The following is a 68,254-nucleotide window of genomic DNA, read 5'->3' on the forward strand; positions in this document are numbered from 1 at the left end:
CCAGAATCGACATGGAGTAATTAAAAGAAAACGTACTACATAGTTGAAATACCATTCTTTATAATTTATTTTTATACAAAGAGTATTAAGAGTTCTTCCCGTTCTGAGGAGTTTTGTTCATCGCTTTCCTAGTTGTTTTTCCCTTGGTTACTTTGTATGCAGCGCCTGCTGCTATCAGTTGTTGGATTTTCAATAGCCGAGTGCACTTTTGTGCCTCAACAAGCCCAAAAGCAGAACTCGGGCGCGGCCTACAGATATGCATGTACGAGGATGTATGTATGTGTTATCAACGCCAACAATAGCAGCCATATTCTGGGTTAAAAAGGTGGAAAATGCAAAATGAAGGCATATTCAAAATACCACCAACGCTTGGGGAATTGTACAAAAAATCTGTTGAGCTGACGACTTTAAAGTCAGATCGTCCTTTTTACATGCTGTATATTTTGAAGCAAGTTCCAAGGCTGCATGTAATTTGCTGTTTGAACAGCTTGTCGCTGGCGACATTTTGGCAGAGCCACAACTGGGAATGAGACTGGCACTTGGATGGGAGTCTGGGCCCGCCTAACTAACTTCCTGTACATGGCTGATGACTTGTTCGAGCACAATCCACCGGATTGCTATCCCTGGATCCCTGGATCCCAGTCGCTTGCCATCTTTTGTCCTGCCAAACTCGTGTGCAGGCCACGTTGTCGGTGACATACTCCGCCAAACGAGAGCAGATACAGCTCCATCTGAAGGAACCTGCAAGTAGCGGCGCAACTGTTGATGTTTGAGTTGCAGCCAGCATCTACACGCGGAGCAAGAATCACCCCGAAATACAGCAAATCACAATCATGCACTGGAAGAATCTTGAAATGGGTTAGAAAGTGTAAATCGCACCCTCATAGGATTGATTTAAGTCTAGCAAATTTCTTTACTCTTTACATTTTTCTTAAAAAGAATTATCAGAATTATTAGTTATATATCAGCATATAAACATCCGACTTTTTTCCAGGTGTACTAACAACTGTCGTTTGGATAGTGCACTGGTCCTTCGGCACAAAACTGAAGCTAGGAAAAGGTTGGGAAAAGCCAAGGCTCAGTTATAGATACATCATGGTTGGCTTGGTTTCGCTTTTTGGCTTGTCCCTGCCCTGCTTTTCTATTCCTCGCTTTTTTGAGCCTGTGTATCAATCCGACAACGTGCCACTTGTTAACGCACAATGGAGTCCCTTTCAAAACGTTGATTGATATGCCCTGCCTGCCAGCGGTGCGATTTTATCCCGCTGCGGGGTTGGCCATGTGTAGTCGCAATTTAGGCGTATTTGCTTGTACAGTTGCTTGTTGAGTTCCCTTCTGACTAGTGGTACATTTGAGATCGATTACATTTTGAAGTCAGTTTTTGCAAATAAAAAAATCAAGTAAACTGTTTATATCCATTGACTTGGGTGTGAACCATACCCCTTTGCCTTACTAATGAGTTTGATTATCTACGTCCTTTAAGCATGCGAGTATGTGCAAGTCCTATTCATAATATTTTCCTTTGCTCTGCCTGTGCCTATTTTCAAGGACTTGGAACGTTTTAGAAAATGTTTGAAAAATATTGACACAGCCATTATGTAGCGCGAACAAATTAATAGCAATGACAAGGTAAACACTTTAGCGCTGGGATGTCTTTCAGGTGCGAACTTTCTCTTTTGGCAAATCTCTTAAACGCTGTTTGCCTGTGTGTACGTGTCTTTGTTGGCAAATTAACACACACATTCAGGGGCATACGTGAGCCTACACAAACATATACACAGCGGGGCAAACAAAGCACCTCGCCCACCTTCTCTATGCGGGCGGTGTATTTATTTGCGCCTTTGAGTGGTTTACGCCCAACTGCCTGCCAGCTATCCTGCGCCACATCCACATCCACATCCTCGTCCTCGTCCATATCCACATGCACATCCTTCCACTTCTTTCACATGTCACTCGCCAGTTTTCATGGCTTTTTTATGCGCCTGCAAATATATTTGCTTTCACTTTACACTTTTGCAAACAGTTTTTAAAGAACTTTGGTGGTGAACGAAATACATGGAAAGGGGTTCATATTTATGAGTTTAATTGGAGAAGCACTATTCATCGCTTTTCCTTTCTGAAAAGCTTAAAAGGCTTTGAAACAAGTTCGGAAAATATTTGTAGGACTCACGATGCTCTTAATAACTACCTGACAAACTCGTCCTGACCTTGATATCTATGAATTACTTACATACATTGCTTTAAACTTTATAACTTATCACACCTATCACGGACTCACATATCCTTTCGCGCTTTTAATGTTTTAATTGGCTATTATGAGCGTTGTACTCTTTTCAGACTATACTTTAAATATTTCTTATTGTTCACCGTTTTTTGATCTCTTATGCAGACAGTTACAAGTTTGTTGTGAGCTAATTAATAAAGTTTCGAAATTGATTGACGCTGTCTGGCTTGGTAAAAATCTTTTTAAAGTACTCATATTTCCGGGTCCTTTGTTTGGTTATGTTAACTGGAAAATAGCTGAGGATTATTATTTATATTGGAAGTTTCACAAATGCTTGCGTTTAATTTGGTTATTGTTAGCCAGCTTGCCAGACAAATAAAACTTTTCAACCATCTAGTTTAAAATCTATAAACAAAGCGGGTGATTTACCATATTTTCGGAATATTATGCAATGTAAATAGGATTTTACAAATACAGGAATAATAATAGAGCAAATTTGTGGATAAAACTTCGAAATGAAAAAGAAAAGAATTAAAATTATTCTAAAATGAAACAAAGCCAGACAACAATCAACTTTTTCCACAGACTGTGCGCTCGGCGCGTTTCGCTTGTTTTTCAGCTTTTCCAACACACCTGTTACCACAACACCAACAATACAACACCTTGCCCCAAGTTTTTCGTTTTCACTGCAGTTTTTCCGAGTTTCGGGGTTTGTTTGCTTGTCAATGCAAAACGGCAGAAGGGAAAAACATGGAGTGGCTGTACTTGATAATACTCACTTGGATTGTACAACGAAATTAAATTTCAAAATAATTTGCATTTTATATAATAAAGCTGTTGTGTTATTCACAGCATCAGTTTCTATAGAAAGTTGGGGGCTGAATATGGTGATTTTAATTTTGATAACTTTGAATTAACAGTATAAATTATGAAATCAAAGCAGGAAATATAATTTTAAAATGTAAAGAAGCAGGAAGTCCTTCAAATGACTGACATTTCGCTTACCGTTTTTTCCTTTTACCGCTCATTACCGAATTAACTCCTTTTACTACTGGCACTTTGTAGACATTGTTCCGTTCCAAATTGCAATAAGCGAAACATGCCATTCGGCTGGGAGTCGTGCCACTTAAACTTGACATGAGCAAAACACTAACATAACAAGGAGATGGCTTGCATGTCCTTTCACATGAACAGCTCATAAAAATGCGATGCGAGCTGACAACACTTTTGTGCTTTATGTGTTAACCGAGAACCTCCTAAGCGAATCTACCCCACAACCCCCCAACTCCTAACCTTACCCCTTCTCCAGAAACCTGGTCTCAGGTTTCATGCCTGCAGCAGTACGAGAGTCCTTTTTGACCGCCCCCTCGACTTGCAGACAAGCGAGCGAGATACGTGTATGATATATGGCATGTGTGACTTTGAAGGTGTTCCCCCATTTTCTCGTTTGAATGGGGCATGTGTTAATTACAGAAAAATTGCGAGAATCTGTATTATTTACTTTGCTATCAGCACTGAAGCTGAGCTTCTATTTGCTCGGCTCTTGTTGCGTGTCTCGTGTGTAATTGCGGGTGTGTCTGTGAAGGACGATGTCAAGGAAATCTCAGACGCTCCCACAATTTGCCTTTTCTGTTAGCTGACGTATACCCCAAAATAATGGGGTATTATATGTATAATATAGTATTTAAGAAGGTGTAAGCATTCGCTGTTATAAAAGTATTAGTAAGTTTAGTTAGATGATAATATAAGTATGTTTAACCAGAAATTGTGTTGACATTATACCTGAAGTTTCCTAAGTCAAATCACTTAGAAAATAGGCATAGGTTATATTTCTTCATTTTCCTTGAATTTTAAATTTAGAGTACTTTATTGAGCTAATCATAATATTCTTGACATGACTTAATATTTGAAAAATATGAGATCCACTGCGCTTGGCAATTATTTCCCCTATCAATGGCCAAGTTTGAATCAAGGTTCTGTGTCATTCGTTTTGGCCCTTCGGCATTCTTCTTTGGCATTCCATTTTAATTGTCTTTTGCGATTTGGCCAAGGCGTACAGTAAGTGTGTGTGTGTGTGTGTGTGTTGGTGTATGAGTATTGTCCTTCCGATTCTTGTTCTTGGTACTTGGTCCTTGGCTCTGTTGTTATTGCATTCCTTTGCTTTGGTTTTTCGCAGCGCGTAAATAAATTTCATATCATGACATTTATTACTGGCCCTTAAGCCCCCACCGCCACCCAATCCGCAATCCAAAACCCACAAGCCCGATACATGTGGGCCTGGAGATTACCAACAGTTTTCCTCCCGCCGCAGTTCCCCACCGCTCCATTTTCCCGCCCCCCGCGCAGTTTTTCTCATTCCCAACGGTTTCCCAATGGCTTTTTGCACAGCCGCAGCGGTTACAATTTTCATTTAAGATTTGTTTTCGCTTTTTTAGTTGTTTTTCTGTTCTTTTTTTTTGTGTCAGTTCCTCTTTGGGCCCACACACACATTCGTACATTTGACTTATTTTAGCACTCAGGGGGCGGGGCAGTGGGCTACAGGCAGGTTAAAGGGCGAACAATGACGAGAAATGCAAAACAAATGCAGAGGAAATGAACGAGGCCTGAAATGAATGCGCAATGAATGACCCAAACGAATGAAAAGTGTGTGCAGATGAAGACAAAGATTAAATGTAAGTGGACGTCGCACAGAAACAATTGTAGTTAATTTACGCGTAGAGAGAAATGCATAACAAATTAATGAGAATTCCAGCGTAAATACAAGCACTGAAAGAAAATGATTAATTTGCTGTTACTGTTTTCTGGTACTACATTTATTAGTATCTTTTCACAAACTAAAATATGTAACAAAGTAACTTCTCAATTTTTATAATAATGATTTTATGAAATGTTTTTAAAGTTTGAATACTTGGGAAATATTCAATTGCCGTGCGGTTAAAATGCTCCACTGAGTTAACTATTGACTTTGGCCTTAATCCAGCATTCGAATGGCGATCGCCATTATTTGTTCAGTGCAGGGAAAGAACTCAAGACTCGGTCCTCGCCTCAGGACCTTGGACCTCCTTTGTCCTTTCGAGTATCCTCTCTTTCAAAGTTTACTTGACTGTGAAATAAGCGGACAACGAGAGATCTCCAGCCTGAATGAAAAGCAGTGAAAGGAATAAAAAAGGAGCGCATTGTCTTTGTCTTTTGCATAATTTATTTATATTTTCATTTTCATCGGGCGTAATTCGCGCTGTTAAAATGAAGCAGCGGCAGCAGGCAGCAGGCAGATGCCTACATTTCCGGCTCAGCAAATAATTACAAGCTTAATAACAAATTTAATATTGCTCGGTCTCGAAGGCCGGTCATTTTATTTATTGTTTACCCTTTGTGCCGCCTTTTATCTGGGACCGTGTACGTGTATGTGCGTCCACCTTTAACTGTTTACATTCGCACACGCTCCTTGCCTTTTAATGAGGCAACTACAAGGAGCGTGTCCTTCGTCCTGCGACCCTTTATGGTTGCCGGCCATTGAGGCTCCAACTTGCATTCGTCCTGTTGGCCTTTCTTACACTTGTCGCGTTCGTCGCTCTTTAAGTCGTCTGAAGAGCTGTTGGCCTTGCAATTAGTTGAGGACCATGTCAGGCTTTCTGCTCTTTGTTCCGCCGCTTGTTGCAGCGCCAATTTTGATGGCATCATTGCACTCCGGGGCCACTCCAAAGTTGCTCACTTCAAGAAGTTCCCGGAGAGCGTTACTTAGACGCTCCGACTAATTGCCAAGGCAAGTTCTTGGATGTCACACCAACAGGGGTAAGCGAAACAGTAACTACCGCAGTATTTTTCAAATGAAATACAAAATATATTAACAATAAATCGGCCAAGCTAGCTATGGCTTACAACTTTTACTGGAAACACTCAGATTAACTAGGAAACCTGAAATTTTGGGCAGCTTAACTTAGAACCACAAAAATTAGACTGTATAAACCAAAGAATGGGTAAGAATTGAAGTCTAATTAGGGTGGTAAATAATATACAACTCCCTGCAGATGCTCAAGGACAACAGGATATGCGGCTGGATCCGCCGCTCTTCGTGACCTGTGACATGGAACAGTTTCGCGATCCGAACAAGAAGCGTGCCGCACACGATGCCTGCGAGGAACTGGACCAGCTGGATGCCCAGGACGAGATCAGTGTGTCGAGTATCATCTCGGCCCTTTTGGGACCGATTGAGCCGTCGGATGATCAGTTCAAGGTGTGCGACTGGGGCATCAATCCCAAGCAGTTTATGCCCACCAAACAGGCGATCATTTTCAAGGAACAGTTGTTCATCTCGAAGCTGCGGAATACAAACTGCAAGTTGAATGAGAACCTAAAAATTTTCTTTGAGCGGGAACTGGAGCAAATTGGACGGTTCTGTTTGAATGTGGAGGAGTCCTACGATGGCTATGTGATCTTCAGCAGCAGCAAGATGAAGAAGGGCAAGGGTCTGACGGAGTGTGGCCACCAGTTAAAGGGGAAGTACGATGACAAGTTCCTCCTTATCTGCGAGAAGAGATCGGAGTTCGATCGAATCGATAATACTCGGGTGGAGAAGACGCTGGAGCTGCGAAACCATGCCGATTTGATGCTTACCGCCATTCGCGAAACGAAAATCAACGAGGAAGTGCAGCGCTTTAAGGCCCGCATCGATATCAAGGATCGCGATCACGTGTTCGTCCTGGATGGCGGGATCATGCTGCTGATGCGACACCTGGTGTGCAACAACTTTGTGGGCGACTTCGAGTACTACACAATGAACTTGTATGGCCGGGTCCTTCGCTGCAATCTGGTGGTTTCCAAGGAGCGCAAGGAGGTGCGCATCTTCTATCGCACATACAAGAACGTCGTGCACATCTTCACCCAGCAGTGCTTCAACGACGAACTGCAGGATGTGGCCGAGACCTTCATGACTCCTGAGGGCCGCATTGTCCTGCACTATTGGCGCGGCTATAACTACCTTTTGCATGCCGCCTGCATGCCACCGAAGAGAAAGGAATCCATCCTGCCCAAATTGGAACTGATGTGGCGCCAGAACGAACAGCTGGCTCGCAAGTTCCGGGAACTCAAAGCCCTCAACTACGAGAATGCCACCAGCTATCTGAGCAGCAATTCACAGCTGGCCGATTTTATGCAGGATTATGTGCTCAATCTGCTGCGGTACAAGCCCAGCAATGTCCTCGAGTTCTCCATCATGTTTTTCCAGAATATGGCGAAGGGATAGGTTTATCCTGAATCAGGTATCTGGAGTGTTTTCCAAATTCAAAGTGCTCATTGGGAAATTGATCCTATAAATAGATTCGGAAAGGTCCTATTTAATATCTCGTGTATTGTATTTTGTTATTAGAGTGTTAAAATAAAAATAATGTACGGAAAAATGAAATGGCATGATATTTTTCATTCGGGTAAAAATAGGATATAGTAACCGTTGCCAATGGTCGAACTCAACAATGAGGCACCCCAGCAACCCATTTCTTTGTTTGCACCCTTCAAACAATCGTCAAAAATTTTCAATATTAGTCTTTGCCCAACACCAAACGCAAGACAGTGGTACACTTTACAATCCTCGTGATATTTTCGTATTTTCACAAGTTAGTTATAAGTTGAGCAACAATGAATTGCTTGGAAAAGAAATCGCCGGAGGCAAATCCCGAGTGCAAGGGCAGAACCATTGAATTAAACCCGGGGTCCGCTTGCCCGGCTCCGCTAATCTGTCCCCTGCCGACGGAACCCCCGTCCCACCGACTGAAGAAGCCACCGCAGCCCGCCCTAGTGGCCTTGACGCCCCACCCCGATGAGGCTGCCCAACAGCACCTGGTCCAAAATATCATGGGTTCTGCCCAGGAGCATCAGAAGTTACAGATGGATCTCCAAGCAGGAGTTGACCAACAACAGATGCAGTTGGCCGACATGCGAGCCGAGCAGTATATGCAATCGCACAAACCACTCAGAATGGAGGAAGTGCAGTTTGCGGTGAGCTGAGTTAAAGGATATAATGATTAAATGATATGGTCAAAGAAAATATGGCAAACATATTCATAATTTACAAAATGTTGCTATCTTTCTGCACAGCGTTCCATGGACCCCGAAGCGGATGATTTGCGCAATCCACCGTGCTACTTGCCCCAGCAGGGTGATGAGTTGCCTCACAAGGACCAGCTGATGCCCATGGGTCCAATTGGTCCTTGGGCGTCGGGAAAGGTGGATTGGAGCCCCATGGCCGGGATAACGGGGACGAGACCCGTTGTGGACCGCTACTCGATCACCCGATACAGTCCCAATGAATGGCGGACCAGGAACCACGAGACTGTGCAGGTCGTCAACGGAAGCTTGGGCAGGGCGGATAAGTACGGATACAGAATAGCAGGACCTAGAGTTATAAACCGCAAAACTCTGAAATGTAATCCACAGAAACCGGTTCAGTTCGACTACCGAATTCCTGAGGCTCTCTGCCCTGGTGGCCAAGTCGCAAAAGGAAACCACCGACAAGCTTAGGATCCGGTCGCAGTTGATTGGTAAATGGAAGAATACCTTGGAGAACGCCATCAAGGCGATGGCCGACGAGATATCCACCATGGAAGTGGAGCGGATTAAGCTGCGGAAGTCCATGGTGGTTTTGGGCGTACCGGAATCCATAGCCAAGGAGTGCATTGAGAAGAGGGCCACACGACCAGATACCGAGTTGGTTCGCGACCAGGTGGAAGAGGAGCTGGTCAACGAGCTGGCCCTTATCGCTGAAATCCGAAGGCTATTGATGAAAACACTGGACGACTTCAACACGCAGCAGGTTGAGAATCGCACGGCTAGGCAGCGCCTGGAATACGACTGGAGTGACAAGAAGGAGGCCTACGAGATCGATACCGTAAATACCGGGTTGAACAACTGCTCCAGGACGATCATGTTCCGACCGGGAGCCGTGCGTCAGCCACCGGAACAAGCATCCGAAAAGTACTGGGAGCATTTCAGCATGGAGACCCTGGACGAGTGCGAAAAGTGCCGCCTCAAGTCGGTGACTCTGCGAAACACTTTGAACTCGACACTAATGAACGCGGCCAGAGATATTCGCACACAGGCCGATGTCGTCGAAAAGGCCCTGACCTCCAGGATCAACTGCACCCAAGAGGCAGTGCAACGGTTCGAGAATGATCTCAAGAACATCCTGCAGGGCCTGGCCGATGTGGAGAACCGCATTGAGCAGATGAAGCGACGCATTAGCTCCTTCGATGCCTCCATGAAGGTGGCCCAAACGCGCATGGACAACCGCAGCTATCGGCCAAATGTGGAGAACTGCCGGGACTTGGCCCAGCAGGAGCTCATAGATGGGGTGCACACCATCCAGAGCAGCGTTTCAGCCCTTCTTCATGAACTAGAGGAAGCGGAGCGGGTCAAGACGGACCTGGTCAGTTCCCGTGCCCGCCTCGAACGAGAGATTATGCTGAAGAGGCGTAGTCTTTTCATCGATCGGGATCGTTGTATGCTCATGCGCTCCTATTATCCTTCGGCTAACACACTGAGTGGTGCTGCCACATCTTAGATGGACTTACCACAGTTGATTATGTCTAAATTTATGAGTTTAAACAGATAATTTGCGAAGAAATCTAAATTATCCAGTGCTGATTTAAGCGGGAATGTTTTTACTGTCGGACTCACATTCAAAATTTACAAGTGTATAAATATTTGAATAAATGAATGTTGACTTCAAAAACATTGTCTTTTTTTATTTTTATTTGCTCAAAAGAAGTTATAATAACAAGATAATTAAAATTCCAAAAAGTTATTTAATTTAAAAACAAATGTAAAAGTAAACATAACCTAATTTGCATTATTTATTACAGCCGTTAATGTATTTGGATTTCCTCAGGTGTTCAAGGCTTTTCAAGGCATAGCACTTAAGCTTCTAATTGCCTGATTTTGGTATTAGCCTTAAGTTCTTTTTAATAAATGCAATAAAATGCCATTAGAGGGCAATCAGACACGTTTGGAAAACCATATAACTGAAAGAAATATGTTGCCAACTTCCCGACGCCCTACACACACACACGTCCAACCAAACACACACACACGCACACACACACACACGTGTTGGCCCAAGTACTTACCGAAACACGTTCAACAGCTAGAACAACACGTACTCAATTTAGAGATACACGAACGGGATGGAAAAGGGGGCGTGGCAGCGGACTGATATTGATACGGAGGTGCTTGAACATTCGTTAATGTTTGCCCTCCTTGGAGCGGCAAATATAGGGACAGTTTGGCCAAATACCCTCGCTCGAGGTGCCCGGAAACAATTTTGCAGGGAAGCCAATAAATTACGGAGCAAACGGAGAGCGGCATGCAGGAATTTCCAATTGAAAATGGAAAACGTTTTGGCCCATTCAGGTTATTTTCCCTTTTGCAAATTTAGTTGCCATAATTGTGTACTATTTCCAAGGGTCACAGCGATGCTATTCTCTTAAATGCACATGAAAAATAGATACCCAGAATGCGACGCGTCTCCTGTCTGTCTTAAGTTGCATGTGTTTCTGGTCTAGTCTCTGTAGTTTTTCTTCCTTCCGCATACGTGCAAAACATTCGCCGTCCAAGATTTATTGCCTGGAAACGTGTTGTTTTTTATATGGGCCAATGCTGCCATGGGTTGGTGCTAAAGCTTGCCAAAAGGGTTGATGCTTCGGGGAAAAACATTTCCTGATGGATTCATGAGAGCGATTGTATCGCTTTGCTAATGTCAAGGTCAAGGACAATAGATGATTGATCTGAAGGTGGGTTTACATACATAAGGCTATATTTTAATTGATAGGCAAACATGTTGGTATAGTAGGCGAGAACCAGAGAAATGTGTCTCTCTTTTACTAAGCTTTGTTTGTTTATAGAATATCACAGAATATAGTTTAATTGCTTAAAACCGACATGTGATGCTACTGAATTTACATTTAATAAATTTATTTATCAAAATAGTTTTCCAAAATGACCTATGAATGACAAATATAGTTCATTTCATTTATTTTTGCACATGTGTGTATTTATTTCCAAGACAAGTCCATTACCACATAGCAAGTCTCAGGGCCATCAAACACCCATTACTCAAATTATTCTTTCTCCTTCAGTAGCTGGTTGTCTTAAAAAGCAAAAATCGTATTTCCTATGTTGGCCGTATGCTGTTAATATTTCGTAATGCCGGTAAAAATCACAGCGTGTGGTTATCGCAGTCAACTAAAAAATAAGAGGAAAGTGGAAGTAAAAGGAAACATTGCATACATTTTGGCGCTGGAGCGCGCTCGCAAAAATGGTCGACTGTTTTTGTCCTGGCACCATGTGGCTAAGAAAAAATCTGTTGCATACTGTTTGCGGTGAAACGCAAAAAATGTTATATTTCTGCTACCCCGCTGGGAAACTGCGAGAAAGAAATCCGAAAACGTCAAAAAAATACAAAAAAAGTACAAAAAAAAATAGTCAACATGAGTCTTTAAAAAATTGTTTGATGTCCCGACGGATTTTTCTGTGCGTTTGTGTCTGAGTTTCTATTATTTTTTGTGCCCCACAGCTGTATTCTACGGGTATTTTAAAGCTGAATGCCAGATACTCCAGGTGAAAACTTTTTCCTGAAACTATTCCCAGTTGGAGATGTAAAGTTGAATGCCACACCTTCGACCCTGGGAGGCCATAATTTAACTTCAACGCAGCAAGACATGCAATTTAATTTTAACAAAACCTGACATTATCACACCAGCCAACAACGAGCCCCGTCTACATAGCTCCACAAACACGCACGCAGACATACACAAGGAGTTGGGACAGAAGGAGTCGAGCGGTGTTGGCAACACAAAGTTAGTAACATAATAAGTAGCAATTTTCGGTTTCCGCTTTCCGGGCCAAGCGGCAGCAGCGTCAGTGGCTGCAACCTACCATAAAAATACATAAAATGGCTCTGGCTAAAAGAAAGCCCAGAGAGCAGAGCGAGGAATACCCATCCGCACACACTCGGCGTACCGCCAGCATCCTTTCCAGATTCAGGGCAAGGAATGCCAGCGAATGCCAGCCGAAATCGGAATCGGAGTAGGGATTGTGCGGCAGGATGGCCGGATGGCAGGATGAACGGAGGGCAGGCGAGTCCCGTTGCCAAGAAAGTATACTAACGGCTTGCGGAGTAAATTGGTATTTTATAGTTGCAGCCTGCAACTGCTGCCCGAGATGCCGAGATGCCGAGCTGCTCGCAGGTGCCAGCAGCTGCTCCTCGCCGAAACTGAGACGTAGACGGTAACTTTGGCAAGGAGTTCCGGGATTCCTTTTCGGCAGTTAGGAAGTTAGGGTTGGTCCTTAATATAGGAACAAAGCTTTGCATAATAACCCATTTTATAGTGGGACTTTCTAAGTAATTATAAAAGTACAGTCTTATTGTTTTTCAAAGTTTTCTAAAAAGCGCTTAAAGTATTGCCTTTCCAAAAAGGTTTAACTCCTTCAAGGACGAAAGGTTCGAAAACCCAATTCCCAGAACACCGCGGATAATCCCACGAAATGAAATGCCGCTGACTTCGCAAAGGCAGCTAAATTAGTTGCCGGCCACCTTCCGCATTCATGCCGAAGTCACTCAAAGCGACGACATCGGCGACAACGACAAGGACGACCATGATGATGGTATGAAGGACGAAAGGGCGGCCCACCAGGAGAGGCGCCAGTGGGCGTGCCAGGACAACAAAGGTTGCCGGGGCTCGTTAGCATTTTACAACACTGGCATCGGCTGCAGCACGTAGCTCCTAAGGTGATTTGTGACCAGCTGCAACTTTTTGTTGCCGCCTCCGGCAGCCATTTTTGATATTATTTCAGAGCTGCCTCGGCACTTCCGTTTCCGCCCTGCCTGCGTTGCATGTAAATGGGTTGAATGAGGTTCCCTTTTTGCGATCGCTTATCGGGGCTAAAGGGAGTGCAGAGTGCACAGTGCAAGAGCTTCAGAATGCAATGGTGCGTGTGCGAGGGAGCGAATTGAAGTTAATGTGGGCGACTGATGATTTTATCTGCTGCTGTTGACTTGTTGACTTTGCGGGTTAACTACTGCACTGTTTATGACTTCATTATGCTAATAAAAGATATTATTTTTACCGCTTGTCAGGTTGTGAGCGGAGGTTCAACTTTCGTTTCATATCCACACGACTTACGACTCACGACGCGGTGGAAAGTTTGCACTAAAGTGTTGGCATGCTTTTTAATTACTGTTAAAACACAATTATATAGAATTGCAAATTCAACTGTTTATTAGTTTTAAGTGCAGTCTTAAAAGAAAATTAAATATATTTAACGATTATTAACTCCGATTAAACTAATATTGTTTGAGTATTCGAAAACGAATTCAAAAGCAAGTGGAAAAATAACAACATACTCCAGTTGCTTGCTGCAAGTTAGACAGCGATTCGCTGGCTCCGAGCCGCAGACATTTGATGCATTTCACAGCACTTCACCTGCATCTGCCCCACCTGAGGCAAACAAGCCGATTAGCATATGTTTAGCTAGCAAGTTGGCCGATTCGAGGTGGCCAGACCGAGTGCCACCCACGCCGACGTCATTCCCCAAATGCAGTTGGGTGGGTCAGCGGGCCGGAAATCAGTGGATCGTGTCAAAAGCATCAACCGAGGTAGAGCGGCGGGAGCCACAAGCTTCAGACCCGCCCCAAAAACACGAAACCCGAAATGCCGAAACCAAACCCAAATGCGCTCCTCTGTGTCCGGTTTGCAGGCCCGGAACGCTGGTCACCGAGCGCTAATGCGGCGTGAATATGCAGGGACCGATGGTCGATGGACGTGGCGATGTCAGCTGGGGCCAGCACGTTATCATCGTCAATGCACGATTTTTTGTTCGCTGTCAAGCCCAAATGTTTGCAGAGCATTTCCCAGCACATCCCCAGCTAATGTGCGGTTTGGCGGTCGCCAGGAGATTAGCCCCAGTCCACCAAGTTACCCAACCACCCGACCCACCCCATTCGCTTCTCCATTTCCCAGCACTCACCTTTTCTCCGTGTTGACGTTGCCTGAAAAATCAAAATTCCAAATTCCAGCACGAGCCAGATTGTCGGGCATTTTATTACGAGGAATGTGTTGACGCTCCACCTTTAGAAATGATTGAATGACATGCCTGAGAAGAAAAGTACCAAGTGAAAAAGTGTAAGACACTCCCAGATTCTGACACGTTCTACGCACTTAATATATGCAATGAAATAAGGTGGTTTTTTAACAGTATCTTAACACAATGCTGAAATTCTCCGAAACGAATGACAAAAGGGGAATGCCATGAAAGTACATCTTCAATAATTGTTTTTTGAGCAAATCTTCTTTTTCAACTCCGTCTTTGTAACGGAATATGCTTTAATTACAATCTATGAACAATGCAAGCTTGCAATAACTTCTAACTTCTGTTAAGAAACAATAAAGCTTGCCTTAATTTTATATTTATTTACAATCCTTCTCTATTTTTTTTTTAAATTTAAAATCTTTAGTTTACATTTCTTATTTAATACGTGGGAAATCATTAATAATTAACATTTAATAAATTTCTTGAAATCCGCAAAATGATCATGGGTCACAGTACCACTTGCCTTCAAACGTAGCCATCTTGAGTCCCCACACCGTTTCCGCTAAACTTCTCATTTACAATCTCTGCTGTCAAAGTGTGTAAAACTCAAACTCAGATGTCATAGCCCGACTTTTGAGCCAGCAGAAAAAACTTGTTCTTCAGTCGCACCCCAAAACCATCCACATCCTGCGAAGTCCTTGTTTGCGAATCCGTATGTGTGGGTGTTCGCTCGCCGGCATTTTTGGGTGTGAGCCAGCATTGAGCTGTTTGTCTTTTAATTGTTTGCACTTAAGTCGTTGGTTTGTTTGTTCGTCTGCGTTTGTCTGCCTGGCAGGTTATGACTTTTGTGAGAAAAGTCGTTAGGAGAGCGCTCAAGCAAATTACGGCCACAAAGTATGGCACGTTTTTTCGGCGAAATTAATGCGCGTTTAAGGTGGGGCTTCCACGAGAATATGCATTTAAATGTCGGGGGCAACTGTAATTGCATGCGAGGGGCAGTAGTAACAGACTGCGACGAAACCAAAGAAAATGTTATTATAGTAAAGCATTTCATATAAAAAATTCATATAATCTTCTTATTAAAGAGTGGCCATCTTGCTTAAATCAACTTAAAGTTTGACTTAAACAATCAATTATTCCTTGAAATATATCTGCTTTAACTTTTATCTTATAATTGGGAAAGCTTGGTAAGCGTGTTATGGACACTAAGAAAGCATCTTTGATCAACTAAATGCAGTGCCAATTGACTTATCTGTGCGGTCGCTCTATCAGCGTTTGGTTTCCCCGTTTTCCAGTATTCGTTTTCCAGCTAAAGCAATAACTACATGTTTGCCAGGACTAACAACATGGAGAGCCAGGACGAATGCAATCCGAATCCTTAACCCTAACACTTGGCTAAATTGATACACACATCAAAGTTGCGTTGCAATAGCCTCAAATCTTTCCGTAAATCAAGCAAAATGCAAATTTCACTAAAAACTGAGGACGAATCCGAACCGAAGGAAAGCGGAGACCACAAAACCAGCACACAAAAAATGCAAAAGCGAATGGCGAAAGGAAAATTGTTGTCCAACTGAAGTTTGGTAGCTGAAACTTTTGTGGGGGAAATAGCCGAAAATGGCTGCCAGGTAAACGGAAAACGTTGAGGTAGGAAGGAGCTGACCCCCGAAAGCCTTATTTATCACACGTATAGTCCCGGTCTCGATTCTCACCCTTCCATTACCAGATTTGGTTTCTGAAATCGCAAACGAATGTTGGCCAATTGGATTTGGTTACCCCAAGAGTTGGCCAAAGCCGGTGTGTGTGTTTGAATGGACCTTGTCCAGGTTTGTGCTCGCTTGATATACATCTCCCTTCTAGTGCACTGTAAATATTTGACAGCAGGGAAAATAACTGAAATTGTTAATAATCAAAACTTTCGTAATACCTAGTTAAAATGAATATGTTTAGGAATTTAAAACCCCACTTTGAATTTATTACAGAATGAAACTGGTAACAGTTGTCAAAATATTTAGTTTTCCATGCTGGAATTTCATTTACTTTATTTATTTTTATTTACATTTACACCGGCACAGAACGCTGAAAGCTAGTTCAAAGAAATCTGAAAAATTTATGGCTGGTCAGGCTGATAAAACTTATAAAATATGTACAAATGGGACAGTTTTGGCCACAATATGTTTTCTCAAAACACTCTCTTTCAGCTAAAGAGCTTCAGCTTGGACTTGTGGTTTTACTTTTGTGCCAAGTATTTCTAGGTATCGAAAGTGTATCTCCTAATAGATTTCCACAAAAGCAAGCTCAACAACAGAAAGTAAGCATAACTCTTAAAATATGTTGTTTTATTCAGCTTTATTATGTGCATCAGAAGTATGGAGTTCGAACTTTGGGTGACTCAGGGTATTTCCAGAGCTATTGGAAGTCTTCTGGTCCGAGATTTCCCCCGATGCCGAACCTCCTCTTGATGGCGGATATAGAATGGTGAATTCGGACCATCTTTTCCGTAAGGAACACCAACACCTCCAGGTGGCTGTTCATATGGCTGTCAAACGTATTATGTAGATCTATTATAGTAAACTTCATAAAAATATTTGAATAAAATGACTTCTGAAGCAAAAGATTTATTTTCTTCAGTGCTTGGTGGTTTCCCGTTGCTCGTGTTGCCGAAAAATGTCCACGCCTGCCGCAAAATGGTATCGAAGAATTTTCTCCTCGACTTCCGATCAAGTTTCCCTTTCATGATGATTAAAACCCAGGGGCAATAGTCTTTCGCATAATGCACTTACCAGGGGAATTCAATACTAAGTGAAGTCAAAGAATTGGTGTCCAAGCTAAACAACAAAAAGGCGCCTGGTGAAGACGGGCTCGAAAACAGGACACTCAAGTTGCTGCCCACCAAGGCCCTCCTGTTTATCACACTGATCTTTAACTGCTGCCTAAGACTCAGCTATTTCCCAAAGGCCTGGAAAAATGCAGCAGTTACAATGATTCACAAGCCAGACAAGCCACCATCGGAAGTTGACTCGTATAGGCCCATTAGCCTATTACCAGCCCTTGCCAAAATGCTTGAACGAATTATTCTTACTCGCATTCTAAGCACCCCAGCAGTACAGGATGTTCTTCCCGATTACCAGTTTGGTTTTAGAAAACAGCACGGCACCCCGGAACAGCTCAACCGAGTTGTTAACTTCGTTTTGGAGGCAGTTGAGACCAGAGAATACGCGGCTGCTGTCTTTCTTGACATAAGACAAGCGTTCGATAGGGTTTGGCATGCGGGTTTGCTATATAAGCTAAAACAAATTATTTCTCCACAGCTTTACCTTCTTTCAAAAAGCTTTCTGATGGACCGCAGCTTTTCGGTACTAGTTGATGGGCATGCTTCCGATAGAAAACCTATTAAAGCCGGCGTTCCTCAGGGTAGCGTTTTAGGCCCAACGTTTTACTCGCTCTTCACCTCAGATATGCCTTCGATATCCTGCCTTGAACCCGAATTTCGAGATAATGCCCTCCTAGCCACTTTTGCAGACGATACGGCCATCATAACCAGGAGTCCTTCCGAAATTGAGGCCTCTGAAATTCTTCAGAGCTACCTGGACCAGTATTCCAACTGGGCTAATAATTGGAATATTGGCATTAACAGCTCCAAATGTGTTAATGTGACGTTTTCGAACAGGCGTAACAACTGTCCCGGAGTGACCTTGCAAAATGTCACCCTTGTGCACAAAGCATTCCACAAATACCTTGGTCTGGTTTTGGATCGACGCCTCACATTTAGCCGCCACACTACCATGGTCAAGCAGGCTTTGATCTCAAAAGCTAGAAGAATGGACTGGCTACTCAGACAGCGTAAACTCTCGCTACCCAATAAAGTGAGGATATACAAAAATATCCTTGCTCCAGTCTGGATGTATGGTATCCAAATCTATGGGATAGCTGCCAAGTCCCATTTGGCGAAAATTCGCGTAGCACAAGCAAAGATTTTGCGTAGGCTTTCAAATTCCCCGTGGTATCTGAGGACAAGGAACATTGAACGTGACCTGAAAGTTACTCCCATTGGCGACGCTATCAATAAAATATCTGAAAGATACGGAAATCGGCTCCGATGCCATCCTAACCAACTAGCCAGCTGTTTATCTACCCCACGTGTCCCTGTACATCGTCGCAGAAGAGGTCCACTGAGGAGATTCCCCATTGATCTCACATATCGAAAAATATCATAAAATAATTCTAAAGGAAATAAAAAATAAAATTAGTTCTAAGATATAATAAATGTTAGATTAAGCGCCCCATTTTGTTATCAATTTGATCAAGCTGTCTATAGTTATAACGGTAGCAATAAGCAAATTTAAATTCCAATTAATAAATAAATAAAAAAAAAGAAAAAGGGGAATTCAAATGAAGTTTATTTATGCCCAGCCAAAGTTAAAGTCGGATGGAACAACTTCGTGCCGCTTGGTCTTATATAATTAAGCCCGGTAGCGGGCATGTTTTATTTCAATCAGTAGCCGGGGCAAGTGGATGTTGCAATGCACAAAAACCCGTGCAAAATAATTAACTGCATGCAACAATTTCCCTGGCACTCCTAACTGCCGAGCTGTTGCTGGTTGCCACGATATTGAACCGAATTCGCTGGGCTGGCTTACTTGCATGTACGAAAATGGAAATCTGCATTTAATTTATTGATGCAACAGCCACGTCGAGTGAATGGGAACTCTGGCTGAGAATTTCGATGTACCCGCCATTCGCCTAAATGTATGCAGCGTAAACCTCCGATTGTTGCGGCTGTTTGCCACGTTAGCATATCTGTTTTTCATGTTCGCAGCACTAATCGGCCAACGTCCGTCTGCTCGAAGCCCGGGAATCCCCCGATCCTCCGATTTCTGTTCCTGGGCTGGCAATGGGTTCATTCCAGACAGTTGCCACCTAGTGCACTCATACGTTTGCCGGACAGAGCTTTACGACTAATCGAAGTCGGGGCACAGGGAGATCCTTAAGCCGTTGAATTCCGCTTTAAAAGTGGATATTGCGAAATAATTGGGCGTCAAACAAGAAACTTTACTGTTACAGGTGCAAGGCCAACTATAATTATGGTTTTTAAGAACGAAATCACTTCTTTAAAAACTAAATATCATTTTAGAATTATAAAGTCCGTTTGGGATTTTCGTTTATTTTCGAATGTTAATGCATTTCCTAAGATTCATCCAAAATGCAATTTATCATTTAAAATCCATTATTGTGGCCTCCATCAGCGATTTCTATCTATGGCTTGGGCCTAGGTTTCCTGGTATCACGGATGTTACCAGCCAGTAGATTGGGCACGCAATCCACGGTGGCAGAACCACCACTGGCTTCATCCTCAGCCGGAGGGGGGTAATTTGGCGGCAAAGGGCCATCCTGATTGAATCGAGGACCGATCTAATAATGATTATAAAATGTTGATTAAAATATTTTACAAATCAATAAGAATATTTAGTACTGACGTTTGTCGGAAGGTCTAGACTGCTGAGGCGCCTGTTTGCTGGCATTGCCATCCTAGGAGAACGCAGCTGAGCAGCAGAATTGCAAGAGCGAATTTAGGAGACATCTTTAGCTTGGCTTGAGAGGCTGGAAGACACTGTGACTTTGCCTGGGAATCGTTGCTATTTATACAGATTTGTCAAGGGAACCGCCAGCTTATCTGCATGCGTGGAAATCGGAGTTATGCATATTGCAATTCTTAATAAATGTGATAATACGTTTTAAGTGGAAGAAATGTTTCCATGAAAATGCCATTGAAAAGCTCAACATCAACGACAATAACATATAGTTCGAAGAATTCAGTAAAGTAGAAATTTGCATTTTCTTCGTAAGTCAGGCTGACTTAGCCCGGACACCGGCGTGCGGGGTCCGTGGTGCGTGGTCAGCGGTGCGGGGTTTCTGAAGTCTGCATGCTGAATCTCAAGCATTCTAGCTTTTATAGTTCTGGATTCGACGTTCATACGAAGACAGAGGAGACAATGACTCGCTATTAATCCTGATAAGAATAATATATTAATATGTCGAAACCTTCCTCTCTGTATATACTTTTCAACGAATCTAGTTTACCCTTTTACTCGACTAGTAACGGGTATAATAAGATATGACATCAACTTAATCTCAACTCCTATGACGCCGCACGATTTCTCTCGTCAGATATAAAAGCTTTCCCAGAGGAAAAGAGGGAGAGGGGACATCAAGCCTGGCTCTTTAGCAATAGTATTCGATGAAAAATCCTCTGAGGAGGACCATCGCTTCAGGCATCTTCGAGCTCTCTAAACGCGGAAATGTGCTTCAAAAACCGGAAAAGTGCTGCTACATAACCCTCTACGTGTGCCATTACATAACTTTATGTAAAGCCAATCAGCCCGGAAAACAGAATAAAGCAATATTTGTTCTTTTGTTCGGCAATGCCCAGATATAGACAATCTTACAGAGTACGAGATATCGTTATAGAAAAAAGTAAATATAAAAAAAAGACGAGCATAAGCAATAAAAACCTTTGGATTACTGAATAGTGGTAAGAAAATATATAAAGGCGATGTTGATTTAAATGTATTTTTGTCAGTGGAAAACCAATAAATATAATAAGGAAAATGAGGGGAAATATAAGCCATTGCCGTATAAAAATCGAAAGTGATCTATAGGCTTTGGAGACCACGGTTACGAACCTAATCTACGAAGTAATCTAAAACCCATAAACCCCCTTTTAAAAGATTCACCAAATGGAAAATGGAGCGGTAAGATTTTATAAAAACGATAATAAAACCGAAACAAAAAGAAACTTTATCCCAGAACAAAGGGAAGTAAATGTGAAAACCTTTTCTATGTTAAGTAAACTACATTTTTATGGATTTCCTAAAAGCCTTTTTACCACGCCCACAAACCGGCAAAACACCCACAGTTTTGAAAAAATTTTCAATTACGCTTTCATTTTATTATTTTTCTCACCTATTTCACCAATATTGCAGAAACCGTTAAAATTTCTCGTTCGCACTTCCACTAGCTGACGGGTATCTGATAGTCGAAGAACTCGACTATAGCAATTCCTCTTGTCTTTACGTAAGATGCATGCTTAAACCAACATCTGCCCTTGGCTACCCATTTTCAATGGGTAATCAGTTAATCTTGCCTATTTTTATTACTTTTCATATATCCGTTTAGCACTCCCAACAGCGGATATCGAAGAAATCTTTCTTTGTTTCTTATACCGTAAATTAAATGTATTGTTTTTTTTCGTATGTAAATGATTTTGATATTTCATTCATTTATTTAAAATCCATTTTTGTAGATCCTATCTGCGTAGTTTTCCTCTTCGATTCAAAATTAAAATTTTTCGGGTTTTCAACTATGGCTTGGGCCTAGGTTTCCTGGTATCACGGATGTTACCAGCCAGTAGATTGGGCACGCAATCCACGGTGGCAGAACCACCGCTGGCTTCAGCATCCTCAGCCGGAGGGGGGTAATTTGGCGGCAAAGGGCCATCCTGATTGAATCGAGGACCAAGCTAATAATGATTATAAAATGTTGATTAAAATATTTTACAAATCAATTATAATATTTAGTACTCACGTTTGGTCGGGAAGGTCTAGACTGCTGAGGGCGCCTGTTTTGCTGGGCATTCGCCATTCCTAGGAGAACGCAGCTGAGCAGCAGAATTGCAAGAGCGAATTTAGGAGACATCTTTAGCTAGGCTTGAGAGGCTGGAAGACACTGTGACTTTGGCTGGGAATCTTTGCTATTTATACAGATTTGTCAAGGGAACCGCAAGCTTATCTGCTTGCATGGAAATCGGAGTTCATGCATATTGCAATTCTTAATAAATGTGATAGTATGTTTTAAGTGGAAGAAATGTTTCCATGAAAATTCCATTGAATAGCTCAACATCAACGACAATAACGTTGAGTTCGAAGAATTCAGTAAAGTTCATGAAGTGCGGTGGAAATTTGCATGTTCTTCGTAAGTCAGGCCGATAAGATTTATGAAATGTGTATAAATGGGACAAAAGTTGTGGCAGCAACATCAGTTTTCTTAAAACACACTGTAAAGCTAAAGATGTCACCTAAGATTGGACTTGTGGTTTTACTTTTGTGCACCGTTCTCGTAGAAATCGAAAGTTTCACTCCCACTAGAGCTCCACCAAAGCGAGATCCACAACAGAAAGTAATCATAACTCTCAAAATTATTATTTTAATCTATCTTTATTATTTTACCAGAAGTATGGAGTCCGAACTTTTGGTGGGAGTTCTCAAAGTTTTGAGTCGTCTAGTGGTCCGAAATTTCCACCGATGACCGGATCTTCTTTTGATGGCGGATATGAACATGTTTTTGAACAGGGGTTTTCTTCAAGTTTTGATGGATCTTTTCCGTTAGGACCACCATCAGGGGGTTGTTCACATGGCTGTGGATCGTTTAATATGCTAGCAGGAAAAAGCAAGGACAGGTTTTCAAACAATTAATTTTTGTAAAGAGATATACTCAACTTCATAAAAATATTTAAATAAAATGAATTTTAAATATAAGATTTATTTTCTTCAGTGCTTGCGCGTTTCCTATTGCTCGGGTTGCCAAAACCTCTACACCTGCCGCAAATTGGTAATGAAGTATTTTCCCCGATTCACAGTTGCGACCTAATGCACTCATACGTTGTGCAGGACAGAGCTTTACGATTAATTGGAGTCAAACAGAGAAAATCAAATGTGGCCATTTACAATCACTTTGTATAGAACTAACTATACTTTTTGAAATTAAAGCTGATATTTTTTTTTTCAATCCTTATTTAAAAAGTCACTGTATAATGTATGCGGTTTTCATGTTAATTAACCTTTCTAAGGTTTTCGTTTTTCCTAAATTGTAGGTAGGAGACTTATTCAAAGTTTTACTGGGTAAGTGCTGCTATTTTATGGTGTATTATTAGTTTAAGTGATATTAAATATTTGTTCATGGTTTTCTCGTTATATGGGGCTTTAAATAAAATGTTCTCAAAATAATCAATTTATTATGGTATAGTGTTTTTAACCCAAGGTTTTTTACTAAAATCTAAAAACATTTACCTGTAACACACAAATAGAAAGCTAAAGCTATAAATCACCTTTTCATAGGAATTATATGAGAAAATCGTTTTTTCATTTCTGTGATTAGATAGACTTATGTATATAATGCAATCACTAAAATGTTTTCTTTCTAGTACAAACTGGCAAAGCCAGGAATTTTGAGCATATATGAATTTGGAAAAGTGACCCACAACATCGGACCAAATCGAATACGCTTAGTTCTTAATAGTTACAGATCTTATCAGTATTTAATCTGTAATTATTCCTATAGTCCGTCCTTAAGTTTTAAAGTTTTTAAACTTTTAGCTACAGTAAAATAAAAATTAAAATAATAAAAATGTTTTTTAATTCAATTTACGAGTGGGGATCTAAAACCTAATTACATGATGCTTTTATAGCACTTTTTTTGTTATATGGAATCTCCCAATGAAAATGTACGATACCTTAATGTATCCCGTGACGTCAGCCATTTGACAATTTTTAGTTTTAAGCATTTAAACTTTTTGGAAACTGTTTTTTTTGTGCATGTTCACTTCGGCCCATCGCTTTCATTTTGGCAGGCGGCCAAAGAACCTCCATATAGAGCCATATACATTTGTAGACCCAGTTCATCCCTGTAGTAAAGTGGAGTTGAGTCGCAACCTTTTTGATTAGATTACGCAACGTAAAACTGGTTTGCAAATTGAATAAATGACTTTTGCGTTGCCAATATAAAACGTGTTTGAAATTTTTGATTAGGCAAACACAAACACAGGGAACGCGATTTTCGACCTTTCAAACGTAGCAACGAAAAAAGTAAAATGAAATAGAATAGAATATAACAAACAACAGCGGCAGCGACAGCGACAGAATAAACTGAAAAGGCCCAGGACACGGAGGACGAAAATGTCCTGGGCCCTGGCCAAACTCCATTTTTCCCCGTCACTTTAGAGAAGGGACTCTGCGAACCGAACGTAATTTGTCAATTTTGTTGGGTGGCAGCGCGGGCACTTTGTGGTTTTGGGACTAGGAAGGGCCCAATTAAAATTCATTAAACGTAAATTAACATTGAAGTCGGGCATTATAAATTACCTAGAGGCCGCAATGAATGACCTCGGAAACCTGGCTGAAATAGAAAGCCAATTGAATAGGGATTTGAGTAGCTAGTACCTGGACCAGTATTTCTTTAGACCCAAGTATGTAGCTTAGAAGACATTTTCGAATTCAGTTCCTAAGCACAGTTTATAATTTAATTTACGAAAGCATTCCTTATCTGCCATATGCATCTCGCATTTGTCCAAAAATAAATAATTACCTGTATACCCATTAATTTATAAGATATATATCTAAGTAAACTTTCCTAGCATATCCGTACACAACAGAATAAAAAGATTGTTATATCAGTATTTAAAGTTCTAATATTAACGTAAGCATTTTTTCAATTACGCTAGAGTTTGCTCAAAAAATCGGCGATGCCAAGTTTTTTCAGGAGCAAAATTCGTGGATGCCTAAATCCAATTCAGGCTTAATGAGCTGTGTAATATTTGCATTTTGTTCACACCCAGAGAAGTTATTTCGGTGACTTCGCCAAGAACTGAGCGAAGTTTAGTTTTCTTGGCAAAGTGCCGTGCTGCAAATGTGCTGCAACTGCTTCAGCGTTTACGTTAACATCCTTTTTTTGGCCCTTTTTGGCAATCAGGGAAATAGAGACACGTAGAGAAGAAATAGGGCGACATAAATCCATTACAGATTGTGAATGGGAAATAAATCAAAAGCCATAATTCAATATTAAATCACTCAAACGCCCGGCTAAACCAATTGCAAATGGTGAATGCATCTCGGTGGCACAACAAGCAGGACAATTAGTGTGTCACTCACTGCGGCGAAGAACGAAGGGAAATGAGAAATGGGCTGTGTAGTCTCCGCTTTTAGCCAAATGAAAACCTCAAATGCGAGTCCTTGCTGCAAACTCTTCTCGGGCAAAATCAACAAAATATTTCAAAATAACAAATGTGTCCATTGGTGCCGGGTACTGTGCTACTGTGCTAGTGGGACAGCAGCAGCTCCAATGACAAAGTGCTTGCAAACGCACAATATTTGTCTAGGTCATGCATATCACAATCCGGATCCGGTCGGTCTTCCCGTAAGGTGAGCATCCCGGTGAGAAGTGGGCGGTGCACGGCCCTTCGAAGCGATTTCAATCCAGTTTGCCAGTTAAATGCAAACATAAACACAAGGGCAAATACACACAAAACACAAAACACAAGACATATTAATCAGTGCAGGACATGGAAGGCGTGCGATTCAGGGGGAGACGGCGGGATGTGGACAGATATATAAGCGATTCCCTGCATTGGCTTTGGTTGCCCAAACAAATAACTTGCAATTTGTGTAATCTTAGCACCTAGGGCCAAAATCAATGGAGAACGCAGTCCTCCAAGCAGCACACCACATCGTTTCATACAATCACTTTCGCATACATATCTTTCCATTGAGCAAAACTCGTGCAAGTTCAATACATTTATAAATAAATGAATATAAATGAAAAACTAGTGCGAATCATTCAAATTTTCCACGATAACATTATCTTTATGAGGTAATAATTACATAATTTACTTCGAGATTTATCAGTAAAAATACATTTTACACTCTCCTTTTTTGATAAGTTACGCATTTACAAACACCATCATCCAATACACAATATAGACCACAATTGGATATTCTTTTTTTCTTTAGTGTGGTCAAATATGTATGCAGGTATATTTGGACCAGGTGTGTGGCAAAATATTTACAATTAAGCACAAAGGCAGCAAATGCATTGAGACTTCTATTGTTCCTTGTGATGTGGAGAAATGTCACCTATCGGCGTTCAAGGATGTTGAAGTTTCATTATATTAGGCAGTCGTGTATGCGTGTGTTCGTGTTCGTATGTTGGGCCTCAAGTGAGAAGGGATTAAATAGGATTGTGGAGGATTTAACTGAAGTCAAAATCGATGTTTGATTTTAATTACAGCGTGCTTTCTGACTCTACGAATTCAGGGTTGACGAGAGGATAAAAAAGTATCTAGGTAACTTAACTAAGTACTCCTTTTGAACGAAAGCCTTTAATAAAATATGATTTTGTTTGCTTCAGAAGAAGGTCAGTTGAGGTGATATTAAAACACTAGTTTTATAAGAAACCTTACGGCTACTTTGTAATTCTTTCTAAAATTCCGATCAGCATCTTAAGTACCCTAATAGCCCGGTGTAAGAGTTAATGTTTGGCATTCATTGATTCAATTCAACGTAATCCGGATAAATCATCGTAAGCATATATGGAAAACATAAAATGATTAAATATATCTTTAATAGTTAGTACAGCTAAGCAATACGTTTCCCATAAAATATATTCCTTAAATTATACAAAGCCCATAAGTGATCTTAAGTCTTTGGCTTGTGTCCGTAAAAAAGGCAGCACTCCAAGATGGCCCTGAAACTCAAACCCCGAGGGTCTAACCGGAGTGCTTAAGTGCCTAAGCACTCCATGATGGATGCAGGCGAGGTGGTGCTGAAGCTTAACCCTAAAAGCGCATTTTAAGTAATTCCAGAGCCTTGCCTATGGTCTCTTAACCCACTGCTCACCCTTTCGCCAGCCATTTCTGCTGCGGCTTAAAAGCTTTAAAGGAATTTATTGCGAACACTTGAAGTATTTTTTGCTGCTCCAGCTCTATGTACATACATATATGCATAGGTACCCATGTATATATATAATGCGAATTATTCGCTTGGGTGTAAAGTGAAAGGAGCTAGAAAAACAACAGCATCTGCAAGGAGCAACAGTCGTCGCTGTACTCGGAATGGGGAAAGGAAGGTCCTTGGCGATGCGTAGGTTATTTACAATGGGTATTTTATGGTGGGAACCTAGGATGGCAATCCTGCTGCAGCCAAAGCTTTCAATATCTTCACACTTTGGTTTTTAGTTGTAATGTTTTCCTCTCAATATATATGTGCTGTTTCACAGGACAGAAGCGATGAGGGTTTGGTCTCGAAAAACGAAATACAATTGCATGTAATGGATGCAGTCTTGTGTCTCGAAAGTAAATAGTTTACAGCTGGCACATGAAAAATTATTAGTCCGCATCGCCTTTCTTGTGTCTAGAACAAAAATATATTTTCTTCCATCGGAATCGTTTTATAGAATCCGAAACGGTGAGTACGCACAATATTGTTTTTAAAGCAGTTGCGGAAATTTCACATTATATATTCAGCAATAGCAGAGCATCTGATAAATAAATGATTAGCTAGGTGACTTACTCTGCTGATATAATCATCTATAATTAACAGCAATTCAACATCAACATTTTCGCATGTATTCGATATTATAGGCGCCACAATATTTGTTTTGCTTTATTTTGCCACCCTTTTTTTCCACTCACTTTCATGTCGGTCTACAAATTAATTATTTACCTTTTTTCGCGAATTCAGTTTTTCAAAGTACTTGACACTTCATAGAGTGTCGAAGAAAAAAGAATTAAAATCAGAGCACAACTTTTTACGACCATAAATAAGTAATCAGAAATTCGCATTAAACGGGCAAATTTAATTTTTTAAAGTTTGTATAAGCTGTAATAGGTTAATTAATTTTAGTATTTTTAGACCGTTATTAATATGAATTAAAAATTAATTAGCTACATATGTTTTTATTCACCTTGACAACAAGAAAAACAAGGAATAGTAAAGGATACAAAAAGCAAAGTATTATTTCCCAGAATTCGCTTAATACATAATTTCTTACTTAAATACATCATTTGCGTTTTAAATTCGTCCCACGAAGATTTTTTCTCTCTTGTTTGGCCTAATTAATGTCGTCTGTGAGCTCATCAGGCCATTGGATAAACATTTTTACATAACCAAACTGCATTCAAATTGATTTATGTTAATTACTGTTTAACAGAACGCGGCTGACTGATTGCTAAATTGATTTTAAATGAAATGCAAATACGGAAAAAATCCACTTCCCGGCAAAAAAATGAGGGAAATCACCCAATAAGTCCCACTGATGATAATGACAATCTATTTTATCGCACTGATTGCTGTCAAACATCAATGATATGAAACAAGAGATTGGGTTGGTAAATCGATGGCAGAATGGATAAGCCGTAAAAAGTGAGAAAACTAACCACAGTTTTTGTTAAAATTTATTTTGTCCGTGCTTGCATCGCACAGAAGAGGTAAAAACTGCTGCTTGTATCACCAATGTTGTCGAAACTTTCTTATATATTATATGTATGTGAGTCTTATGTGCGGTGGTCTTAAGTTCAAAATATTATAAAAATGGAAACCCTCTTTAATTAGTTCTTAGGTAAAATGGGTATTTATAATAATAAAATGTGAGTTCTTTAAGGAGAAGTAAACTGAAGTTTTGGCAGTGGGAATAGAGGCCTCCCTATGAGGATATAATAAACGAAGGAGCTGATATGAAACAATCTGTGACTTTTATGGACTCAGTTAATGGCAGTCCCTGCGGCGACAAAAAGTTGCCAAAAGAAACATTCCGTAAGCTTATTTATGGAATTCTGCCGCCAAGGAATTGAGGATATGGGGCCCGTGACGGTGGAGTTGTGAAAAGTTTTCGCTGTTATATGCATATTTTTTAATGCTTGTATAGTGGCGAGTCGAAATAGGCAAACAAGTGAATCAGAAATCAAAAGTCTATAAGTGCATTAAGTGGAATGATTGGAAGAACATTCCGCCTCGAAACACATTTCCTTGGCAGAAACAACATTTGATTTATCACTCCTCCATTCATTTTGGCAAGTTATTAAAAACGTATTGATGTTTGCCATTGTGTTTTCGAGCATCGCCTTGCTTGTCGGCGCAATTTCGATTGGGGGACAGCAATTAAGGACTCCTTTGTCTGCGATTAGGTAATGACATGAGCTGGCCCCTGCCGCACAATCGGCTATCGCCTTGTTGTCGGGGTCTCAGCTGTCAAAAGCAGCAGGTGGGGAGATGGCAGGAGTGCGGGTGATAATGTCCTGCAGAACGGGCAGGGGGGAAGTGGAATGTCAAGGCACCCGGCATATCAATGGCGTGGGGGCTGGAAAACCAACTTGCAACCTACTTGGCTCAGAAACGCACTCGAGTGTGTGTGTGTGTCTTGGCCAAATGCCAACGCACAAAACTTGCCATAAATCTACAGGCAGCGTATAATTAATAAGGATTAATTGTACACCAGAACTTGTGCAGCGACAATGCCAGACAGAGCCAAGACAAAGGGAGCAATGGCTGTGGATTGGGCCAAGGAAATGGAGATTGCATGGCCGTAGTCAAAATTTAATTAATTAATAGCACAATTTTAGGTGGCCTGCCTACGTGTGTGTTTCTCAGAAAATGGGCAGCAAATCGATAAGCAAAGCTTGAATTCTCAAAATTACCTCCGTTAGGCGTTCGCCAGAAATATTCTCGTAAAATATTTGCCTTAATTAACAGATTCAGATCATGGGTCTTTATTAGAGAGCCAATTACCGAAACATTCACAATGCATCCAACCAAGCCTTATGAAATGTTTGTTCATTTATGTCATTTCTTTAGTCAAATTTGAATCGGCATTAACATTGCTTACATATGAGCCCATCCTAATTCAGCGTCTTATGTGTCTAAAATTTTGTAAAAATACCTATATTATTTTATATATTAAGCGTTCATTATATTTCAATTGCATTTAAAGCAATTTTATTTTCGCTACAGGCCCCTTGAATTAAGAACACAAATATTCATGCATTGTTGCCAAAAATAGTCCCATTTGCATTAAGCTATTTCATGAGGCCAAAACTAGTAATTAAGCCCGCATTTGGCAGCACAGAAGATTGTCCACTTAATACGAAAGGAAGCTACAACTTTTTTATTAGCTCTGTAATTCCTTCGTCTTTTCGCCTCGGCATTTCAATTCCCCGAACTTTTTATCAGACCTTTTACAGTTTTCCTACTTAACTTTACGTTCACTTGGCCCTCGTTTTTTCCATCGCTTGGCAGGTGAGTGCAAAAAAGGACGACGGAAGGGAAATGAAAGACGGCAATTAATGTTAAGCCCTTGGCACGGCCCAAAGGATAGTTGAGCATTTGGCGGGGCAAAAAAGGGGAAAAAAATCAAAAAATAAAATAAGAATACAAGTGCAGCGAGGGAGGGGGTTGGATTTAATTAGAAAAAGTGTTTTATACTCCAATAACATTATGGTAATCTTTACAGGATTGAACCTGGAAGGCTTGGCGTCATCGCAAAATGGAAAATGAAAGTTTACGTTCGGATTTGAGAGTGAAAATCAATATTTTGCTTTTAAAGTAATTTGTGGCACAATATAAGCTATACTCGTAGATGCAGACAAATCGGCACCTATTAATTCGATTCGAATTATGAATTTCCCACCACTGTGAACCACAAAAAATTAAAGTTCTGAGCAACAAAAACATTCAGCCAAATTGAATAATAATTATAACGCTTATTGCTGTTTAATAATACGTTGATTTATTTATATCTGTGTATGAATATTCGTCTCCATTTATAGCTGATTTATTTCTGAACATGTTTTTTATTCTTCCATGCATTTAGGTTTATCAATTTCTACCGTTGCATATTATTATACGTATGGAATTATTCTTTCAAGCATAGAGTTGGCCGACAATTTAAGAATATTTCAGCATTACTACTTTTTATGTTTTTTTGTTGTCGCTGGAAAGTTGGAGCCAATGGCCATTTGGTATTTATCTCTGTTTACCATACTTTATGCTTGACTGATTTCCACATTAAGTGAGAATATATTCTACGAAGAAATAAATTTAGTATAACAACAGACAAACACCAATAAAACTAGAGACACAAACGAAACTTGGGTGTTTTTATTTTTCACGCATTTTGCTATTGGATCCACAAAACTGTATTTGATGCTCCATTCTCTGCTGTTCGCGATACTTTTAGTGGGTAAACAAGATTTTTGATGCGGCAATATTTCGCCACCACCTTCTTCTCATGGCGCGGAAATTTGTTTTTGACGCATTGCTGATAACGATGACGATGATGATGTCATAATTTTATTCCGCTCGTTCACATCCCGGCCAAAAGTCAAAACAAAAAGCGTTTAAATTTCAACGCTCTATCCGCATTTGATGTAATTTGCATAATATTTTAATTTTGCATACTTATTGGCGCATAATTAGGTGGTTATGGCCGTGGGTAAAGGCCTTGTTGTTTGACTTTCAGCTCAATATTTATCAAAATAAGAGAATATTTTCCATTCAATGTTCATAGATGCGACGAGATGTCTAGTTAAGCTCTAATCACCACTATCCTATCCTATCCTCAAATTTCATATCAGTGGGCAAGACAGCAAATAATTTTTGTGTCGTTTAATTGTCAACAATTTATTTACGTAAAAACTACAACATTTTTGTTCACCAAATTCAAGGCACTGTCTGGATCACCCAATACTTGGGCCGAATTCCCCACCTGACCTTATTTATTTGCTCTTTATTTACCCCTTGACCACATCGGCAAAAAAATAACCACAAATGTACACTCGCGTATTTTAATGGACTTCGTGTAACACTCCACATGGCCCCACATCCTCTGGCAACTCGCAAATCGAACGAACCGTTTGGGTGCCACATGATGTTTGTCTAAGATCCACAGTGGTGTCCTTATCTTCAGGGGCGTAGTGACAAATATTTTCAGCAGGGCTAACAAATATTCAAATATTCCTGCTTGATTGAGATCTATTGATGGTCTGGGTAAAAACATGTTAAAGCTGCACAGTTTGTTTGTAATTTGTGTGGAATGGTGGGCTCCGCATTTTTTTGAGTACGCCCCTTTCTATATGTAGGGTTCTGGCTTGGTCACAACCAGGCATCGAATCGGGTACTTCTTCTTCGCAGTTCCGCCACCCGGCGCAGTTTTTTCCCCGCCCTTTCCAGGGCCCAACACAAACACTCGAGAGCTGCTGAGCGTTGCCGGATATTGGCATACACCGCCAGCCAATTTTAAATTGCCAATATTGATTTATACGCCGCATGCGTCGCTGCCACATGGGGTACGAAAGCCAAGTTAGTGGGAGTTCGAATCGCAGACCCTCTGAAGCATTGTTAAGTTGCAATTTTGCAGGTGGCGGTCGGGGATTCATTGCCAAAGATGGACGTGGGCCCCGAGTAAATGGGCATGGGATTTCACGTAGTTAACGCTGCCAGAATTTATTGGCTTGGCTTTAAAAGCTGCACTCACATGCAATGCAAATGTGCTTAAATATACACAGAGAACAGAACTTAATGCACCATCTGAGATATTTAGTTACATATTTACAATGTCTCTCATGGGTGAAAATCGAAATCGAACATTACAACTTAATTACAACAATTTTCATATTTGTTAGTACAACATTAAATTTGTTAATAGATCTACCACTTTCTTTCCTGTGCACAATCACATAAGCCGCATATACATATACGATCATCTACAAATTTATATATTACTTGGACTAAATGCAATTGGATATCCCATCAAAGCGAAAAAATGGTTCGCCCACCGTTTGAGCTCGCCATCCCCTTTTAATTTCACATCCCCATCTCCAGGCTCGGCTTGTGATTTCCCAAATCCCATTTAAGAATTCCCTTTGTGGGAGCCAGGGATACCCGGAACACAGGCTCGCCCACAACAGTCGAACACACTCCTTTGCATAATTCATGCAAAAAATTCAACACAACTCGGATTCCGACTCCCAGAATGTTGGTTGTTTATTTGCTGAGAGATGTTTTTGATTCTCCTGCCGTTGTCCCCTTTATAGGGGCAATCGACATATGCTTAAAGTGCTCCATGCTGTCAGAAAGATGAAGATGTGTCAACCGAATCCTGCCCGTTGGCGAACCAGCTGACATGCGGTTTGAAAAGGGCTTTCCCTATTCGTGTTTGTTAGCGAATTCATAAGGGGTGTTTTGATTCTAGCTACAAGCGGCAATAAATGATATCATGAATATTGTAAACTGGAAAACTGTCTGCTTGTATTTAGTTAATAAAACCCAAACCGAAATACTTTTAATATTGAAGTATATTATAGAAGTGAAAATATCTGTTTCTGAAAGTAGTAGTAGACGTTTACTTTAAATTTGCGAACAATATTTTCAGTTCTAAAAAGGCGTCGTTAAATGTGTGTTAATTTTTATGAATTCTGTGTTAAACTTTCTGCTATTTTATTTTGACGCACCTGGGCAATTAAGAGAAATTAATTGCCCGCTTCCATAATGAACGTCATTATAAAACTGTCAACTGCATTCAGCAACTGTATTGCGGCCATCTCTGATACATAATGACATTTTTTACTTGCTTTTACAATACCGACAATAATTGATTTTTTTAATGCAGCATAAGACTCTTTGTTTTTATTGCGTCCAAAGTGAATACTTTGGGGGTCCTTTTATTTACCAAGAATGAAAATAAATAGCAACCTTAATAAATTTTCGCATTTAAAAATGACCACTGACAAAGGGAAATAAACAACAAGAATAAACAAGAATCAAATGAAAAAAAGATATACGAATCATATACAATGAACGTCAAAAAGAATAATCAAAAAATAAACCTCAAATGAGAATAGTAAAAAGTTAATTGTTACACTTATTATAATATAAAATTTAAAATTTCCCCGTTATGCAAGTGATTGGTTGTTAATACTTCTTCTTTGGGAATAATAATAATAATATTCCCTGATAATGCTTAGCGGTAAATTTGATTTATAAATATTCTTATTGCCGACGACCATAAACCAGTCATAGAGCCGAAAAGGGGGGTCCGAAAAATAACAAAGCGGAAAATGGTAATATATTTTCCATTTAATTTGCATGGTTTTAGGCGGAATACGCTTCCGCGGTATTGCCAAAATTTCATTAGGGGCAAAACCTACTTCTTTTGTTCACACAATTTTCAGATTTTTAACCGACTAAAATACTATACTTATATATATTTCTTTCAACAAACTTCGTGCTAAAACTCTTTGCGTCGACCTTAAAGACTGGACTCGTTGAAGTGACTTGGTGAGTAGAAGGAGCCCATTGCATTGCCATGGAAATTGCTGCAAACTACGTGGTCTGCCATTGTCTTTACCGCTGCGGAAAGGAGCATCGATACTGTCCTTTATTCCTGCCCAGTCTTTTTCGCTGCCCGCCTTTATTGTTATTTCGCCTGCATCATTATTTCAGTTGGCGCCTTGGCTGTAAGTGGAGCCGCAGTTCCCAGTGGCTGCTGCTTCCTGGGTCCTTTGGCATTGTGCGAAGATGCCTTTGCTGTTGTTGCAGATAAAGATAAATAGTCTCAGATAACGCTCAGTTATTTGCAAACAAATACAATTGCGGTTCATTGATGGCGGTTTCATTTCGCCAGCTCCCAAAGAAGGAGACTTGCCACTGGGCAAGTGGGAGTGCATTTGGCCTGGCCCATTAGTTTGTGGTGCTCGAGTGAGGCCCCATTGTTTCCGGTTAGTCGGGGTAGACGAGACTATTCAGATTCTGGTTAGGATTTTGAACCACGAGCTTGTCGAACGTGTAACTGATGAACTCCGCATACCATTTTACAGCAATTCCAAGCCATTTCTGTGGAGAAATCGAATACATTAGAGCTAAGCCTAGGGAATTCTTAGAGCTTGTTTCGTTTAGTCCTTATTTTAAAGACTACTTTAGATATAACAAAAGAGGAAGATTAAGCATAACCTTTAAATACTAATCTTCTAGTATAACTTATTAAATATTCAATAAAACAAGGTGTGTCTTGTCTCACCGCAATGCTAAACGAACTCTCCGTCGAGATGCCCCAAAAACCATTGGTCAAGCCCACAACGAAAGCCATCAGAGGTTCGTACTCGTCCTCGTTGATGATGTACTTCAATACATTAAAGGCGGTGGACCAAGTAAGTAGCTCCTGATTCCATAGGAATAGAATATCGCTGACGATCTGGGCACGGTTTAGTACATTTATGCTGCGAAAGTCATTGAACAGCGTGGTGGCCAAAAGCTGCCAGGTGAGCTCGTCATAGTTGACTCGGTAGTAGCCAACGGCCCGCAGATTAAGAAGGATCCACTGGTTACGGGGAACGATTTCATTTAGTTTCAGGCTATGGTTGTTTGGACTAAGCCACGCCCTCGGCTCGAGGTTTTTGGAAAAAGATCCGCCTTCTATAAGATAGGTCAGAGGAATCCACCAGAGCTGGGAACTGCTGCGGTTGAGGGCATGTCTCTGCTCCACGAACACTTCACTCCCATTCCGGATTACCGTGACTAGCGGATAGCCGCCTTGCAGAATCCACGTGTCCATAATGCTTTTGACATACCAGCTTTTAACAAAAGAGCCCTCCCTTTCACTGGCCAGTTGTAGGGATCTCCAGAAGAGATCGGGAGTGCTGCTGCCAAAGGAGTTCTGCCACATGTGCCGCTGAAGTCCATCGTAAAAAGTCACATTGCCCAAAAAGCCAATGGCCATATAAATTAGAGAGGTGGCTTTCTGGTACAGTGGCTTCTCTTCTGTAGGGCTGGCGACCGATGAAAGAGGCACCAAGGATATGCCGCCCACCTGCGATTCGTACATGATGGATGATTCGCGATACTTGAGCAGTATCCGGCGACCCATTCCCGATTGAAAATGATCCATGGCGAGGCTTTTGAAGTACCCGGCCAGGCCCTCCGTTAACCAGATATCTGAATACAAGTCCATTCCCAGCAGATTGCCAAACCACATATGGGCCATTTCGTAAGCGATTAGCTGGAGTGCCTGCAGTTTTTCCTTGGTCATTGGCCCATCTTCACGCAGCAAAAGCTGTTTGCTACTGTAGACGACGAGCCCGAAATTCTCCACGGCTTCTGTGGGAAAATCATTCACCACCAATTGGTCGATCTTCTCCAGCGGTAGGGCCACCTGAAGCAACCCGTCCAGAAACTCAAGAATCTGAGGAGCCATTTGGGCGGCAAACGAGGTCTCACGCACATCAGCCGACTGGGCACAGGTGCGAAATCGAACAGGATTCGTACTGGCTGCTTGGCTATACCGGCAGGTGAAGTTGTTCACGGAAAAGGCCAGCAGGTGTATGGGAATCGAGGGCGTAACCTCATGCACGGACCACACATAGTCCTCTATTTCACGGCTACAAAAACAAAAGCGTAACAAAAACATTTATAAATTACTAACAAACCATATGGATCAAACTTACTTGGTCTGCACAGCTCGGATATTCATGTTGCTGTAGCTCTGAAAGCGCTTGTGATGACCCATGGTCACATTAAAAGTGGCCTTCAGGGAGGGCTCATCAAAACTAGGCATGGTGTTCCTTATCCAGTGTCGATTAAAATGGGATATGGAGTACCAGCTGAAAAACGTCAATATTACCATTTTTGAACGTAAGAGACAAAGGCAGCTTACATTTTCTCCGAGGTCTTCGAATTTGGATAGTGGCCTATAAAATAACCATCCCTCGCATCCATGGACATCGACCTACCGAATTCGATACTGAGGACATAGGATTTGCCCATCAGCAAGGACTGGTTGAAAGTAACAACCATATATTCCCGATCCTTAATGAACCTCACAGATATCAGACGATAGTTGAAGGTCTCACCAAATAGCGTGATTTTCCTTGCCTCGATGAAAACTCTGCCCACATGAAGCACCACTTGATTGGTGGTTTTTTGAGCATGCATGGAAATCTTAACGAAACCATTGTAGCTGTGATTAGCTGAGCTCTCGAGGTGAGTTAACAGTCTAATATCATAGTGGAATGGCTTAACATGCGCCGGTAATCGGGGCTCTTCGTATAGTTGAGTTTCAGCAGAGCACGCAACGTGACACAGACATAATAGGAGTATCAATCGGTACAGTGCAACATTTTTATAGCAGTTTTCACTTTCACTTAATAAGTATTTGAACATGCTGAAATAAAATTCTCGATAGTTGATCATCCGAAGTGTTCGCCAAATAGTTTTTTAAATTTTAAATTTCTTTTCAAGGAAAAAATTACGACTATCTGACAAACTGAGTCCAGTTTACTTACTGTTGGTATTATGTATGTTTGGAATTAGTGTTATAATTAATAAATAGAATAATATAATAGAATAAATAATAATATAATTATATTATTCAAAGTCACCTATGTAAAATCAACATTCATGTTATTACATTTACCTTTAAGACCTTTACATTTAGGGATATTTTATTTTTAGCTTGGGGGCTGGAACATAAGATCCTTCGGAGGGGCACGGGGTGTCCTGACTAAAAGTAACATTCCCAGATCGACTTAGCAGCGTCTTGACTTACTTTCCTCCAGCTTTCACTTGCGGGCTGGCAGAAGTTTCCAACTTTTTGCGCTACGTGCGTTCCTCGACTTGCACATGTATCTGTTTGCAAACGTGTGAGTGTTAGTGCCTGTGTGGGCCCAGCGCCAAAAAGGATGTTAAGCGCTTTGGTCCCAGTTTGCAGGCGCACTTTCGGGCCCAGCAGGACCAGAACCAGGACCCTTGAACGCATAGCGCATACGCATACATATTCGGATCTGGTTTGCGATTTATACGTGCATGTAATATGTGTAATTTATGACTGACGGGATGTGAGCGCTTAAATTATGTGCAAAATGCTCGCAAAAGCCTGGTGGCTTTTGGGGGCTAGCAAACTTTTGCTTAAAAGTTTTCCACCAGCCCCGCCTCGAATATCAAAATATTGGTAGTCACGTGTGGATTAGTTATTCGGATTGAGTTGAGTACGGGGGATTATTTTCCAAAAATTTGACGAATAGATTAGCCATGCAAAATTGAGCTAGCTATGAATATTACTTCAAATTCTCTCATTTTAAAATAATACATATTTTTATATCTAGCATGGGAACTAATTTATTATATTTAATTTGTGGCAAATCGAGGAAAGAATTAAACGAACATTTTACAATCAATCTGGAATCCTGCTTAGACTGACAAAATGGAACACTGCAGTAGTATTTTTTCAAAGTTCGTTACAAGTGATTGGTTGCCCTTAAGAAAATGGTTGTCATGAGAATGAGTTTCTTCTGTCGTAGAAAAGTGTCCATTTGAAGGGCTCGTTGAAATGACAAAGCTCAATCGGATTATGCTTTATGCCCCTTCAAAGACCCCCAGCCCCTGCCCAGCGTATTTGCTCATCCCGATGCGGATCCTAAATGAATTTTCATTTCCAATTACTTTACAATTTTGCTTTTGTGTGCCTGATAACCGGGATCCCTCTCCCACAAACTGCCTCCCCTTTGTTCTACGTCCTAACCCGGTTGGCATTACAATTCGATTTCCTAATTTTCAATTTTACACGTTTGGCAAACACTCGAGTCGAACAGCCCAGATCGAAAACAGGACAAGACCCGAGAGCCCATACCTAGCCCGGATCTGGATCCGGATCCGCATCCACATCCGCATCCCCATCCCATCCCCACCCAATCGCTGCGCCATCCGTATGCAATGCCAGCCCAGAGACTTTTGAGAAATTTTAATTAAAATTGAATTTTCTTGCATTTAATTAAAAGCTTAGCTGGCGCGCATGAAAAATGAGAGAAGCCAAAGAAAAACTATGCTTGATGTGGATGTGGCTGCGGGCGAGGGTGCGGATGCGGATGCGGATGAGTATGCGGATGTGGCAGGGCAGTCGAGCAGAAGTGCATGCACTGGCTGCACTAGAGATATGAGAATCATCATCGTCAGCTGGCTAAGGCGCATCCTTGAAATCCTCTATATCCTTTCATGGATTCTATCGTAAAAGGAAACGGAGCTGCATACGTCTGTTTACCCGGTCCAATACGGGATCCTGGCTTCCCGGATCCGGTGCTAAACGGAACACTGACAGCTCCTGTCAAAATAAGCAACTAATCTCCCTGCTGCAATATTGTTTGACAAGCGAGCACACAAACAATTGGGCCAGCTCCCATTAACCAAACTCCCTGTTGCTGTAAATGCATGTACCATTGATTTTGGACCAGAGACAATTGCAATGAAATTTTTGCCTCGGTTTCAGGCACAATCACCATCCCAATTCGATTTTGGACTGCGGCTGGCTAATTAAGTTTTCCAGCTCTTCGCCCCCAAAATCCATTGGAAATTGGCCCCTAAAATTTGCCTAGGCCGCAAAATTTTCCACCATTTCCGGCCACTAGAATGCATCACAGTTGCGGACCGGAAGTCGCAAAACAGTTATATCGCAGAAGGCGGCCATGCGGAATGATTCGTTCAGTGATTTTGGTTCGGCTTAGCGATCATTTTTAATTGACCGCAATGACCCAGTAGCAGTAGAAATTGTCTACTTTTAACCCTTGCAGATGATATTTCAATTTCACTCAGAAGTTTGCAACGCAGTACAAAAAACATTTGCTACTATATAAAGCATATATATGAGCCAATGTCAGTATGTCCGTTTGTCCGTTTGTCCATCTATCATATAGCTGTCATTGCAATAACTACTTTATGTATCTGTCATATGAACAGTAAACAAAATTGATTGAATATAATGGAAAATAAATCATAGTTTCGTTGCTTTTGATCACAAGGTAATTTTTTTTTACGTTTTACGGGTATCAGCCTTGGCTTGCCGAAGCTAAATTATGTTGTGAATAAATTTACAACATTGTTTAGAAATTTATTTTATTATTTTCGGAATCAATTAATTTAATTATATTTCGTACTTTTCAAATCGTTTTTATAGTGTAAATGCATTTTTTGAATATAATATAAAAATCAATTTCTTAATTCCTATCACTTATTGTGGACGTCACCTGCGTTTCTCCTTTCTCATTTCTCTTCGCTTCGGCAGTCAAATTTTTCATGCTTCCAACTATGGCTTGGGCCTAGGTTTCCTGGTATCACGGATGTTACCAGCCAGTAGATTGGGCACGCAATCCACGGGGGCAAAACCACCACTGGCTTCAGCATCCTCAGCCGGAGGGGCCTCCTGATGCAATCGGGGCACGATCTAATAATGATTATAAATATTGATTAAAATGTTTTACAAATCAGAGATAATATTTAGTACTCACGTTTGGTCGGGAAGGTCTAGACTGCTGAGGGCGCCTGTTTTGCTGGGCATTGGCCATTCCTAGGAGAACGCAGCTGAGCAGCAGAATTGCAAGAGCGAATTTAGGAGACATCTTTAGTTTGGCTTGAGCGACTGGAAGACACTGTGACTTTGGCTGGGAATCTTTGCTATTTATACAGATTTGTCAAGGGAACCGCAAGCTTATCTGCTTGCATGGAAATCGGAGTTCATGCATATTGCAATTCTTAATAAATGTGATAAGATACTTTAAGTTGAAGGAATGTTTCCATGAAAAAGTGTCATCTGATCATGTTTTCACTTACACTTGCAAAAGGTATAATGATTTCTACTTGATCAGCCAGTCGATATAGCCAGGATCGTCCGTCCGTTTCTACGGAAACTAATTCTCTCCTTTTTTTAAAGCTACTTAATCTTAGTATAATCGAAGAAAATAAAAAAATAATTTTTTCAGGGATTGTAATATCAAAATGTTCTATTATTAGAAAATGAAATTCCTGCAAGGCTTTATAAAATATATAATATTAATCGCCTTTGGAGGATAAATTCCTATTTAGGCGAACTTTTTTTGAATAAATGGACATACAAATATTAAAATGTTCAAAAAATATAGAACTATTTAAGCAATAAATATTTCTGTATTATGAAAATATTTGTTCAAAACTTTGTTAGTTTTATTTACGTTTAATGTTGTTTTGAATTGATTTTAAAACAGCTATGAACATTAACCAATCAAATATTTGGATACTAATATTGGAGGATAAAAATAGTATTAAATATTTTACGCACAAAGTTGGATTTTAATAAATTTTCGGTTAGTTGCCTTTCTGCATTCTTGTCATCAGCATCCAGCAGGACGCCCTGCCAACGCCCCATTTATAAGGAGGTAACCAATCAATGCATAGTTGGTATTCCTTGCTTTGGCATCGCAGAATGCCATGAACAATTTTTGGTGGCGCTGGCGCCCAACTGACCAACCAAGCGATCAATGGCCACCCATCCTGCAGCCGGAACGATGCGGCCAAAGCCACACAATTGTTTTAAATTTTTCATAAATTCCCCCGCAAAATGTTGCCCGATAAAAATGCGGCCCACCGCCCCCCACCAGCAGCTGTATGTAAGTAGTAGGTAAATTTTGCAAGTCTCGGCTTTCGAGCGCCATCCAGCCGAGACACCTCGAGATCCGGTGGCTAGGAGCCGAAAACCGAGTGCCTAGGACCAGGCATAAATAGTTTAATATAAAACCGTTGTCTGGGCCAAGGAAGGGAGCGTAGGCAAAGTCCTTGCCTCATCTCGTGCCCGCATAGTTTGTTCAGCTCAACCTCATCCCCCGCCCGGAGTTCGTGCAGCGTTTCTTTTGTCTTGCGGCCAGAGGGAAAATATTTAATGCACCCACAATATTTCGCTTGGCTGGCAAGTGATAATGCACCCGCCTGGGCCATCGGCTGCCTTGCCCTTTGGCAGCACCACTGAGCACAAAGGACCCTCCAACCATCCATCCAACCAACCAACCAGCCATTCAAAGTGGGCGTGCCGCTAGTCGTCAAAGCAAGCCTCCCCCCAGCCGATTCGCTTTTTATATGCATATTCAACAGTGTGGAAGTAATAAAGCCAACTTGCCGACAGTTATAGTAGCTGGTACAGTTGTCTGGAGACAGTCGGTGTGCCGCTATCAGAAATCAGGAAGCAGGAAGCACTCGTTGCCGGCCCAGACATTCATGGTCCAGGATGCTGGCTAGGACGGGATCCGGCGCGATTGGCAACCCGAATCCTTTGACACTCGTTTTGCGCGGTCTCCCAATGCACACAATTTATGCCATAATAACAGATTTGTAGTTGCTTTAGATAAATGGTTTTATAAAGGTTTCTTAAGGAAGCTGTAGAAAACTATTTCTATGTACTTATTGATTGAAACGTAGAAACTCCAAGATGTATAAAATCTTCAAATTGTGTATATGGGGCCCGCAAAGTGTTGGCATCATTTGAGAAGACAGAATTACTGTATTACTTGGTATTTTTAAAATTATTATAGAACTAATAAAATTATGTGAGATCAAGTAAAACTGCTTAAAAAGGAAAATAGCTATATATAAAACGCTTTTTGGTGCGCAATTGAGTAAGAAAACAAATTTCATCAAAAAAATGAGTTGAAATAGTACGTATTTTCGTCCTTCAGAATCGACCTGATGGCCATTTCCTTTGAATTTGCTCCACATGTCGCAATTTGTCACTCGACTTGATGCACAGCGCTCTGCTGACATAATTAAATTTTCCTTTGCTCCGACGGCGACCTAAGAAGAAGAGCGTTTAGCTAATTTGGCATTCAACACACGCTTTAATCGAACCCACCGAGTCCATAGTACTGCCAGCCAGGCAACGAAATTGAAAGTGACATTTATGACACAGACATTGCCGACACGACATCCTCATTTCCATCAGTAGCGGCGTTCCTCTGACGAAGCGAGGCGGTGCATTTTGCCCTGTGGCACTGATTTGAATTCTGTCAACAATTTCACATCGTCGACATCTGCGGAGGTGCAAAGAGGTGGCTGATTGGCCATCTCATTGCGACATCAGACAGGCAGCAAATTTAATTGTTGTCAATCCGACATTGCCAAATTGGAGCTGCCGACGGCTGTCTCCGTTCATTTTGGCCAGATTTGTCTCTGGGTTAGCCGCCAGTTAATTTTCTCATGTTTTCCACGATTAATTCTACGGAAAGTCCATCACTTGGATACCAGTCTGTGCTCGATTTAGGTACAGTGAATCTATTTAGATATTTTGGTCGGGAAAAGTATAACTTTTGTTTATACATAATACTATGACTGGTCTGAAAATATGTTATCTTATTAGTTTGGAATTCTCAAAAATATTCGGATCTTAGTTTAGCGGCTAAGGCCCTATCCATCGTTAACTTTGAACAAACAAGATCTCTTTGTTGCCAGTGCTATGTCTACATTATCAATCAAGCTTGTCCAACTCTACCCCTACAAAACTTTAAGTTATTTTTCAATGTCATGAGCATAGGAAATTGCTGACATACCCTGCGGCTCATTACCACGCTCCTGACATTCCCAGACTGTTTCAACATACCTCTGTATACACTCCTAATTTGCGGTTGCCTATTTTTCTGCTGCGCTTTTCTACTCTGCATTATTGTGATTTGGGCCATAATTATTTTTCTGGCTTCCTTTGAAATGCACTGGACGTGAATTTTCCCCCAACCTGGCACCGCACCCTCTTTGCCAACGTCCGAGGTCCCAGGATGCGCCAACATTTTGCTTGTCACGCAAATGTTTCGTGTCAGATTTCTCTCCTCCGGATACTTTCCTACTTTCCAGAAAATATTCATTTTTAGCCGTATATATATGAAATGTATATGTAGACTGCTGCACAGTTTGCCATATTCTTCGTATAAACCATTATATATTTTCAACATTAGTATGTACGAGCTGTGTTCGTGGAAAACCGCGCTGCACGTCGACAGTCCACTTGCAGAAGGTCTGTCTGCCCACAGCCAACTGACCCATGTAACAACTCATTTCAACAGGAAAACTTGCCTATATAGCCACAGTGCTGTGAAATCTGCTAGTTCTGGTCCGAAACTATGCATATGAACAAGTTAATATTTCGTTAATATTTGCTCAAATATTTATATTTAAGCGGATTTCATTGCTCATGCTTATGATATGTGTATGTTGCTCAATAGTCAAGACAATGAATTGGAATTAGTCCACTGTGCACTTCTCGCTGCACGTCCTCTTGGTCGCACGCTATATTTTTCAATTTGTAAACATATCCTGCGGTGTCGGCGTTGAAAGCTGTTCTGAAAGGGGCGGCATTAGTTGGCCACGCCCACTCCCCGACACCGCCGGGGGTGAAATGCATTTGCTTCATTTGTTTGGCGTGTATTTCATGTCAACTTAATGTTTATTAGAAAACGTCTACTCGAATCGCGAGGGGCAGCAGGAAGGAAGGCAAAGGACGCAGCTCCAGCTGTCAACTGATGCAACCCCTGCCCAATGGTGTTCATTCATCAGCAAACGGAAGGAAGAGTTCCTGCCGTATTCCTAACTCCACTTGGGAAAGGTAAACTGAAATCATTCCAAACGGCAGGCGAGGTTTTAATCTGCCATCCTCTGCTGTGCTGAAGAGTCATCTAAGTTCAAAAGCTATTTTTTGATTAGCATAGCAAAGTGGAAGTACTAAAAACAGTAATTAGAAAAAAATCAACACAATGCAAGGAAGAAATGGAGTACTCAGACCAATATTCATCGCCATTTTTCCATATCATCTAAAAAGATTTTTGTTCTTAGGCTTGATTAAGTTGTTAACCAAGATTTGTTTTCTTGTTAATCTAGCTAGTGAAATTAAAATCCTCAACGGAAATGTATTGTTTGTGTATTTAAGACTTAAAGAAAATCTATTCGAGGCATTAAAAGAATGCATTGAGAGCATTCGTGTTATCAGTAAAAATACTGATAAGTCAATTCTCAGTTCTTAAGAAAGTAAATTCCCATCATTAGACTCTCATATATGTATGTGTATGACATATATGGTTATCAAATCATTGTGTTATACCTAGAAACGAAAATTATGTGAAAATGTTTAGTGATCCATTATTAAAAAAAATAAGTTTTAAAAAAGGAGTTAAAACAGAGTACTAAAAATATATTTACTTAGCACAGGCGTTAATACGTAGTAGATGTCGACTACAGCCTGTTATCAATTAGTTCAAATATAGCGTACGTATAGTATATATGGATAAATATCTTATGTATAAAAGCACATAATATCATAACATGAAGAGCACTACGAGTATTAACTCAGCTCACATATCAGCTCAGTACATGCAAATGCCCCTCCCAGCTACGTTCTGCAGAAGAGAAGAATAAAGCAATGCAAATATCATAAATAGTATCAAGTATAGTCAACAAAATATGTTACTAATAACAATAACTTTGCTAGCCATTTTTTCGGGCGCTCTGGGAGAAGCGGAGGATATTGATGACAGTGCAGATCTAGGCTTCGGTTTACCAGAGGAAACAATAAGCACAGCGACCACGTCGATCCCATCGACCAGAACTGATCCAATCCCTATAACTGAAATAAGATATTGCGGATTATATAGCAACAAGACCTGCGTTAAGCGATCTGATTGCTCAACGACTGTGCGGAGGGGTTCCAAACTAACCTTAGATCTAAGAGTAAGGTCGTCAAATGGCTGTCATTATCTTGAGGTTTGCTGCAATCCCGATGATATGGTAGGTTGGGGGGACATGGAATTTAAAATAATTTTTTACATTATTGCCTTGCCCTACTTTCAGCTTACTCCAATGAACGGGACGATTCCTTTAGGGTACAAGCAATGCGGCATTGGCAATGTTGGTGGCATTTTTATTAATCTATTAGGAGGTCGTCTGGAGACGAGCCTCGCCGAATACCCTTACATGGTGGTCATTCTCGACACTAGTCGGAGATTTCTATGCAATGGTGTGTTGATTGGCTACAAAGTGGTTCTCACAACAGCCACTTGTTTAGCACCCGAACAACCACTTGTCGCAAGGGCTGGGGATTGGGATCTGGCAAGTGATCGCGAGTTCGTGCCTCACGTGGACCTCAATGTCCAATATCGAATTGTTCATCAGCAATTTAATTGGGACTCGACAAAGCACAACATTGCCCTACTGGTCCTTACAGAGGAGTTTCCCCGGGTCCAGCATATAATACCCATATGCCTGGACGACAAGGGGGTGGATCTGGAATACGACAGTTGCTTTGTCACCGGTTGGAATTATAGACTGACGAACAGATTACGACCGACTCGCAATATTGTCCTAAGGTTGGATATGGATTTCGAGGAAACCACGTTTTCAAACACCTCCACCAGTCCAGTGTTAAGTGCTGTTCCCCGAGCTGAGCAGACCATTTATGCCAAAGGGGCTCCTCTAGTTTGTCCCACCGAGAGCAGCAGGTACTATGTGGTCGGCGCCTGGAGCACCAGCCTTAATGGAGCTATTCAGTTCACCGATATAAGAAAGTTCAAGGAATGGATTTATCAGGAAGTACTGCCGTACAATATTGTACTTTAAATAATATAGAGGCATATTTACTCCATGTTCCTCTTTACATACTAATAACATATAAACAATATAAACGTTAAAACATACATTTTATTAATTGTGCAGGGTATTTTTTTTTGAATTAGTGCATTTATGGTATTCAAGCACTCTAGCACTCACTTCCGCACTCGTCGCCGTGGCAAATGTCACACAGAGAAGAGTCCACGTGATAGAATTCGGTGGCCATGCGTTCGGTGGCATAGTAATCGTAGAGTCGAACCCAAGTTGGTTTCAGATTGGCCACCGCATGGGTGTATATGGCCTTCAGGACCAGGCACTTGCGGTCACCAGGCGACAGCTTTTCGAAATAGATATGAACCTCGGTGCCTTCCTTTTTGGTCTCCACATTTTTTACGTCTGAAATGGCTTTGATATCGGCGAAGGAATCGGTATCGCAAACATAACCAGATGGTAGCTGCACCTGCATCAAAGCCATATTGGTGGGCTTATTCCTTGCGGAGGCTGCGATGGGAGTGTACACGCCGCAAATGTCGAGGACCAGTCGGTGCTTACCGGATTTCTTAGCCATAGTCGTTAATTTAAAGCTCGGACTCGCCTCCTTGGTGGCCACATTGTATCGGTAAGTCAGCTGAACTAGTGCACGCCCGCGCCCTGTGGCCTCGAACGACACCTTGGTAGTGTTTTCAGGAAGCGGGTGGGTCTGGACTTTCAAAGCATTTTCTTTAGTTACCTTTATATGTGTTCTGGTTTCGTTTGAAGGCATAAGTATAAGGTCAATGTCTTCGGTCGAAATATGTGATTGGAGTTCAAACTTGGTTAAGGCCATAATACCGACAACAGTGTCCTGGGAAGAGACGAAACCTCCGTTGCTGTTGCGCTTGCTTATCAGCCAATCGACAATCGGTTTGGGGGGATCCATCACATCTTGCTCCAGAAGGGCGAGTAGCACATATGAGGTGATCTCCACATCGTGGCTCCTATCTGAACCGGTCCACCACTTGTGGTCGCCAGCCCGATTGGCCATTTTTTCCAACTTGGCCAAGGCCCTATTGCCTTTAGGGTTTTTTGCTAATGTCAGGGCCAGGGCGGCAATGGCCAGATCATACGGATTACTTGATTGATCCACCTGCCCAGCCACAAATTCCACAGCCCCATCGATCGCATGCTGATACTTAGCTTGATATTCCTGCAGAGGGACATATTTAAAAGAAGTTTCTTAGGGTGAGTATCTCAATATTAAGTTGATAAAGAATATATATCAGTACAGTATAGGGAAAACGTATGAAAGCTCACCTTGTTTTCGAAGAAAGTCAGCAGGACAAATGATGTAAGTGCCAACGGACTTCCATGACTATTGTGTATAACCCTGCCTAATTCTTTAAACTCCCCGTTTGCACCCTGCCGAGACACGAGGAAATCAAGTCCAGCTGCCAACACCTTGCGGTCAATGTCGATGTACTTGGCAGCCTGATGAAAAGACCGTATCACATATGCAGTAAGCCAAGTGCTGCCTGAAGGATCACTTTGGCCCCAAGCGCTGAAGGAACCATCGGAACGTTTGTAGGTGAGTTCTCTTTGGTAACCAGTTTCGATATAACTCTTAGCGCTATTTGCTACATTCGCTTGATCATTGCGATTACTTGCTTCCAAATAGCTTAACGCCAAGATACTGGGTACAAAGTTGAACATGTTCTGTTCGCCACATCCATAGGGCGCGCGAACAAGCCCGTCGAGATGTTCCAATTGAGGCGCTTGGCTATCTCCACCCACCTGAATTTCGAAGAACGTGGAACCCTCAATAGCATCTATGACTTCTTCCACGAAAAGTGATTTTTCCGGCGGTGCCAGACTACGTCGCGTCAACCTTTGAACGTTTATTAATACGGCTTTGTTGACGTACTTTGTTACGCCATCGGCCTCCACTTTCAGTATTTGATTGAGTCTGTCACCGGCAAATGGAGAGATAGCGGTGATCTTTAGAGTGGTTAGACCAACTTTCTTCGGGCGGATCATGAACGATATGCTACGTCCGGTATTCGCGGGTATCCATAATCTTTTTTCCCTTTGTACTCCCATCAAATGCTGGGACACATTAGCGGTGGTGGTCTCAAGAAATTCGTACTGGCCCTCAGAGTTATCCATTGATACTCTCGCCTCCACACCCCTTCCCAAGTAGTTAAATACGACCACGGGAATGGCAATCACTTCACCGCGCTTCACAGAGTACGGCAAGTTGGTGGTTAAAAAGAACGGTTGAAACACACGAATTCTGTTAGGATCCCTGGTCACGGCAAGGCCAGATTGAGGACTGAGGGAGAAGCCGGTGATCACCCAGGAGGTTATCGTATCGGGAACTGTCTTTTTAATGATGTATTCACCGTTGGCCCCCACGCTGTAAACTAAAATGTATTTTGACTGCTTTTGGAGAATAATAAAAACTTACTCTGTTATATTTGAAAATAGCCAGCTTTCTGGGAAGAGCTTACGAACTGGTGGAAGTGAACCTTGTGCCTTGGTTGAGCCGTCAGTGGGCACAAGACCTAAGTTCATTGCTGGAATTATTTAAGATACCCTTAGAGAAGAAAAGGAATTTAAGCAATTGATTGATTGGCTTACCTGATTCATCTTTTCCAAACACCGTAAGACTTATGAGGTTACCAGTACAATTCGTTTGGCCTAATATATAGGGATATTAAAGTACAAATAATTATATTATATATTTGATTTAATAACTTACCAACATTGGTATAACAGCCACCTAAAGGGTTAATCCAGTTTAGCATTACCAACAAAAGCTTATGAAACGAACTTACCCGCGTTCTTGTAGATATTTATATTCGCGTTTGTTAGGGTCACCAAATCGGAGGAGTACGTGGCGAGGTTGTTCAATATATGATCACGGTTCAGGTCGTTTCCTGACCTTAAAAGCAGCACACTCTCGTCCACTCCAAGGAGACCGACGAAGGAATGGGGATCGGTTTTCACCTTTAGGCTGACTTCATCCCTGGGCCTTGCTTCCTTAGTTGTTGATATTTCAATCTGTCGGCAAGGGTATTGCAAATTAATTTATTAATCTTTTGTTGAATATAGAGTGGGTTACCGTGTTTCCAAAGTCCTTCTCGATATCGACAGTTTTTTCGTCAGACATCAAAACCCCATTGGAAATGTAATGGACAAATATCGTAGCTTGAGGCACCATTTCAAAGGTTGGTTCGAACTTATATTCTTTACTCCTTTGTGTTTCATTCATCTTTACATATTCACTCCGAACTATGTTGCCCCGTGCGACGATAGTGACAATAAAGTAAGGAAAATAGGTATCCGATACAATATTGATTTTAAGCTCCTTCCTTAGTTGCGGACTATGAAGTGAAAGGAGTAAGTATAATTTAGTATAACCAAAATCACTACTAATTTTACTTACTTCTTGGTAATGACTGCAATCATGAGTGTCTTATCGAGCTTATATATGTATCGTTCTAAATTAGCTGCAGTGTCAAATGTACTCGTCACAAGACAACTTTTGCACGTTGAATCTGGGAGCATTATATGCTGGGTGGCAATGCTATTTTGAAGGGAAGCTGAGAAATTTCTAGAACGCTGACAGCACTTCACGTTGAAGTTAACCATCTTAGAAGAGTCCAAGACAGGAGAACCGTCCAAGTTTTTAACCACAGTCTGAAAATCATACATTACACCTGGCCTATAATGCGTTGGCCAAAACAGATCCACCAGCTTGTGAGGATGTTGGTGGAGGGTCACGTAGGCAGTACCGTTGTGTTTGAGGTCCGTCAGCTCCTCGGTAACAATGGCAGTTATTTTCAAAAAACTCTTGGCGGTCGCTGAAATGGGAAACTCCACATTCACCTCTCCATCAATGGGCAGGCTTTTCTCGGCCGAGCTGCCCTCGATCGAAACGACGACGTGGCCCTTAACTGGCTTCCTGAAAGTGTACCTGGCTTCTATCGTTGCCCTAATGTACCCAGCACTAGCCGCGACATCCTTGGCGGTTGATACGAGCACCTCGAACTTCGGCACCACATACTTGTCCACCACTATAATTTTCGTCTCCTTGCCCTCGTCTGGCACCGTGACGGTTATAGTCCAGTTGCCTAGAACCGGGCGGTCGGACAGCTGGAGCTCTCCGGAATAGACACCCTTTGTCGGCTTGATATCCTTCCAGTGCTTTATCAGATTTTTGGCTCCATCGCGGATCTTAATTGCAATGGGCTTATCGATTACGGCTGGTCGGGTGTGTTTGTCTAGGAGGAGTACTCTAAACTGGATCTTATCGCCGGGTTTATAGGTGGCCTTGTCCGATTGAATGTATATCCAATTCTTGTCGGTTGCGAAGTCCAACTTGGTGGAGTCCCGGAATTCGAGGCCGCCACTACCCAGGACTTTGAGCTCGTATTGGCCTTCGGTTAGTTTCGGAATGTCAAAACTAACAGTTTTCGAGGACGTGGATTGAACCTCAACATTCTTCGTCGAATGAAATGAAGGTCCGGTCAGGCTGACTGAAACTTCAGTAGGTAGAGGTGCATTGTGGACGGCAACTACAACATTATATGCGCTGTTAGATCGTAAGGTTTTGGGTGCCACAACGGAGTACAGGCTGCGAAATAAAAAACAATACGATAAATATATATACCGCTGGGCTTATGTATATTTTAATTAGCAGGAAATACTTCATTTTCACATATAAATGACCAAGATTATGTAGGGTTCAATTAATATTTCAGAGCGTAAAGGGTAACATCTAACTCATATCTCATGCATGTTCGCAAATATTACTAAGAGAGCGGCTGAGGGCCAGAATATTCAAGGTCAGTTTCTCTTTGTCGCTTATCTACCCTCTCGCTCACACAAAATGTTTACTTGCGACCAAAAAGTCGAACGAACGTCAGTGTAAACCGCGAGGAAACGAAAATATCACGCCATATCCCCGTTACTTTTCGTTCTTGCACTTCCAACGTAAATTCCTGGAAGCGAAGTTGGCCACGCAAGCAGATTTATAAACGGCGCACGCTCACTTGATTTTCGCTCATCCCAGTGATCAGACATACGTCTGAAGTTATTGAAAAGTAATAAGTATTACAAGTGATAACGTGTAACTCGACTAATAAAAGTAATAAGAGCAGCTTGTAATATAACCTTTGGAAATTGTCGCTGCGTATGGTAAATACTGCAGGTAATGCCTGTTTTCGGGTATTTTTTTTTGCTGTTGTTAGTGGTGCAACATAGCTAAAACCAATGCCCTGTGCAGAGGCAACTACGTGCTTCTTGTGACGGGCTACCACGCCCCTGCTGGCGGTTGTAACTACGCCCACTACGGTTTTGGCGGTTTGTGGGCGTTAGAGTGGGCGTGGCAAAAAGATTTTTGGTATATAGAGTTAAATTTACAAGACGAACCAAAATGTGAAAAAATTTCACATTTTTCAAAAGTATGGGCGTGGCAGTTTTGGGCGGTTAGTGGGCGTTAGGGTGGGCGTGGCAAAAAGTTGTTTTGCAGATCGATAGAAATTTACAACACTAATAAGAAAATGAAAAAATATCAAAACATTTTTTAAAAGTGTGGACGTGGCAGTTTTGGGCGGTTTGTGGGCGTTAGATTGGGCGTGGCAACATGAATCGACAAACTTGCGCTGCGTCTATGTCTCTGGAGTCTGTATGCTTATTCTCAACTTTCTAGCTTTTATAGTTCCTGAGATCTCGACGTTCATACGGACGGACGGACATGGTCAGATCGACTCGGCTATTGATCCTGATCAAGAATATATATACTTAATATGGTCGGAAACGCTTCCTTCTGCCTGTTACATACTTTTCAACGAATCTAGTATAACCTTTTACTCTACGAGTAACGGGTATAATAAAACGGAAAGAATGAAGTCTTGAACTTGTAACGTAATGAAATAATGGTCTAGTCTTTCATTATTAATGGATCGTCACCGAAACATCAACATGTGTAAAGTTCGCTAGAACTTAATTATCATCAAACGAAGGGGTAGCTAATAGAATATGTACACCAGGCGCATAACATCCAAGTTTCCCTAACGCCTGACTGGATAAAGACTTGTTAATCCCGATTTTCTCTTCATTTGTGGGTATAGCCTATCACGATTTTTTTATTAGTCCACCATATTAGATTCAGTAGTGCACTTATTTTATTAATTAATGTTAGGGCATAGCTGATGACCCACGCCAATTCCGACGAGCATAGCGCAGAGCATCGCTAGAAGTGCACGACCTCTACATGCAGCATACCGAGTGGCATCCTGAAATCCTTTCAGGCGATGTTGAACGCTACAATTATCAATTCGAATTGTTATATTTGTTCAACTACTGTGTGCACATTTTTAATATTTAAAACAAAATATATTTTCAAAAATAAAAATGTATTTATAAAAGCAAACATATTGTCTTTTAAATTATAATTGTTGCTGGAAGAAGAACTGACAGTGAGTCGTTATCGGACAACTTGTGTTCGTGATTATTATTGTGTTCCAAGAAAAACCCAAAAGCTTAAATTGGGGAATTTCAATGGGATTTGGTATTTGAATTATATATTCATTTTAATGAATTGCTGATAAGGGCTTGTTATAGATTTGCAACGTTTTATACGTTCGTTTTCTTATGATTTATTAATATTAACATCGTGATCGTGCCAAGAAGCAATGTGCGAAAAAGGCATGGAAAAATCTACAAAAATTGATTGAGCGCATGAAGCGAATGAGTTGATCTGAAAGATAAAGTGGTGCTAAAAAAATAAGGTGATTTGGAATTCTGCGGAGCATGGATCCCACATTATTACACAATTGTGCATGTTTAATATATTTGCTTGACTTATTTATTGTTTTTCTCTCTTAGCTTCGGCTGAAAGTATGCATGTAGGTTGCCAAATTGGATCAAAATTCGAATTTGAGTTGCTAAGATGAAAATGAAATTATTCCTGCAAACAGCTCATTTAACATCTGTTTCGTATTTTTGCAGATATTGGATATATTATCTCTACATAAAATTAAAAAAAGGTAATTTTTTAAACCCCTTAAATCTGATTTTACTTGTCATTGACAGTATCGAAAATGCTTTTCATTTGTTATCAATAACCATATACATACACAGGAATGCGTTAAACTTACACTTGGCTTAGAAACTTGAGTTCCTGTTAATTGTTGCTGCAACACAAGACACCTGTTATGCTTATATAAAAAACTACCACATACTAATTCGCGATTTTATAGAGATGCTTATGCATTTTGTTGGGCCTCCTGGAACCACCATGGAAGAGGACGAGAACTCGGGTACTGAGTCATAGTAAGTTGAGGCTGTTCCTAATTTCGTTTATAAAGGCTCTTAATCATAAGCTTTGACGAGGGGAAAAATCAAAGTTGCACGTGGTCCTCGGCGGGAAAACTATCCTGGTAACACACCACAAATTAAGAAAGGAAATACTGCTATTAAAGACTCTTTCCCCAAAAAGGACCCCTGTGCACCTGATCGACTACAAGATATTCATTGCCGCTCGTCGCATCCAATCCTTCTGGCGTGGCTACCGCGTCCGAAAGCTGCTCCTTCAGCGCTGGCAGGCGGCAATTGGCATTCAGTGCTGGTGGCGCGGCTTTCGCACGCGGCGTATCCTGTTTGAAAAAGTGGGGCGACGGTTGCAGGGTACGATACTCGAACACTTCCACCGGGCGGCAATTCGCATTCAGGCTTTGTTTCGGGGATGGTTGGTCAGGAAGTTCATCCACGACGTGCGGGATCTGCACCGGATGCAATCCTCTGCCGCCGAGGATCTGATCAATTGCCTAATCCATGAGCTGCACCATATCAGAAAAACCGACTCCTTACCTGGGGTCATCTCGCTTCGAAATGCAGTGTAAGTGATTATTAGTTCAGGAGTTAATTCAGGAGCTTGAAACACTTTCTTAAGAATCTTTTTGTCTTTCAGCTGCCTTTCAAAAGTCGAGAAGCTTTTGACCGCTATGATATTTCGATATCACAACGTTCGCGTGTTATTGATGGTGGCCAACACGAGGTCCCAAAGAGAAGAATATCGCAGGCACTTTAGGGACGGCAGATTTCTTACCCAGATTCCCTATTCCGGACCCAACTTCAATGAACTATGTTATGTTAGGAAGGAAGATCATTTGCTACTTAAAGAAGTGCCTAGAGATCTGCGTTACGTCGAAATAGTCACCGAATACGAGGAGTCCCAACTGCACGAGCATTTAAGAGAAACCCATCTGCGATTTGATTCACGTAGGTGTTTAAAACAAGTTTCGTATCTATTAATTTGTTCTAGTCATTCTTAATTCAAATATTCTTTAGGATATTTAACTGGTTTTATATATTTACTTTTTCTAAGGCAATGTTCAAAGGCAAATAGATCACATTAACGAGCAAGAACTGCATTTGAAGCGTAAGTTCTGCGCAGATGTCATAGACCGTATGCGAAAATGGACCTTATGGAGTAGCACCAGTGCTAGCCATAAGAAAAATATTTATGAAAGTCGAAAAAATATGCCAGTATTTTTCCGGAGAGCGGAGCATCTGATGAGTGATTTCTGCGCCAGCAACGCCGAAGATCTCTACAATGTCATAAGCTCCTATACTTAAATTTCGAGTCAAACATTTTACACATTACACAAAATGCATAAAACTGTCATTAAAACATGTATTGTAACTTTAAAAAGGCATTCGAAACAAAGTAGAGCTTGGGCAAGTTCTCGATGTGATTTAGTTCCGACGGCAGAACCTGAAGAATTGGCAACATCTGGCTTTGACTGTTTACTAATTAGCACCTATTTATTCACCTTTGCTTTCTTTAATTTCGTTCTACACTCACCTTCTGCTTACCCTGTCCACATCCAGCCGCCGCATTTTTCATGCGAAGAATTTTCCTTTGTTTTCAGCAGGCATTTAATTTATTTTACTCTTGGCCGGGCCAAGAAAGAGCCAGCATACGGGAGCAATTTGTGAGCTGCGTGGTAAATCTTGGCATGCTTCCCTATAAATATTTGACATGGCTACAATAGCCTTCCCCCGCCCGGTCGAAACGTGGCAGCCACACACGATCCGGCCTAGGCCAAGATACCATACCATGCCGTACCATACCATACCATACCTTACCATACCATAGCTTACCCAGTATAGAGCCTGTGGCATACGTGCAGGAGCTTTATCCGCATACTTGAAGCGGCACGGGTCCTTATACGTGACTACCGTCTGCAGTTGGAGGACTCGCGGTGGGTATGTGAATGGACGGGGGGTCTGGCAAATTAGATTTGCCTATAATTAATATGCACGATATGTGGCGTTAACTTGTGTGAAAATTACTCGGCACCCTGACGTGACGGAGCGCGATTCGTGTGGAACGCGAGACAAAGTCCATGGACTCCCATTACAATCTATCTATTCGGCACTGGAGGTCCTGGCGCTGTTCGATTGCTATTTTCACCCGTAAGTATTTCCTAATTAGTTGTTGATGACAAAGAGACGTGAGTGATTTCTGAAGGGGGGTCCTTCGCAAAGTGCCGCACTAAATTAAGTATGTACGGAGCTGGGCCACTTAAATCAATTGTCAAATTGGGCTAAGTTAATTTTCTGTTGTGGCGCGACAAGTGATTTCTTTGAAATATTTGTACTTCTTAAATATTACGTGGAATTATTTTAAAGCATCTTATTAACACTGGGTGATTAATTGTCGGATTCACATTGTTTTTCAGAGCTATGTTCTTTTCTTAACTCGGCTAAACTACTTTTCTATTCGAGGAACATCAAAACCAAGGATGTAGGCATCGACAAGAAAGACAAATATTCATGCCAATGAATTGACAGACTTCAGGGATTTGTCGACAGAGCCTGGATCGACGATTTTCCAGTTCCTGTCCCGGCTTGTTTTCGTTCGTCCGTCCAATTGAGCCGTTGCCGTAGACAAACTTTTAAGTTTTTAATTAATTTGTTTTTGCTGCGGTCCCGGCCGCCGCAACGCTGCTTTTTTAAACTTAACCTTCGTCTGCTCATTTTTCCTTCGGTCGATGGAGGAAAAAAAGGTTAAGTGGTTTCATTTGGCAAACATTTACCCAGACCCGAAACGGAAAGTTCCCCAGCCGCTCATCAATGCCCAAGTGTGTAAGACTTTTAATGGGCTTTTGTGTGGAAAATAAATTGATGCGGTGCACCTGTAAAGCGCTCCAACAATGAGGCTCCGCCTGAGCCAGACGAATGTCTGTCCGTGTGATGCGGCCAACCGCATCCCAGCCAGAAAGTTTGGAAGGGAAGGCAGTAGGGATTCAGTTAATTTTGAGTAAATTGTTAGAGAATTGTTTGCTGCTGCTGCTGCTACTGCTTCTGGGCAAGGGCCTTATGTGGGTGACTTGTGGCCTTGCCTCGAAATTATGGCATTTAATTACCAAGTGTTTCGAGATACTCACGGGCGGGCAGGGAGATGTGGAGATGATTGAAATTCTCGAATTAAAGCTGTTGTTGGGGAAGCTCTGCAATTTTATTCCAAAGAACTGGTACACTACCCATAGCTGGTGAAGTACCTTAGAATATACGCCATGGCCGCTGGGTTGTCCTGCTGTACCAGATGTCCCGCCCGAAAGACCCAGAACATACTGAGTCGTCCGCCGTGCTTCTCGTACCCCTCCAGCATCCCGTCGATCCGAATGGCGGTCCGGGGTGCCTTGGCATACTCCGAACTGCGGCTCCACTTCAGTCGGCGAATCCAGTTTACGGTGCCGGGCGTTGCGCACAGTAGGTCAAGGATGCCCGAGTAAATGCCCACCTGTATCGGCGTCTCCTCAAGCAATTTGGTAACTGAAATTTGGTAAATGGAAACGTTGACGAGATCAAATTTCGTAATTTTGCCAAAATAGACAAACAATTTTCATTACATTAGAAGGGAACGCTTTTCGCAAGTTGTAAGTCCGAGTATTACATTTAGCAGTGAAATGTGTACTTGAAGAAAAAAGTATTTTCACCACAAGCAAAAAATGAATTACCAATATGATTCGCTGGCTTAAAAATATCCTGACTGAGTCGTTCGAAGACTGTGGAGTTTTGTTCCATCCACACAGGCATATCGGCGAGTCCCAGAGCCTTAGTCACGTTGGACCGCATGAAGTTGCTCATTTGCGGGTCTTCGCCGTACCGGTAGACCTCGTCCACGTGCACCCGTCGCTGGGTGTTGTAGAGAAAGACGCCGCCCGCACTGGTGGCAATCTCATCCTGAACTTCGGTGCCCTTTATCAAGGCGCGTAACCACTTCCTGCCATAAACAAGTGTTGCTAATTCGCCGGCCAATCGCGAAATGCGACGATAACCGTCATCATCCACAATGCCCGATTGGAGCAGAAAGGGGGCATATGACAAAATGCTGTCCAGTGGAGAGGTCCAGGGATTGCCCACCACCACTGACTTCAGTTCGCACTCCAAGCCGTCCCTTTTTCTGGCCAAATGCAGTTCCAGCGCGAATTCGGGAGCCATTTTTCCGCCATAGCTCTCGGAGAATATATGCAGGGGCACCTTTCGGAAATCGGGATACTTCTTCAGAAACTGCTTCATCAACTCGACGAGATCGAGGGCAATCTGCCTGTTGTTCCTGGCATACCGGCCGTGCTGCTCCACGTAAGCGAATCCCGTGCCCACCGGACTGTCCACAAACAGAACATTCACGTGCTCCACCCAACTGCTGTCCCGCGTCCTTCCCTCGATGTCGATGGGCCCCAACTGCTCGAAGATCCCGCTGCCGGTGGAGGCCACTCCGGGCCCCCCTTGCAGCCAGATCACGAGCGGCCGCTCAGTGAAATGAGTCACATTGGCCGTGGTGTACAGCAGCCAGTAAAAGAGGTGAGCCCCCTCCCGAACTTCCACATAGTCCCAATCCTGCACTCCAGGTCCCAGACCAACGCGTCCTGCAACGATATAACCAGCTCTCTTGCAGTACTTCTCAGAGAAATGGAAATTTATCGGGAATATAAGAACACCAACAGTGCCACCTATTTTTCACGCCTAAATTGTTGCACATATGTGGTTTTTTCACTTTGGTAATGAATGTTTCAGAACACGTACACACACACACCTTGCACGCAGGTCAGTGACAACAAGAAACACAGGGCACACGCCCATATATGATTTTTATTCTCATTGAGGTGCATGATCGCGATGATCACAATTCAGTGGAAAGGAAAGTAAAACTAAACTGCCTGCTTCGGCGGGAAATGCGCACTGATCTGGCGATTCTTTTGCGCTCTTTGCTTACTTTACTAGGAAATACGTACACTTTTCCAGTAAACACTACAATTGGGTGTGATGATCGAAACGGAATTCACCCTTTCTTTTATAATGTTCAAATTATAAAACGAAAATATGTTTGCTTCACCTATTATATTTACTGATACTAGGAATTCTGCCAAATTAAATACACTTCCCCTGAGCAGCATAGTTTTAAATATCTTTGCAAAAGAACTGTAAGAGTGTGCTAAAAGTTTATACTTAATAAACTGGGTGGCAGTGCCTTGGTACCTGCGGCCGCGACTCCAAAATGTAGAACTCTAAACACAATCGAACTTATATACACACTGCTTAAAGTAAACATTGACCCCCAGCCGATAGAACCACCCACAGTACATATGTCTTGGCTCTGCACTTGGTTAGGACGTCAGCAAAAATACCGAAAGTGGGCATCTGGCATACGACGTCTATATGGTAGAAATGTTTTATTCGATGTGGGTTAGGTTACTTAGTAAATTATTCGGTATAGTCGCTGTCATAGCGAGTAACGGATTTGAGGACGTACTGCATGGCAACTGGATTATCTAGGGGGGCCATGTGGCCCGACCGATTTATCCAGTACATGCCGAAGTTTCCTCCGACCTTTTCGTAACCCTGCAGTATGCCATTGATTGTGATGGCAGTGCGATTGGCCTGCAGGTATTCCGACTTGTTTTTCCATGCCCAGTCCTTGATCAGAGCCAAAGTGGCTGCGGTGGGCACTAAAATGTCCAACTGGCCGGAATAAATATTGATCTTAACGGAGGTCTCGTTCAGCAGGCGGGGTACTGAAATAAAAGTTATAAAGTACGTAGAATGGGAAAGGGAAAAATGAATAGTTAACCCCAATTACTTACTCGTATTAATTTCCGATTTCAGGCGATCTCCGTGAAGGCTAGATAACACATCCATAACCTGTGAAGCAAAAACAGAGCCGTTGATCTGCAGGACATCACTCACATATTCCGCTATAAAGTTGACGAAATCATCTCCGTAGCCGTACGTTCGGTCCTCTGCAGGATCCAGGTGGGTCTGTGTGTTGTAAAGGTAGATCTCTCCAGTCAGCTGCTGCATGAGGTCATACCACTTTGAATACTCATCAGTGGCCTTATTAAACTCGCGTTCCTTGAGGGCACTTAAGATGCGTTCCTCCTGGGCATCGAGAAGCGCCACGCCATCCTCATCGATCAAACCATTGACGAACATATACTTGGAGTGCTCCCGGCTGATGTGCCGAGTTGATATCCAGGGATTGCCGATAGTCACTGACTTGAGAGTTCCGGGCTGCGCCAGCTCACCGGCCTTCATGGCTTCATCAAGTCGGATGGCCAGGGCGGGGGCCATTTTGCCACCATAGCTCTCCGAGAATATGTGGAGGGGAACAGTCTTGAACTCTTTGTGCAACTTATAGAAGTGCAACATGAAGCTCATGAGGTCGTCGATGAGCTCCTCATTGTTGGTAACCAGCAGACTGGTGTTATCCGCATAGCTAAACCCCGATCCCACGGGATTGTCAATAAACAGCACGTTGACATGCTGTACCCAGTTCCCCTCTCGCGGCTCGCCATTCGTGTCCACGGGTCCCAGTTCCTGGAAGTTTCCCAGCGTCGTGGAGGAGCCACCAGGTCCGCCCTGGAGCCACAGGACCAGCGGTCGATCAGTATAACTGCTCACATTGGCAGTGGTGTAGTAAAGCCAGTAGAACATGTGCGCCCCATCGCGGACGTCCACGTAACCCCAGTCCTGCTCGCCAGGACCAAATCCTTCGCGGGCCTCGGATATTCCGAGCAGGAGACACACAATCGACAGGGCGCCGCACCACATTCTCAATGGTGAGTTTGAAAATCACTGGATTCTTAGCGATCCAAATCGCGGCTATTTATCGATGTGAAGAGCATTCTAGACCGGATGGAACGTGACCCTGAATAAGGTGCTCTTTATATCAGATAAACGTATGTTTTTAAAAATAAAGTGGATTTCTGTTCATAGTCGCACTAAAACACTCTAAACTACGAAAGTATTTCGGTAGTTCAACAATGATAACTGCAATTAAATTAGAATGAATAACAATTAATTAATAATGAAACTACAAAATATAGAGACAATAAAGCAAAATAAATTAGCAAATCCATTATTGGACAAATTTCATGTTTAATAAGTTATTTTCTTCTTCAAAATGATATCGTAAATCATGATGCAATCAAGTATATCCAAGTACATTGGTATGCTATGAACAAAAAGCTTGCAAGTTTAGATTAAGCAGACAGATTATAATGACGCCTATGCCGTATAAGTTCGTCTTAAACCGTTGACACGCGAACTTCAACGCCTAAAAATCGTCCCAAACTGTCAGAATCAGACTTTTAAAAAATGATTAGTTTTTTTTTTCATTTTTGACACGAAATTTCTATTTCGCTCTGTCTATAGCTGAGTAACGGGTATCTGATAGTCGTGGAACTCGACTGCAACGATCTCTCTTGTTTATTAATTAAATTGAATACCATCCTCTCATTTGTTTACCATATCACAGCGCAAGCATCAATTCTTTAAGTTCACATATAAACATCGCTGCTTTAATTTCTTTAATTATTTACCCTGCTACACTGTTTTCCTTTGCTCTTATATTATTGACTGAAGATTGCACAAAAGTGAAGTTATTTTCGTATATTTGTTTAGACAAACTTTAATTTACATTTGCTGCACGATATAAAGTACATATTTATTTAAATACTATGTAAAGAATAAACGCCAAGAATGGATCGTATTTATTTTAAATCGTTATTTTAATTTAGTTATCAAATTTAAAAACCAATCCCTACTTTAATATTACAGACCTAGGCGAACAAATTGGTCGAGACTTAAAACTAATTTATAATTAATGTAACATATTTTTGGGCATTAAAAAATAAAATGTATACAATAATGTAACATATTCTTGGGATGCTATAATAGAATACATCAGTAGAATGATTGATGTCCTTAAATACTATCAATTAATGTTGCTTATAACAACATATAAGTTATTTCCAAAAACTCTTGATTCAACATTTTCAATTAGTTTTCCAAGCAACTTGTCTGCTTTTCATGTCCAACGCTGATGATTTTATGTCGTAATTGACAAAGTTAAAATTGCTTAATTTCAATTTCAACGCGTCTGGAACAATGGAAAAATCCTGTGTCCAAAAAGGAAGAAAGGAACCGACTGGCCGACAGCCGGACAAGGGGAGTGGAAAATGAATCCGATTTCTGTTTTCTGTGGCTGCACCCGAAAAAGTAATTAACAAATGTTTGTTTGTTCCACGCAAGTCAAAAGCAGGACGACAAAAAAGCTTACGATGCAGCAGCTCCTTCGTCCTCGGCTCGTTTCGACTGCTTTTGACAACGGCAAGTGGTTGCACCCGTCAGGACCACCCAGCGACCAGGCCAAAACGAAAAGCTCCCAACCAAACGACCCACTGCAATTCTGTCCCGGTTGCAGTGCAGTTTTAATGAGTGCGCCACCTGGCGGCGGCTGCTGTCATCAGGGCGCAGTTGACGCTGGGATGCGACCGCAAACGGAAATCAATTTGCCACGGGAGCAAAACCAAAATTGCCAGTTCAATGCGTTTTCGATTGTCCATTAAGCAGCTCCGGCAGCTCGCTTTTGGCCGCTGCCAAAAGTCATTTTCTAGCAATTGGCCCGACTGCCCGACTGGCAGAGCAATTCTGCAGATACGGATGCGAACGCCTTAGACGAGTTGGTTGTAATACCCTTGCAGAGGGTATAATTGGACTACTATATTCTACAGCTTCCAAGCAAACGGATTAATTAATTGAAAATAATAAATAATAGTTTCGATGTTTTTAATCAATAAAATAAAATGTCTGATATTAACTGTTGTAACGAAAAACAAGAGAGAACGCTATAGTCCAGTTCCCCGACTATCTGATACCCGTTACTCAGCTAGTGGAAGTGCGAAGGAGAATCTTCAACACTGACAGTTTTTGTCGGTTTGAGGGCGTTAGAGTGGGCGTGGCAAAAAGTTTTTTGGCAAATCGATAGAATAATACAAGACTAATACAAAAATGAAAAAATATCAAAACATTTTTCAAAAGTGTGGGCGTGGCAGCTTTGGGCGGTTTGTGGGCAATACAGTGGGCGTGGCAAAAAGTTTTTTGGCAAATCGTTAGAAATTTACAACACTAATACAAAAATGAAAAAATATCAAAACAATTGTAAAAAGTGTGGACTTGGCAGTTTTGGGCGGTTTGTGGGCGTTAGAGTGGCAACATGAATCGACAAACTTGCGCTGCGTCTATGTCCCTGGAGTCCGTATGTTTAATCTCAACTTTCTAGCTTTCGTAGTTCCTGAGATCTCGACGTTCATACGGACAGACGGACGGACAGACGGACATGGCCAGATCGACTCGGCTACTGATCCTGATCAAGAATATATATACTTTATATGGTCGGAAACGCTTCCTTCTGCCTGTTACATACTTTTCAACGAATCTAGTATACCCTTTTACTCTACGAGTAACGGGTATAAAAAAACTGTCAAATTCAAAATGTCCTCGGAGTTCGTGGCACCAACTACACGTCACCTAATCACCTTTCTCCGATCCGGCCATTCCCCTTATGGCCTTCTCTTCGGACTGGGGGGGGAGGCCCCCCGAGGAGTTTTAACGAAGATCGCCAACACGACCTCGGCCGAAGAGACATTTTGCCTAAGCATACAACTTTTTGTAATAAAGAGACTCTCTCTCGTTTTATACCCCGAACTACACAGTTGTTTTTTTGAAAGCTTCTCCTCCCCCGGCCACAGGATTGTAACTCGTGCGAAGGCAAATGGCAAACAGGAGCCACCATAACACTGGCCATCCAAAGGAGCCTCGCTCGTGGGCCACCAAACTGCAACTGCCACTGCAACGGCAACTGCCGATCGCAATTTTGACATACATAAATTACAAAAGCATATTATTTGCCCCAATTGAAATGCACATTAATAAACAGAACATTTAGGCCGCCAGGTGGAATATCATTGGACGAGCGTCGAAACTTGAAGGCAACTCTTGCCGTACATTTGCCATAATTTGTGGCATACCTTTTTTTCGTAACTTTTGGTATTAAATACTAATTGAAATCCTAGACGTCTTTGCCGATTAATTTGATTTATCCGAGTAGCACTGACAAATACGTCAACGAGTTCAGAGCTGTCAGTGGAGTGAGGTGTCAGTAATTCAGTAATATTAGTTCAGTTGGCAGGAGAACATCACTGCCGAACGAAAAAATATAAATCGCCAACACACAATCATGAGTTATCACCAAAACAACAGAAACGCGGCTGCATATGACCACTATGGTTTCGCCAATGCGGACAATCGGACTGAAGACAATTTACGGAGCTCCCATTCGCAGGTGAGTTTTACTTATTTTCCTGCTTACATACATATAGGTTATAAAACTTCGACGCCGCAGTTTGGCCGCACTTCGAGCTCCACTATTACCACTATTCATTCAAACAGCATGTCTTTGTTCCATACTTCTACCAATTACGCATTTCAAACGGCAGACTTAACAAATACATTTCTCATTTTCTTGCTGTTTTTTGTCATAGCAAACATATATATATACATATATATTTGGTGTTCATAGTAGGCATTGACTTTTCCTTTATATCTTCGTAGAGTAAAAGGGTATACTAGATTCGTTGAAAAGTATGTAACAGGCAAAAGGAAGCGTTTCCGACCATATAAAGTATATATATTCTTGATCAGGATCAATAGCCGAGTCGATCTGGCCATGTCCGTCTGTCCGTCCGTCTGTCCGTATGAACGTCGAGATCTCAGGAACTACAAAAGGTAGTCGAGTTTGTCGATTCATGTTGCCACGCCCACTCTAACGCCCACAAACCGCCCAAAACTGCCACGCCCACACTTTTGAAAAATGTTTTGATATTTTTTCATTTTTGTATTAGTCTTATAAATTTCTATCGATTTGCCAAAAAACTTTTTGCCACGCCCACTCTAGCGCCCACAAACTGTCAGTGCTGAAGACTCCTTCGCACTTTCACTAGCTGAGTAACGGGTATCAGATAGTCGGGGAACTCGACTATAGCGTTCTCTCTTCTTTAAAGTGGCAACGTTAGCCAGGGCTGGCAAAGATGGTAGGATAACAGACCAAAAACTATGCGCGCTGGTCTGCCTATATGCACGGTATGTTTGCAAAATAAGAGATTGTCTAAAGCCAGTTGTATACAATATTTCAACGCCATCAAGTCACTTAACAGCTGTTTATGCTAAATGTAAAGGCCTTTGCAACATGCCGATAGCAACGCCACAAACCCCAATGTAAATGATGTATCCATTTCATCAATATAGTATTCTGTCCCACTTTAAACGAAAGCTCACTCACTCGCATTTGACTCTATTAATCATTCACTTTTAATAAAAAAAACTTGATTTATTAGGTTTCCCTGTTGATCTCCTAAATTGGATTCTAAGTTATCTGAATGGCAGGACGCAACGGGTCCTCTTTAATAATTCTCTTTCTTGTATTCTCCGAGTCACATCCGGCGTCCCACAAGGGAGCCACCTAGGTCCGCTCCTTTTTACCTTATTTATTAACGACCTTCCCTTAATAATAAATCATTCGCGTGTACTAATGTACGCTGATGATGTAAAATTATGCTTGCAATATAAGGACATTTCTCGCCATTTGGACTTACAATCCGATCTAGATTGCTTTCAAACATGGTGCCGTGATAACGTATTAAACTTAAATGGCTCTAAGTGTAAAGTTATGACCTTTTGTCGTGCCAACTCAATGCACGCAACTTACACTTTAAGTGGGTGCTCTTTGGACAGAATAACACATGTTGATGATCTTGGTGTTCTTCTGGACCCTAAACTTAAATTTTCAGACCATATTTCGTCTATTGTCAATAAGGCCAGGGGTGTGCTTGGTTTTATAATACGGTGGTCAAAGGAATTTGATGATCCTTACATGACCAAAACCTTATCTATTTCTCTAGTCCGTCCGATCCTCGAGTATGGATCACCTGTTTGGAGTCCACAATATGAAGTTTAAATCGGTTTAAAAGAACTTCTTACTTGTTGCCTTACGGCGCCTTGATTGGGATGCAAACCGTAGATTACCTCCTTATTCGAGTAGATTAATGTTAATTAACTTACCCTCCTTAGCTAACCGTAGAACGATGCTTGGAACAGTCTTTATTTTTAACCTTATTCGTGGTGAAGTGGATAGTCCCGACTTGGTTAGTCGGCTAAACTTCACTGTTCCAAGCAAATTTACTAGAAATTACGTACCTCTAATTTTAAATCATTGTAGATCTAACTATGAGTTGCATGATCCCTACAGAGTATTATGTTCTGACTATAATAGATTCTATCCTATTATTCATTGTAGTGTACAATTCATTGTAGATCTCTATGAAGGAGGCGTACACTTGAATGGGATAATTGTTGCTTTCCTGCCCTTCGATCTGCTAAGCTCCACGCCACATATGCCCATGGTGGCGGCGCGTTGCCAGCAATGCACCATCCTTCCTTTGAACAGCCAGGAGGAACTGCAGTTAATATTGGATCAGGGCACTATATATTCCAACGATATATTCCGATCACATGCCATAGTCACCATTCATGTGGAGAGCGACACCCATTACGCCAGGATGAATATTGTGGATTTGGCCGGTTCGGAGGGCGTCAACATCAATCTGGGCCTGCTGAGCATTAACAAGGTGGTGATGGCCATGGCGGCGGGCCACACGGTGATTCCATACCGCGACAGCGTCCTCACCACAGTTCTGCAGGGTATGCGCACAAATTTGGATAAAGCTATGTCTAATTAGTAAATAGCCATTCACACAACATTTTGGGTTAACGCCTTTATTGATTAGCATAGTTACTATTAATTACTATTATTTTCTCGTTCAAATATTTACTACAACTCTTTACCCTTTATTCTTTCCAGAGTCGCTCACCGCGCAGTCGTACATATCTGACCTTTCTGGCCTGCATCAGTCCGCACCGATGCGATCTCACCGAGACGTTGTCCACATTGCGTTTTGGCACCGCTGCCAAGAAGCTTCGCCTGAATCCGACGCAAGTGGCGCAGCAGCCGGTAAGCTTTCTATATGTAGTTAAAGTCCACACAGTCGAGGATCACCTCGCGCATGCGCTGTTTAAAGGTAGCCTCGTTGGCCGCGCCCAGGAAACCAGCACCATGGAGGTCCGTGGTGGCCCCAGCCTCGATTCGTTCGCTAATCGCTTGCAGGTCGGGCACATCCTGACCCTGCATCATTACAATAGGTAGAACCATCATGGCGAGGAGCAGGCCCACAGCCGCCTTCGTGGCCACCTGTTCATCGAATGCAGGCCGGGGAAATAGTTGTTCCACCCGCTCACCTAGTCTGTTGCAAAGATAGTTTACCATTACAAGAGTCGAAGATCTAGGAGTCACTCTTTCACTTACCTAATCAGCTGCAGGCCCAACTCTTCATAGTAATCCTCTAGCATATTCTTGAGGTGGCTCTGCCTGAATTCCCGCGAAGTGCAGGTGAAGAGGAAGTACGATAATTCGGTGACCGGTGAGGCATATCGCATCAGTTGTCAGTCGATCAGGCGCACGTCCTCGAGTTCTCCCCGCTCTGTACTCTTGTAAAGAATGTTGTTGTTCCAGCAGTCGCCTTGGCAGATGACAGCGAAGGGTTCGCAATTGGATCCGTTGACCAAAGGAAGCAGCAACTGAAAGTACGATCCCCTGGCAAAATAACCTATTGGCATAGGTGAGCATTACTCGACGCACATGCTCGACGGATAGGTCCAGAAACCGATTGTGGAGAGAGAACCCGGCACAGGACAGATCCTCCAGCACGATGCACTTATTGGGCTCATCCTGGCGAGTTCCGAAGCAGAGGGCATGCTGCCGAAAACGATCTTCTGCGGGTATTTTCCACTTCTCCTGAATCATCTCAGTCAGCGGCAGAAAGACCTCGTATGCTGCCGTATCGCGCAGGAAACAGGGTCGTGCAAAGAATTGCTTGCGGCGCACGCGATTCTGTGGCGGCAGCTTGACCACCAGGCTGCGTTTCGAATCGGTGGCCGCCTGTAGACGCCACACCACGCCCAAATAATTGTCACCCTTGGCACTCGCTCTTTCCAGACGCAGTTCCGGATTGGCGCCCAGCTCCGGCCACAGTTGGCTGACCAGCTGACGGAGAAACTGTGTTACCTGCTCGTTGGGCAGATCTTCTTCTGGATGCTTGGATGCGTCTTCGGATTGCTCTACAGGAATCTCGTGTTGCTCCACAGCCCTGTCTGGGCACTGTTTATTCTCCGCCTGGCTTAGTTCATCTTGGGTGTCTTCATTGGGATCTGGTTCGGCTTCCTTTTGATTATCGTGCTCTGCTGGAGCTTCAATGTTGCCAGTGAGCTGAATCGCACTCACTGAGATTGCTGGAAGCTTTTCTTCATTTTCGGAAGC

The 68,254-nt window shown here is 41.9% G+C and overlaps 11 protein-coding genes and 2 pseudogenes across 12 annotated transcripts; 5 read left to right on the forward strand and 8 right to left on the reverse strand.

Moving 5' to 3' along the window:
• The first annotated feature begins 6,068 nt into the window (after positions 1-6,068).
• On the forward strand, positions 6,069-7,625 carry LOC122626059. Its single transcript, XM_043806169.1, has 2 exons — positions 6,069-6,201; positions 6,253-7,625. The coding sequence occupies exons 1-2, from the start codon at positions 6,198-6,200 to the stop codon at positions 7,464-7,466; spliced, it is 1,218 nt and encodes a 405-aa protein (XP_043662104.1). The 5' UTR covers positions 6,069-6,197; the 3' UTR covers positions 7,467-7,625.
• Positions 7,626-7,721: 96 nt separating this feature from the next.
• On the forward strand, positions 7,722-9,947 carry LOC122624973 (tektin-4). Its single transcript, XM_043804784.1, has 3 exons — positions 7,722-8,215; positions 8,315-8,589; positions 8,654-9,947. Exons 1-3 carry the CDS (start codon positions 7,856-7,858, stop codon positions 9,774-9,776), a joined length of 1,758 nt encoding a protein of 585 aa, XP_043660719.1. The 5' UTR covers positions 7,722-7,855; the 3' UTR covers positions 9,777-9,947.
• Positions 9,948-19,558: 9,611 nt separating this feature from the next.
• On the reverse strand, positions 19,559-19,883 carry LOC122626151. The gene is made up of 2 exons (XM_043806306.1): positions 19,800-19,883; positions 19,559-19,714 (listed from the first exon to the last, which is right to left on the reverse strand). Exons 1-2 carry the CDS (start codon positions 19,881-19,883, stop codon positions 19,559-19,561), a joined length of 240 nt encoding a protein of 79 aa, XP_043662241.1.
• A 1,779-nt stretch (positions 19,884-21,662) lies between these two features.
• LOC122626169 lies at positions 21,663-21,997 on the reverse strand. Its single transcript, XM_043806327.1, has 2 exons — positions 21,887-21,997; positions 21,663-21,821 (listed from the first exon to the last, which is right to left on the reverse strand). The coding sequence occupies exons 1-2, from the start codon at positions 21,995-21,997 to the stop codon at positions 21,663-21,665; spliced, it is 270 nt and encodes an 89-aa protein (XP_043662262.1).
• Positions 21,998-34,201: 12,204 nt separating this feature from the next.
• On the reverse strand, positions 34,202-37,372 carry LOC122622619 (aminopeptidase Q). The gene is made up of 4 exons (XM_043801208.1): positions 36,770-37,372; positions 36,561-36,716; positions 35,138-36,494; positions 34,202-34,953 (listed from the first exon to the last, which is right to left on the reverse strand). Exons 1-4 carry the CDS (start codon positions 37,303-37,305, stop codon positions 34,840-34,842), a joined length of 2,163 nt encoding a protein of 720 aa, XP_043657143.1. The 5' UTR covers positions 37,306-37,372; the 3' UTR covers positions 34,202-34,839.
• A 2,814-nt stretch (positions 37,373-40,186) lies between these two features.
• LOC122626236 lies at positions 40,187-40,499 on the reverse strand. The gene is made up of 2 exons (XM_043806425.1): positions 40,389-40,499; positions 40,187-40,324 (listed from the first exon to the last, which is right to left on the reverse strand). The coding sequence occupies exons 1-2, from the start codon at positions 40,497-40,499 to the stop codon at positions 40,187-40,189; spliced, it is 249 nt and encodes an 82-aa protein (XP_043662360.1).
• Positions 40,500-45,741: 5,242 nt separating this feature from the next.
• On the forward strand, positions 45,742-46,497 carry LOC122626259 (phenoloxidase-activating factor 2-like). The gene has a single exon (XM_043806457.1). It carries the CDS (start codon positions 45,742-45,744, stop codon positions 46,495-46,497), a length of 756 nt encoding a protein of 251 aa, XP_043662392.1.
• Positions 46,498-46,596: 99 nt separating this feature from the next.
• On the reverse strand, positions 46,597-51,181 carry LOC122626291 (CD109 antigen). The gene is made up of 9 exons (XM_043806491.1): positions 51,177-51,181; positions 49,913-51,103; positions 49,589-49,850; positions 49,302-49,527; positions 49,226-49,246; positions 49,105-49,164; positions 48,932-49,040; positions 47,782-48,880; positions 46,597-47,674 (listed from the first exon to the last, which is right to left on the reverse strand). The coding sequence occupies exons 1-9, from the start codon at positions 51,179-51,181 to the stop codon at positions 46,637-46,639; spliced, it is 4,011 nt and encodes a 1,336-aa protein (XP_043662426.1). The 3' UTR covers positions 46,597-46,636.
• Positions 51,182-53,581: 2,400 nt separating this feature from the next.
• On the forward strand, positions 53,582-55,186 carry LOC122626189. Of its 2 annotated transcripts, none has more exons than XM_043806353.1 (5): positions 53,582-53,805; positions 53,856-53,912; positions 53,972-54,370; positions 54,443-54,753; positions 54,860-55,186. In XM_043806353.1, the coding sequence occupies exons 1-5, from the start codon at positions 53,735-53,737 to the stop codon at positions 55,108-55,110; spliced, it is 1,089 nt and encodes a 362-aa protein (XP_043662288.1). In that variant the 5' UTR covers positions 53,582-53,734; the 3' UTR covers positions 55,111-55,186. The 2 variants fall into 2 exon arrangements, with proteins under 2 accessions (XP_043662288.1, XP_043662289.1); XM_043806354.1 differs by having other exon boundaries at positions 54,823-55,023.
• Positions 55,187-56,989: 1,803 nt separating this feature from the next.
• LOC122626203 (retinoid-inducible serine carboxypeptidase) lies at positions 56,990-58,718 on the reverse strand. The gene is made up of 3 exons (XM_043806374.1): positions 58,580-58,718; positions 57,501-58,412; positions 56,990-57,315 (listed from the first exon to the last, which is right to left on the reverse strand). Exons 1-3 carry the CDS (start codon positions 58,653-58,655, stop codon positions 57,020-57,022), a joined length of 1,284 nt encoding a protein of 427 aa, XP_043662309.1. The 5' UTR covers positions 58,656-58,718; the 3' UTR covers positions 56,990-57,019.
• Positions 58,719-59,059: 341 nt separating this feature from the next.
• LOC122626173 (retinoid-inducible serine carboxypeptidase) lies at positions 59,060-60,601 on the reverse strand. The gene is made up of 2 exons (XM_043806328.1): positions 59,628-60,601; positions 59,060-59,558 (listed from the first exon to the last, which is right to left on the reverse strand). Exons 1-2 carry the CDS (start codon positions 60,592-60,594, stop codon positions 59,248-59,250), a joined length of 1,278 nt encoding a protein of 425 aa, XP_043662263.1. The 5' UTR covers positions 60,595-60,601; the 3' UTR covers positions 59,060-59,247.
• A 3,508-nt stretch (positions 60,602-64,109) lies between these two features.
• The window catches only part of LOC122626464, a 5,594-nt pseudogene continuing 1,449 nt past the window's right edge, over positions 64,110-68,254 (forward strand).
• Positions 66,902-68,254, reverse strand: part of LOC122626197 — a 1,864-nt pseudogene continuing 511 nt past the window's right edge.

This window comes from Drosophila teissieri, chromosome 2L (genome assembly GCF_016746235.2).
Source record: "Drosophila teissieri strain GT53w chromosome 2L, Prin_Dtei_1.1, whole genome shotgun sequence".
Lineage (NCBI taxonomy): Eukaryota > Metazoa > Arthropoda > Insecta > Diptera > Drosophilidae > Drosophila > Drosophila teissieri.

What these genes read in the sequence shown, in the direction of transcription:
- LOC122624973 (XM_043804784.1), top strand. Translation starts at nt 7,856, where the DNA reads ATGAATTGCTTGGAAAAGAAATCGCCGGAGGCAAATCCCGAGTGCAAG. An exon ending in TGGAGGAAGTGCAGTTTGCG is followed by an intron (nt 8,216 to 8,314) that starts GTGAGCTGAGTT and finishes CTTTCTGCACAG; the next exon opens with CGTTCCATGGACCCCGAAGC. An exon ending in AGCTTGGGCAGGGCGGATAA is followed by an intron (nt 8,590 to 8,653) that starts GTACGGATACAG and finishes TGTAATCCACAG; the next exon opens with AAACCGGTTCAGTTCGACTA.
- LOC122626151 (XM_043806306.1), bottom strand. Translation starts at nt 19,883, where the DNA reads ATGTCTCCTAAATTCGCTCTTGCAATTCTGCTGCTCAGCTGCGTTCTC. An exon ending in AGCAAACAGGCGCCTCAGCA is followed by an intron (nt 19,715 to 19,799) that starts GTCTAGACCTTC and finishes AATCATTATTAG; the next exon opens with ATCGGTCCTCGATTCAATCA.
- LOC122626169 (XM_043806327.1), bottom strand. Translation starts at nt 21,997, where the DNA reads ATGTCTCCTAAATTCGCTCTTGCAATTCTGCTGCTCAGCTGCGTTCTC. An exon ending in CTAGACCTTCCCGACCAAAC is followed by an intron (nt 21,822 to 21,886) that starts GTGAGTACTAAA and finishes AATCATTATTAG; the next exon opens with CTTGGTCCTCGATTCAATCA.
- LOC122622619 (XM_043801208.1), bottom strand. Translation starts at nt 37,305, where the DNA reads ATGATCAACTATCGAGAATTTTATTTCAGCATGTTCAAATACTTATTA. An exon ending in TCGAAGACCTCGGAGAAAAT is followed by an intron (nt 36,717 to 36,769) that starts GTAAGCTGCCTT and finishes GACGTTTTTCAG; the next exon opens with CTGGTACTCCATATCCCATT. An exon ending in ATCCGAGCTGTGCAGACCAA is followed by an intron (nt 36,495 to 36,560) that starts GTAAGTTTGATC and finishes TTGTTTTTGTAG; the next exon opens with CCGTGAAATAGAGGACTATG.
- LOC122626236 (XM_043806425.1), bottom strand. Translation starts at nt 40,499, where the DNA reads ATGTCTCCTAAATTCGCTCTTGCAATTCTGCTGCTCAGCTGCGTTCTC. An exon ending in CTAGACCTTCCCGACCAAAC is followed by an intron (nt 40,325 to 40,388) that starts GTGAGTACTAAA and finishes AATCATTATTAG; the next exon opens with ATCGTGCCCCGATTGCATCA.
- LOC122626259 (XM_043806457.1), top strand. Translation starts at nt 45,742, where the DNA reads ATGAACGGGACGATTCCTTTAGGGTACAAGCAATGCGGCATTGGCAAT.
- LOC122626291 (XM_043806491.1), bottom strand. An exon ending in TGGCTGTTATACCAATGTTG is followed by an intron (nt 49,165 to 49,225) that starts GTAAGTTATTAA and finishes CCTATATATTAG; the next exon opens with GCCAAACGAATTGTACTGGT. An exon ending in CTATTTTCAAATATAACAGA is followed by an intron (nt 48,881 to 48,931) that starts GTAAGTTTTTAT and finishes TTTAGTTTACAG; the next exon opens with CGTGGGGGCCAACGGTGAAT.
- LOC122626189 (XM_043806353.1), top strand. Translation starts at nt 53,735, where the DNA reads ATGCTTATGCATTTTGTTGGGCCTCCTGGAACCACCATGGAAGAGGAC. An exon ending in ATCTCGCTTCGAAATGCAGT is followed by an intron (nt 54,371 to 54,442) that starts GTAAGTGATTAT and finishes TTTGTCTTTCAG; the next exon opens with CTGCCTTTCAAAAGTCGAGA. An exon ending in CCATCTGCGATTTGATTCAC is followed by an intron (nt 54,754 to 54,859) that starts GTAGGTGTTTAA and finishes ACTTTTTCTAAG; the next exon opens with GCAATGTTCAAAGGCAAATA.
- LOC122626203 (XM_043806374.1), bottom strand. Translation starts at nt 58,655, where the DNA reads ATGCACCTCAATGAGAATAAAAATCATATATGGGCGTGTGCCCTGTGT. An exon ending in GTCACTGACCTGCGTGCAAG is followed by an intron (nt 58,413 to 58,579) that starts GTGTGTGTGTGT and finishes ATATCGTTGCAG; the next exon opens with GACGCGTTGGTCTGGGACCT. An exon ending in TAAGCCAGCGAATCATATTG is followed by an intron (nt 57,316 to 57,500) that starts GTAATTCATTTT and finishes ACCAAATTTCAG; the next exon opens with TTACCAAATTGCTTGAGGAG.
- LOC122626173 (XM_043806328.1), bottom strand. Translation starts at nt 60,594, where the DNA reads ATGTGGTGCGGCGCCCTGTCGATTGTGTGTCTCCTGCTCGGAATATCC. An exon ending in GAAATCGGAAATTAATACGA is followed by an intron (nt 59,559 to 59,627) that starts GTAAGTAATTGG and finishes CTTTTATTTCAG; the next exon opens with TACCCCGCCTGCTGAACGAG.